The sequence below is a fragment of the Tinamus guttatus genome, unplaced genomic scaffold (assembly GCF_059628265.1).
Source record: "Tinamus guttatus ecotype Peru unplaced genomic scaffold, ASM5962826v1 Tinamus_guttatus_pri_ptg000004l, whole genome shotgun sequence".
Taxonomy (NCBI): Eukaryota; Metazoa; Chordata; class Aves; order Tinamiformes; family Tinamidae; genus Tinamus; species Tinamus guttatus.
Genome location: NW_028288538.1, coordinates 973,750 through 1,043,554, shown reverse-complemented (window position 1 = coordinate 1,043,554; position 69,805 = coordinate 973,750). Strand labels below are relative to the sequence as shown.

The window sequence follows — 69,805 nt, the reverse complement described above, 5'->3', positions numbered from 1 at the left end:
CCTCTTTTTCCGCAAGTAACCAGAAACTAGAAAGCAGCCAAACATGAAGATCACCCGGTTAGTGAATCTTGCACCAGCCCCATGGATCTACCAGGCTGTGGGTTTTGCGAGCAGTAAGTTTGCAATAAACGGGCCCACAAAAATGCCACGTGCACCGAAAAAGTATTTTTGCCCTCTAGGATGTGTTAAAGGAACGTGTGGCTCTTGCAAACTGCCCATTTGGGAAGGACCGTCCCAAACTTCCCGGCTTCCAGCCGGACTCCGGGGCACATTTCTGCCCCCAGCATCCCGTGGGAAGCTGGGAAGCATCTCGGGAGCCCCCCGTTTCCTCCCTGCTGAAGACAGAATCCACCAGAAATTCTGGTCTTGGTATCTCCCAGGCACCGTCTCCTCTGAATGTTACCCATGACGCTAGGAAAGAAGCCAAAACTGCTCGATTTGCATTTGCTCTTTAAACATCTGGAAGAATAGCAAATGCTTATGTATTAACATAAAATGTTTGCTTTGAAAATCCTTATTTTTATTTAAATTTTTAGCAGAGATGCTAGCACAGAGATGGGATGAATCCTTTTATCTCGTCTGTGTGAGCAGCCGTTTGCTGCAGCGCCTATTGCTGAATGTGGTCAGCATAAAGGGTATAATCAGCCCAACTATTGTCAGTGTTTAATTGCATAACTGAATCTTTGCACGTTTGCAGATTTTTTGGGCAATTCTGCTGCCAGTTGCTCATTTAAAAAAAAAAAAGACAACAAAACAAAAATCCTACTTATGCTTGAAGTGCTGCTTTTGTCAATGGCAGATCTATCATGAATAGTAGGAAGTTTTTTCTAAAAGAAATTAATTTGACAATAAAATCACAACAAATATTAAATACATACCAAATGAACCATTGTAAATTTTCAGAAACGCTTTAAAGCGTTTTGCTAATAAATGGCTTTTACAGGGGCTTGATGGGCTCCATCTGTGGAGTGATTTAACGGTCTTATCTTAATAGCTCTTTTGCCGGTGGCGATGTTATATGGTCAAGATTAACGATGAAGTGTGGCATCATTGTCAGTCTCAACGCGTCTTCCCTAATATATTTTTATTAGATTAATGGCCCCGTTGTAGGGTGGGCGTTAAAGCGGCGCCGTGTGCGGATGGGGATGGACGGGCCCCGCTTTGGGGCTGTTCTTGCTCTTTTTGGGACGATCTCATTTCTCGCTTTCCACCCAGCAAATCTGGTCGCTTCTAAAGCAGCATTTTTGGAGGGGTCCCTTCTCCGCAGGGCTTCAAAGGCAACTCCCAGCACTTCTAAACGCTCCTGTTGGGATTTTCCTAACGACAGAGACTTTCATAAAGCAGTCAGAAGTCGATTAACATCCCACTTTATCTTTTTTTTTTTTCTTTAATCCCAATGAAATATCTATTGCTAAATGCTGGGAGATTCACCATGAAGAGCAGATTTCTTTAGGCTTGCTTAATAGAGAAGGCTTTATTTGGATTATATCTAGCCAAAGTAAGTAAGGTCATTTTGTTCTGTTTTTCTTAAGGTATTTTCCTTGTGGGAGAGGTTCTTCCTCCAATGCCACAAAGCACCTAGACCAAAACTAAGTCTAAAGCACTTAGACTTGAGCAGAACGAGTAGCGGAGCAGTTAGAGGAAGCCTCTGCTCTCTGCAATGTCTCCTGAGTGGTGTTTTGGTGTTCTGGATATAACTAATAGTGCTGGTTATTCACCGTGAATCCGCAGGAGTTGACGTAACATGTTACATAAGCAATGAGTGGATTTGAGGCATGCAGGTTTTCTACTGCTACCTTAAAACTACGACCACTTATATATATATTTTATTTATATATATATATATATATATATATATATATTATTTTTTTTTTCCCCTGAAAGCTGCCCATCCAAAGCAGGTATTTATACTACTGTAGCAATCAGTAAAAGCAGGGTGGTCTGTATTTAGGTGAGCACTTTGGGAGTTCCTGCTCAAAATGGGGTCGTTCTTGCTTTGCCAGTGAAAAGTCCTCCAAGAAATCCGACCCAAACCCGTTCGGATCAGAATGGGATAGTTAATGAGTCTCCTCCTCTGCCTCCTCCCTCCAAGAGTTAATGATTTAGCAAAGCATGTGTGGAGGGGAGAGGTGCTTGTTGTTTTTTAAATAAAAGGAAAAAAATAACCCAAAAGGCAATTGTTTGTGTAACCATTTTCTGCATTTTCTCTTCAGTTCAAATACTGCCAGCCTGTGTTTTTGCTATAGAAGCGATTGGCTGGGAGCTGCTGAGAGAACATAAGGAATATTTTCAGAGCGCGTTTTATTATTTTTTCCCAGCGTCTTCGACGTCGTGTTTTGCCGTTGGAAAACCTGTGTGTTTGGAGCAGGGAAGGATCCGTGTCCTCGGAAGCAGCCAGGCTGCTGTCGGCCGCGCTCGGGAGCTCGAGCTGCTCTGGAGTTCAGCATATGCCTGTCCACAGTTAGTCGTATTCAAATGCATTGTGAAAACTTCTTTTTTCCTTGCAAATGGAAGCTTTGCATATGAAGATAGTTTGCAAGATGCCTTTTTCTTTCTTCTTTTCGTTTTTAATGTAGGATTTCTGAGTTAAACTGCTTCCTTAATGAGAAAGCGTTCATTAAAGCTTTTTTACCTTTGCCTTCTCAAACAGCTAACTTGCTCGCATCCTCCTCCCTGGTGCTTTTTCCTTGGAAAGAAGCTTTCCTTGCTCGGAAGCACGTGGGGACAGCGCAGAGACACCGCCTGCCTTTGCGGGGGAGAGGAAGAAAGGGGCTCCTTGATGTTTCACAGCAGTTTAGTTAAAATAGAAACATCAGCTCCAGCTTCTGCAACATAGAGTTTGCCTTGGAAAAAAACAGGTAAACTGCAGAGCGGAATTTCTGTAGCAACAGGAACGAATGCATCAAATGGTAATGACTTAACCTATTTTGGAAAAGAAAAGAATATTTTTCTAGCTGTTCTGAGTCACCCTCCCAATGCTTTATACGTGTTTGATGTATGAATACATATTCATACATAATTTATTGACACAGGAAAGGTTGCTGGTTTACAGTCCATTAGGTTCAATCTCCGTGCCGTGATCAAAGACCACGCATCTATCGCAAATCTGTTTTCCTTTTTACCCAAACTGATGGAGAAAACAGAATTGCATGGCCACTTTTTGCAGGGAAAGAACTGAATATGCAGAATGCTTTTGTTCTGCATGTTTCGTGGTAGCAGTTTTCCATAAATAGTTTTGTATAAAAATGGGAAGTAAATCCCTGAGGATTTACACTGAGTATTTTCCATGAAGGTGTCCCGTCCCCTGAGGCTGTTGGGTGCTTCTCTGGTGGTTTAGTGGCACCTGCTGAGGTTTTTGGTGGGAATCTCGGGTCGGATTTTCCCCTTGCAAGCTGCTCATGCTCTTCCCCACTCCCCCCCTTTCTAAAATAGATGGTATTTTTAAAAACACAGGAGTTTCGAGGCCAGCCCTGCAGTGATCTGATGCCAGGTGCTGCTGCTGCCGGAGCTGCAGCGCTCGCAGAATGTGCCTGGGGTGTGAAATGGCACCTTGGAGCAGAGCCGGATCCTCCTGCAAAAATTCCAGCTGGGAGCAGCACCGGGTTGAACTCAATCCACCCAAATAAGAGTCCGTGGAGGAGGCAGAAACCATCGTGCAACCACGGGCTGAAATCAGCCTCTGCGTGCTAGGACGGAGGTTATTCTGCTGCCGCTTATTTCCCTTGAAATGCATAAAGTATCTGTGGTCCCTGCCATTTGCATGATGATATTTGCAGACGTTACAGCTGTTTTGCACGAGCCCGACAGCAGGCAGGGAAGCAGAGAGGTAACTTTGCCCAGGGCAGCAGCTCGGGGCTGCGGCTCTCCGTGCTCGCGTGTCCGAGGAAGCTGCTGCTCCTGCTAAAGAATCCTCTTGGAACATCCCAATCTGCTGTATTGCACCAGGGAAGAAAAACCTGGCTAAAACCTGGTTGGGTGCTGAATATGTTTAGCAGTTCCCTCCGGATTTAGGTTGACTGCAAATGCCCATGGGAGCAGGGCGCTGCCTCCATGGAATCTCTCCGCTCCGAATGTAAGAAGGAGCAGCCGTCCCCATCCCTAGTTCCCGGGGTGGAAGGGGTGTTGGAAATGCAGCCGTTCCATCAAAAGCTTTTTCTCCCCAGACGGAAATGATGCAATGGCTCTGTTTTGCCTCCAAGAAATCTGGAATGACTTCATCCTTCTCCTTCCCGCCTGGGAGAAGCAATCCGTGCAGCTGCCGTGGCCTCCTGCCCGAGCCCCGGGAGCTCCCTGCGGAGCGCGGATCCCGGCTGGAGCGCTCCGCTTCCCACGGGAAGGAGGCAGCAGTGGGAATGGACCCGGAGAGGCTGCGTGATGCTGGGTGCAGAGTCCTGAGCTGCTCCCGCGAGTGGGAAACGGGAATGGGGCGTCCGTGAATCCGCAGGACGCGGAGGCCTCGCACAGGCGCTGCCAGGTGTGAGCTGCTGGGCACGTTTTCCTCCTAAATGCTCCAAGCTGCTTCCTTGCTTCAAGGAAATCCTTCCTATTCCAGGAGACCCAGACGAGCCAAACTTGTCTTTTCCTGTTTTTTTTTTTTTTTTTCCCCCTTTTTTTTTCCTTTCTTTAATCCCTTATCTCTTTCAGGAGTGAGTTGTTCCATACGGAGGTTGAGCTGGGAGGGAACCTTGCTCCAGAGGAGAAGCGGCTGTGCAAATCAGCTGGATTTAATGTGAACTTGAATTTAATTTTTAATTGGGTTTCAATTTGGATTTGATGTAATGCTTGGCCTGGTTTCCCTCGGGGTTGGGTTGATCCCCACATGCTAACTGGGACCTGCAGCAGGTTAGTGAGGGGTAATGGGGACCATGGGGTGGCTTCTTGTCCCCAAACACCCAGTGCTGGACGCTCTGCAAATGCTGCTCTCTTTCTCCATGCTTTTCCACTGATTTGATGGTTTAAAACAGTTATTCAGGGCTTTGAGGGGGAGGTGGAGGTGCAGGTTAACCTAAATTCTTACATACAAATGGGAAAGGTGTCATCATAAGCAGGTGTGTTTTGCCCCAGTGCAAAAAGCAGCTTTCCAAGAGCTGCTTCACTAACAGCTCCGTGCAGCCCCGTCAATCCGGCCTCCTGTGGCTGCTGCCAAATGTTAAAAAGCCGAGAAATAATATTCTTATTTCAGCACAATTATCGCGCCTTTTCTAATAGTGAGTGCCATGAAAAAGGGGATTCGGGTAAGGGAGGCCGTGCTGCTGCTCCTGGGAATGAGCCACATCCCTGTCCCTGTGCCGGGAAAACCTCGGGTTCCTCTGCGCCGCGTTTCCCGAAGGGAGACTTGGTGCCTCCTCCACATCCTTCCTACCCAGCCCTGCTGCCCCCTCCTGATCTCTGGCGCGCTGAGTACGAGAAGGAGATGGAAACAGAAGGTTTCCAAACACATTTGCCGGGGTTAATGCCAGAGTCTAAACATAAACTCTGCCGGGACAGATTGTTATTGGGAGGATGAAGTGCCAGACAGAGCTTGATTTGAAGGATTGCGGGGGGAAACGCGGTGCCTCTCTGCAGACACGGAGAACTGCCGGCCGGGAGACGCCGCTCCGGAGCGTTCGCCCTTCTGCCTTCCCCGTGCTCCTTATCCAGGGCTTTGGTGCTGCTGAAGGGTATGTACGTGTGTGGATTTGGGTGTTTTTGCACATTTTTCTCATACCAATCCTCAGGAAGTGATACCCCAGCGCAGGGGACACGCACACGCATGTGCTGTTTTATTGCAGGATCATTCCCGTGTTTCTGGGACCAGCCTGAGCTTTCCCATGGATGGGAATTCTAGTGCTCCTTTGGGTGCATGCTGGGGAGCCGGGTGGCTCTCGCTATCCGGGTGGATTTTCCAACCCTTAATATTTGCTGCTCAAAATAGCACAAATGCAAAACTTCACGTTGGCGCTTAGCTCATATTTATCAATACTGAGGTTCAGCCATTGTGAATATTTTACATTATGTGCTATGAGGACAAGCACTTTCTGTTGTTTTATTTTCTAAGCAAGACCTATAAGAGAACAGCAATGGAAGCAACAGTGTTCTTGGAAAACACTTCTTGGAAAAATCACTTTAGCAATGATGATTCTGTGATGCTAAGTAAAGAAAATCGCTGTAAGGTTGCCAGAGATTGCCGCAAAAACACTCATGCTCTGTTGAGGTGGTGTTCGTATTTGAAATTAGCAGGGTTTTTTAGCACAAGTTCTTGAAGGGAACCCGAGAAGGAGCAGATAAAAGCACAAAATGAACTTGGGGCTTGGGGGTGGTAAAAAATGCTTCTTGGTATGCTGCAGTTTGGCAAAAAATTGCCGTGGGGTAAAAGATTTTCTCTCCAAGTAGAAGTCAGACCATATGCTTAGAGCAAAACATGTAAATACTTTTTTTCTTCTTTTTTTTTCCTCCCCAGAATGAAGGAAACTCGTGCGTTTTTGGCTGCTGGACGCCTCCAGCTGTCTCTTCCCAATCCCTTAGGGAAGCAGAGGAGGGGAAGCAGGCGGCAGTGCCCGCACGGGCGGCTTTGCCGTGTTGTTTGGGGAGAAAAGCTGTTTTTCACACAATGTACTCGCTAACGCACCAGTCATGAGATGCTTTTGAAGTGTCCCTGCTAAGTTAGAAAAAGATGTGAAGTGGTAAGGAAAAATATTGGGATATTGGGACTGGAGGGAGACGAAGCATCGTGGTGTTAAAGCCACGGAGCTGAGCAGAGGGCTCATGGTTTGCTGAGAAATGCAACCCACTGTCTTTGCCCTGTGCTCTTGTGGCTTGCACACCCCAAATACCAGTTTTTTTAATGTGCACCCTGAATTTGGTCTAGAATTATATCGGAAAATCCTGTATCTGTGGCTTGAGAAGCATCTGTGGCTTCTTCTCTCATAAAGAGCGTGAATTTAAAATTTATTAGTGGTAAGGATTTTTTTTTTTTGCCTGTTCCTAATGCCCTTGCAGGTGACTTTTCAGAGGTTGACCATACCAGAGTGATCCTTAGTCTTCTAATTCCTGTCCCTTTCCCTTCTCTCCTGACTCTTCTGTAGATGCGGAGGCCTTGGAAAAGCCCCATGGAAAGGGCAGCAGGAGGGGAAAACTCTCCCTTTTCTATTTTTGTCTCCCTATCTTAAATATGTACGTGCATAATGTACGTGAGAAGCTGATTATTCAGGAAAGGGCTTCAAGAATAGAAGTGCTCTGACGTCTCCTGGCTAAACAGACCATGATTTCCGTGGTTTATCCCTTCTCCAGTGAGGTGGTCACAATTTAAAGTGCTGCTGATCCAGATCTGGTTTTGTATTAAAGGACTTTGGCCTTATGCACTCGCTGTTGGGAAATGGGGTTAAAAGATTTTCAGCCTTCAGCGGGAAGCTCGGATCGAAGTAATGAGTTTTCCATCGGGTCGGAGCGTCGTGCAGGGACCCGGGCCGTGTCCATTGCTCATCCATGCGCTCAGTGCAATACGTAGCTGGGCATTTTCCATCTATTACTCAGAAAATGTGCGCTATCCTGTTATTTTTAAGCATTGCCCCTTCCTTTTCTTTGTGGTCTGGTACTCCTTGGCTTCGCTTAATTGTAAATAACCTTCCCTCCCTTAAGATAAGGGATATAATGGTTTAATTGGCAAGCCTCGTGCTTTCCATGAGCAAAGCTGCTGCAAACAGCTCTGCCCAAGGCCTCTTCAGCTCGTGTTTGCCCTCACACTTCCACTTTGCGTAGCAAAGAGCGTGGAGGGGTCGTGGGGACCCGCATTGCAGCTGTGTTTGTGGCTGTTGAGCCCTCTGTGTGACAGTTCCCGTAAGGACTGTGTAAAAAATAATGTTTTTTGTAAAAATCACTAAGGCTGAAGTGCTTTGGTTTTGCTTTGGTCTTTCCTTACGTGCATCCGGGATCTGCTTTGCTGCAGCTCGTTGCTACTTGCTCTTCTGCCTCCAAAAGAGAGTCCATCTCCATATTCTTTATAATCCCCCTTTAAGAGCATGAAGACCCAAGTGAGATTCTCCCTCCACCTTCTCTTCTCCAGGTGATTCATTGGAACATGGATCCTGTAGCTTGTTCTTCCCATCCAGACCAGTGAAACACAGTGGAGCAGATGCTCCACGTAGAGCTGCCAAGCAGCTGCTTCCCTGTCCCATCTTCAGGAGTTTTATGTAGATGCTTTTTTCTGCTTGCTCAGAATGATTCACACCGGCATCCAAGGGAATTTCCCAAAGTTCCCCTCTCACCAAACAGCACTACAAGGAAAAGGTATAAACAAGGTAGCAGAGGTTACAAGATGAAGATGCTTTAGAGCATTTTTCCCTGCAAGGAAAGAACCCAACTCCTGCAGTAGGTGCAAGGCCCCTCCTGTGGGTCTCCTTACACACTTAGTGCCACTGTCTGGAGACTTGTTAGGGTATTTACGGCGTTGGTTGCAAAGCCTAAATATAAGGGAGACTGATGAAACCGCTTCATCTTTCGCTTCGTTAATCTGTGTAGTAACAATATAATACTTGATGGCCGGGGAAGAGGCATTGTATTGCATCCGTAAGCAGCTGCTAGACTTTGGAGTTATTGTTTGTGCCATTAGTGAGGGGTTTAATAGCTTAATCCGTCTGGAAAGCAAGTAGATTTATTAGACTGCACAATGAATGGACTCATAATTACAGCAGCAGCTCCTACTAACTGTTTTTCCTGATATGGCATGAAAGTGTGATATAAAAGTAACTTAATTTTCAAAGTTTGGTAGGAAAATGCTGTGCTACATTTAGTGGAGAGCAAAGCCCTCTCAGTACTGTTGTTTTGGTGACTCAGTACTGTTGTTTTGGTGACTCAGTACTGTTGTTTTGGACCGCCCTGTAGTGTGGGTGCCTGCAAACTGAGTAACTGCAAGGAAACCAGCTCATCGTGTGCAGTGCGAGGCAAGCGAATGTCTTAAAAAAATAATTTCTATCTTGTTTAGATTGCAATAATGCTCCGAGCTGTGCTACCTTTTTTAATTAATACAGCCTGATGAATGCTTATTAAAATTTACGGTGTGTGCAGGAGCTGAAAAAGAAGAGCGGTGCTTGCTTTTGAGGACTGACGTGAAAAAAATCCTGCGTTTTCCATCAAACTCATCAAGTTGTGCGTCTTGCTATAGGCTCACGGAGAAGTCGAGATGGGAAGAGGCTGCTGCAGGTCACTTGCTGTTGAAAGCAGGGCCTTATTTCTTGGCTTGTCCTGGCTCTTTCCAGCCAGGAAGGACCCAGCGCTGCTGTGGGCAACCCCACAGTCTCCAACTTTAATGGTTCTAGTCATGACCTTCCTGCATCCAGGTGCAGCTTCCTCAGAAGCAACGTGTTTGCTGCTCTGCATCCAAAAACGCGATGCTTTGGGGCCTGCTGCATGGACTAGGTAACAGTTTGCTCACACGTGACATATGGGGGGAATTTGAAATAACATTTTTTAATCTGTAAAGCCCTGATGCAAAATCAAAGCTTGAAATGGGGGCAAGGGGGAAAGCCCTTCATTGCACTGCCTGGAGACTTGGTAATTTTAGTTCCTCACACATTCCTGGGTGAGTCAAACGCCCGCATGCCACAAAATCCTGCTCTTATCTGGGGAAATAGCTGCTCTCGCCTGTGTTCCCTGTCCCGTGTGCCCAGGAATGTGGTTTGTGCCCAGGCGGTCCCGCCGCGGGATCCGGATCCAGCACGGCCTGTTTGGAAAAGCTCTGTACCTGTGTGAATGCTTTGCTGAATGTCTGACACCGAAATTGGGTGCAAATCACCATTTCTAATAAGGAATTATTACATAGGTTTCCATAGAAAAGTCTTTTGACTTTTTTGCATCAACTTGTATTGAGACACTATCCTGATGACAGCAGATGTGTTGATGCAAACAAAACTGTCATAGGCTCCGATTGATGTGGAAAAGTGTAGGAAAAACTGCTGGACCCTGTTCCTTCACTTAATATTTTCCTGGTTCCTCAGTATATATTTTAGATCCTTTTTGTCTAAAATGCACGGAGGGAACACAGGGAGCTGCCAGAACTAAATAGCACATTTGCCTTTACCAGTTTCCACCATGGCTCTTTTAATCTGGATTCTGTTATTGCAGATATCGTCATCTCTACTTGTGTGATATTATAATTTCCTAGCACAAAAGGAAAGCTAGTGGCTTTAAAGTGATCTTGACTGTGCCCTATATATCAAAATACCAGCTGAATATAAGCTTGATACAAATTAATTATTAATAAAATACTAGAAATTAGAATTGTCCAGTAAAAGCAGTATTCACGGGTTATAAACTCTGTTTATAACAGGGATATTTTTAGGGTTTTCCTCAGTATGTAACACCCAAGTGTTGTGTCCTACAAAATAACAGTGGCAGTTTGTATGCATCTGGGGGACATAAATGCAGGTGAAACACGTCTGGGAAATGCAGAGCTGTCAGGAAGCTTTAATAACTCATAAATATATCAGGGCATGACTTAGGCATTGGCAGAGCATCAGAATTTCCTATGGCATTCTTTACAATTATCGAAAGAATTTTAATTTTCCATGATATTAAAAAATAATTGTGCCGTTCTTCAGGGTGCATTTCCTATTGCACAACATGAATAACTATGTGAAATGGATAGGAAGTGGGAAACGTTTTCTGCTCGTGTTTTATTGTGTGTGTAACTCGGTGTAGCTTTTTGAACAGGATACAGTTTGAAGTTGTGGTCTTGTTGCTTTATTTTGCCGTTAGATTGCGCAGTGTGTATTTTCCTTCAATACTGAGTGTAACGTAGCTCGGATAGGCAGTCGCTGTTCTATTTTCCCCTCTGTACTAAATAGCTTAGCTTGGCAGAGAAGCTTCAAAGCAAATAGGTGGCTTATCACTATTGAGCAGAAATCCCTGGTCTCCAGTTAAAATAGAGCCCGTCTTCCTGCCGAGCAGACACGGGCTGCAGCCTCGGACTGTTCAAGACCTCCAGCATCTCAGTGGGCGACTTGTTTTGTGACCAAATGCACAGAATTTGAACGTGAATATTTTAACTTATTGCCAATGGATTTGTTCATTGGAAATATATTTTGTGTTTTTTTTTTTTTTTTGTATTTTGGGTTCTCGGGTTTTTTTTTGGTCTATGTGTTGACCCTGCTGTCACTGAAGCACTAGGCACAGATGGGAAACGTCCCCAGAGACCTTTGGGAGTTAGTGAGAAACCGAAAATCCTTTTATTTTATTTAATCTCTACAGTGGGTAAAAAGCATCATCCCTATGCAAAATATTATGGCTGGAGTCCCTGTATGCCAGTCATTGGTCTGAAATAGTCTTCCACTTTTTGCCAGTGACCTAAACTGAGACTTTCATATATATCTACAGCAAAAACAAAAAGTTTAACTAGGTTACACCCAAATCTCAAGAAATCCCAAGCAGGAAATGCTTTCCCACTTCCTCATTCTCTGTTCTACATAACAAAATACCTTTTAGTCTAGTCATTCATGTTATATAATCAAAAAAAATAAGCAAGTTGGTGTTTTTGTCGGAAGGGGCCTCGATAGGGCCTGGGGAGCTGGAGGATGATGCCGGTCGGAGCCTTCAGGACTTACCTCAGGGCTTACCTAGAAATGGAAGGAACGTTCATTTTCCCAGTAAATAAATAAATAAAACCGCAGCTCCTTTGATTCGCCTTTTGGGTTTAATGGAGAATTTCTTATCAGAGCATCCGTCGGAGGCTCTGCAGCCTTGGAGGAGGCGTTGGGCGCTATTACGTGTCCATTAGCAAAACCTCTCTGCTCTCTTCTTCATCTGCCTCTTTGTCATGAATTTTTCAAGTTCAGTAAAGAAAGAAATAGGTTTGTAACCTTGCATCTTTAATGGGAAGCATGCCTGGAAATAGCTTGTACGGGGAAGCTGTCGGAATTATATTAACGCTTCCAACCAGCGAACGCGGGAGCTCGCGGGAGGAACCGGCTCCCAAATTGCCCTTGGTAGCATATATCAAGGCACATTGAATTTATGAGGTAATAACTGGGTTCTGTGTTGAGGGTATGGCAGAAATACAGACTAAGGATTTTGGTCAGCATTTTTCAGGATTTGTGTGTGCTGAATTTACTGGATGCTGGAATTTCTGAAGAGGGATTAAACAAAACGGTCCCGTTTAGTCAAACTGTAGATTCTGCTAAGAATTAAACTGTGCCAGATTTTCTGCCTCTATTTCTAGTTTTTTGCTCTTGGATTTGTTTTTTTCCACCGGCTCCCTAGGGCTATTCAGACTGGTATGAAAAGGGTACCCTGTTGTATTTACAGCTTGGTATTTTATATATAGTGCTATGAAGTCTGAGAAGACACCTTAATTCCTTCGCTTTTTGTGCTATATCCTTAGAATTTGCAGGAGGGAAGAGCCCTGTCGCCGCTTTTGACAGCGAAATGCAGTAGCTGGTACAGCAGCGCTATCAAATATGGCATTTTTAAATAAGGATTAACTTAATGTTGCCAATTTAGAGTTTTTAGAAAATCCTCAGGGAAGGGTAAGCCCATGGTCAGACCGTTCCATGAGAAGCTTTGTGTGGGCGTTTGGGAAGGAAGTTCCGTTTGGCCGGAGCTCCTCGATAGCGGCAGGTATCGCACGTGCATTAACAGCGCCGCGGGCGCCGCGTATCCCAACTCTTCATGGGAGCTTTTCCAGAGGCCGCACGGGCACCCCGTGGAGACGTCCCGGCCAGGAGGATCCCTCCGGCTGGGTCATTCGGCTCCTTTCTCCGTGTGCGACACCGATCGCTCCCGTTCACCGTCGGGGACAGCCCGAGCCCCGCGGTTCTCTCTCATCGCGGCTTTTTTCAGCTGTTTCTTGGGCGTTTAGTCCATTTTTGGCCAACGAGCTGCTTTGGGAAGGGTGATGTGGGAATGGACAGCACGAGGTCTCAGCTCAGGAGGATGATCTGGGCTTCCAAGGCATCTAGATGTGCTCCCAAACAAGCTGCCCTGCTTGGGCTCCTGCTGGCACCCGCTCAGCTCCCCGGCTCCTTGGAGAGGGTCCCAGGAGAGCAGGTAGGTCTGGGACGGCTGCTTGGAGAGGGTTGTTGCTGCAAGCACTAAAACCTTGCAGTAACTCCCATGCTGTTTTTTCAATCTCGAGTACGTGGCAACAGCACTTGGACTTTTCACTTTTAATGTGTCCAATGCATTTTTGCAATTGAAGAAGCCCGTCCATCTTATAAACACCTAAGTCCTTTATTTATTTCTCTTTTAATGAAATAAATATCATAGTTCAGTCTTACTGCAGCGGATCCTGACGTTCTCCGCCATGGCTGAGCCGTCGCTCACGGCATCGCAGGACTTGGCCTGGGTTCCAGCCATAATTAATGCCTGTAGCAGGAGCGAGAATATTTTATCTAACCCGGTTGCTCTTTTTATTAAAACTCGTGTGTTAGAAACTGACGCCTCGCTCGAATTGGCAAAATAAGTTTCTGTAATTGCATCCGTTTTCTGGATGTGTTTCACAGTAGCTGTGTAAGAAACATTATTTTATTGCATTTTAATTAGAATATGATAAAGTGATCTGTAGCGAAACAAGCTTTAACTTATAGATTGTTGCGTGGTCGTTATTCTGCGATAAATTAGAATTGTGACTCTGTACTGTTAAAATAAGATGCTTTGGCATCCTCTTTGTGTCATTGCTACACATTGGGTCCTGCTGGGTCCCCCATCACAACAAGAACGACCTGCGTGTGGGCTCGGTTCCCCTTGGCCACCACATTTATGGTCACAATTTCTAGTTTGGGGACTGCGGAGTTATCAGGTTTAAATAACTTAACAAGTCAGTAAAAGGCCAAGGAATTGGTCACGGGTGCAAACAAAAGCAGGGCATCCGCGATGTTAGTGAGTTCTGTGGTCCCAAATAGTCATTTAACATTGCCAAAAATGCATTTAATTACTGACTTCTGAGAAGTCTTTACACTTTAAAAGCTGTAATTCCGATATTACTTGGGGGATGAGGACTGGCTATTTAGGCGTGAGATCTCTCAGGGCACAGCCTTAGGGAGATTTTTTTATATCTTCCTGCAAAACAAAGGCAAAAACAAACCTGGATATCATGGATCTATTTCTTCACACCTTAAAAATACTTTCTGACGTTGCACTCCTTAAATCTTTTAAGTATTGTATGATGAAATCCTTTTTATAGCAGTAGCAGGGGAATAAACCAATTTAACACAGTCCCTTTACAGGTTTAAATTACCTCTTTCTACTATTGCAATTCTGATTTTTTTTTTCCCTACAGTTGAATAAAACCCATCTATCCGTTTCACATGCGATAAGCCTCTGTTTTTAGATTCTTTCTTCTTTTTGGTGGCTGGAGAGGTTTAATGCAGGGCTGCTTGGAGAACGCGCCGCTTGTCTGCATCCTTTGCATCCTTTCCGCCTTGCGCTGCTCCAGCTTCTCTGCCCTTTCCGACGGTGGAAAATCCAAATAAAATCAAAGCTGGAGCCCCCCGGAGCTTTCCAAGCTGGGCACGATGTGCAGGTCTGTCTGCAGCATCCCCGTGTGCCTCCCCCTTCACTCCCCCATCCCCTGCTCATCCAGATGCTTTAATTAATTTTAAGCGAGTTTTATAGGTAGGGGCGAAGTGTGTCAGAAATGTTATTCTCCATTTAAAAGTGAATTATCCCTTTGTATAAAAAGAGCAGAGCGTATTTGTTGGGGTCATCCCGAAAGCATCATCACTAAAAATTATCTGCTGATGCGGAAAATTGGATTTATTCTTCTGCTAGCATTTCCATAAAAATACAATTATGTATAAATTTATGTTCGCTAAAAGCTTGTAGTAAACTGGGCTTTTAAAAAATAGCACACTTACCTTTTAAAGTCCAGCCCGAAATGACCAGATGGTGCTTACAGTACGGAGCATAAAGCTGGGGAGAGATCATTTGTTTTCCTCGTTTAAAAGAGGGTGGAAAAGGGGAAACTTTAGGCGGAAATGCCTTTAAATGGTGTATGGGGGGGGCTGGCGACGGCGCGCGGTGCAGGTGGGAAGTGCAAAGCGGGGAAATGTTGCACTTGGAGAACACAAAAGGGTAAAATATTTTCTAATTCTTGGCTTTGGTGCCCGCTCGGCCTCCGCGCGGGCTCTTTCCTGTAAAATGGCCATTAATCTGCAAAAAGGGAACGGCCCTTCGGGAGGAGGCCGGGCCCTAGGGATTGTCTGATGTTTTCCCAGTGCTTTTTCCAGGAGGTTTTAAGGAGCCTCGCCTGGCATCCGGCCCCCTGCGAGGCCAGGCTTGCACGGAGCCGCGTTCCTCCGTTGCCACCCGCTCGCTCCTCCTTGGAATTCTGCTTTTCAGGAACGCGATTGAGGTGTCGGAGCATCCCACTCATCCAGGGCCTGGGGTTAATTGCGTATACAAAAAAATTCAGAGCTTGCAATTGCGTGTTAAAATATATCTCTCTGTATATCCTTTTATATAGGAACCTAAATGGTTTTGGCCATGTGAATTATTAATTAAACCTGCGACGTCGCTCCGGGGGCTGCTGGGCATTCCTGGTGTGAGTTTGTTTGTTCTTCCCTGCTGTGGGAGCCCTTTGCAGCTCCTAGGGTTTAATTTGGATGAATGTGGCCCTGCGATTGCTGCAACTTCTCCCCTTTGCATTCGCCGAGCGGGGCTGGTCCCGCTGCTGCGCGTCCGATCCCACCGAGCCGGGGTCGGGAAGGAGAGGGAGGATTGGGAAAAAAAGATGCCTTTTCCTCTCCTAGGTGCCTGCATGGCCCTTTTCCCGCCGCTGGGGTCGGGACGGATCCGAGCGGGACGTTTTTCCGGGCCGCTTCCCGCTCTAACGCTGCGCGCCCTCCGTGTCTTGCAGGTATGGTGTGAATATGCGCTGCCTGGCAGCCCGGGTCAACTACAAGACGCTCATCGTCATCTGCGCCCTCTTCACGCTCGTCACGGTGCTGCTCTGGAACAAATGCTCCACGGAGAGCGCGGCGCCGGCAGCGCGCGCGGCCGACGGCGCCGCCGAGGAGGCTTCGCCCCAGGAGCAGCAGCGGGCGCCGCCGCTCGCCGGGGGCTTCCACAGGCCCCCCGGCCCCAAATACGAGGAGATTGACTGTCTGATCAATGACGAACACACCATTAAAGGGAGGAGGGAAGGCAACGAGATCTTCCTGCCGTTCAGCTGGGTAGAGAAATACTTTGAGGTTTACGGGAGGATTGCGCAGTACGATGGTTATGACAGGTTTGAATTCTCTCATAGCTACTCCAAAGTGTACACACAGAGAGCCCCTTACCACCCGGACGGGGTGTTCATGTCCTTCGAGGGCTACAACGTCGAGGTCCGGGACAGGGTGAAGTGCATCAGCGGTGTCGAAGGTTTGTCCGAAATCTTCCTTTGCGATTGAAATCCCGATCCAGGTCCGCGCTCGTCCATGGAGGCGCCAAGTGGCTTTAATCTGGGCTCTCCCTTGTGCTCGTCCTTGTGCCACCTACAGGGCCCCAAACCCACTGCAGCCCCTTCTCCTCAGCCCCCCATAACGTGTGGTAAGACCCTTCCAATTTGCCCTTGCTAAACGATGCAATCAGCAAATTAGTACATGAGGTCTTTCCACTTAGCAGAGGTTCAATAGCAGAAGATTCTTGTTGGGTTGCGTAATAAAAAATTAATGCCTCTGTAAGACTATTATAGAACGTGACACCGACACTCATAAATTAAAGAGTAACTTTCATTAAATGTATTAAAATACATTAATCTCCGTGCATTGCAGTGATGGGTGATGCTCTGCAGTGTTGATGTGAACTCTTCCCATCACACAGTCTCTCCTCAGAAAGCTGAGGCAATGTGCAATTAGTTTGTCTAAGGATTGACATAAAAAACAAGTGCGTAGGTACCGCAATCCTTTTTATGTGTTTTTGCATTACTCATCACAGGTTTGTTTTTTAACTTGGGTGTCACCCAACGAGTCCCTCTCATTCAGATTCCTCATCTGAATTTCCAGTGCACTTGGAGAAAGGCAGCTGATTGCTCACTAGAAATCCCCATGGATGTGCTGGACCCATGTAATCTCCATGGATGTGCTGGTGGTTAAACTGGGGTGTTAAGGGGCTGAGTCCTGGCCGTGTCTTCAAAAAGCTCCAGCACAGGGTTCCTTTCAGCACCTTTCTTAGTGCTTCAAAATTAGCTGCTTTCTAACGTGTCTGTCATCTCGGTGACAGACGGTTTGTTTTTGTTGCTGGAGCCATTGCTGATCAAATGGGACTTGAAACTACCTAAAATAGTGATCGGTGCCTCTTTGCGGGGAGATTTTATGAGTTTTCTGTGGGATGAGGGGCACTTGGAGCTAGGTCTTGAAGCACAAGCAGTTTTTGTGTTAAATGTTGGAGATATGCGGAGTGTCCCTTGCACTTGGACTCTCTGCAACACTTGTGGCATTCTTGAGCAAAAACCCTGAGTTTGGTGTGAAATAATGCAGAAGCAGAACACGTTCTGCAGTCCCGCTGCTTGCAGAGTGTGCCAGCTGCTGTTGTGTGTGCTGAGTTTATTTGCAGGTACTTAAACCTCGAGAAACAAGCGAGTTGGACACTTGATAACTTCATTGCTTATCTGTAAACCTCTCTTGTTTTCGTTTTTACAGCATGTGATTTAAGAGCTGTCATTTTGAAATGTGATGCCTGAGCTCGGGTGCTATAAAGGCAATGGAATTATTGGCATGTCCTAAACCGGTCTCAGAAGGGAGATAGCTACAGCCCGTGGGAAGGGGTTAATACTAAAATACATTCCCAGAAAGTTTCAGATTCCTGCCTTGCATCCTCCCAGTCCTGGAGGTTCTCCCTTTGTACCGTGATGAAAAACCTCGTGTTGTGTTTTCACCTCTCTTTCTGCAAGGTTAATGTGTCGCGTTATGTCTTATGACCCGGGGACTTTCATCTTGTCATCTCGCATGGGTTTCAAGGGAAGCTCTTAAAGCAGTTGTCATTTCTGCATCTTTCAGCCTCGACGTGCACCCTCTTCACCGAGAATACGTAGCGTTAATGAGAAAACGGCTTCCAGGGTTCACATAACAACACTTCACTCTTTCACAGGATGGTTTTCTCTTCAGAAAACTATCGCATCTCCATCAGGAATATTTATTAGAAACACGAGGCACAGAAATGCCTATGAAAACTTACATTTTCACATTTAGTTGAACCTTCTTGTTACACCGGGTTTCAGGCAGATTTGCTTTCTGAGCTTGACATTGCTAAAGGGGAGAACGGTGCAACTGCCAACTCGTATATTTTCATGTTGATCTTTCGTTATGCAAAGGTTTACAGCACAAAACATCCTTGGTTTCCTGCAAGAGGGTCATGATGATATATTTTCACTTTGGTTTTACACTTAGAGCTCAGCAATTTGTTCCAAATAAAATCTAGGACGTGGAGAGGATTCTATTTTTATCTGTATTCCAAGTATTGCACGTTTGCTCATTTTTGTGTGTGAGGTGTGTATGTAGGAAGGATTCTCTTCCATGGCATTGGAATTCCTTTCACATGCGGCCATTGATGCAATATGCAGCTTGCCAGGTTTTTAACTCCACAACCAAGGTTATACCTGCTGGGACATCTTGAGAGGAGGGCAGGAGAGAGGCTGGGACGTGGGAGATTTTCCCTGGGTCCGTTTTCCTATTTCTGCTCCTGGAAGTTGGAGTTTTATGCCGAGCGTGGCTCTGTGACGTTACCTGAGCTCATGCTACGAGTCCTGCATGTGAAATGCCTCAGGCTCCAGAAAACACCGTGACCTTCCTAGCTTGAATCCAGGGTCAGGATGGGGCTCCGGAGGCTTCTTCTGGTGGATGCAGACTACAGATAACCCCAAAGCCCCAAATAGGAGCAGGAAGATGTGTGTTTCTTGGGGAGCCGCAGCGATCGGAGCAGATTTGTGGGTGCAGGTAGCTCCAGCCAAAATCTAGTAATGGCACGAGCACTTAATTTGCAAAGATTTATGTGGCATTAAGGGGATTGCGTGAGCTCAAACGTCGTCTGGAGATTTAGCGGCCTCCAGGGTAGGGGGAGGCAAATCTATTAAGGCATTTGAGTGTGTTTGAGACGAGGATGATGCTTCAGCAAACGGGCCACAGCACGTGTGGATGGAGGAGCATGGTAAGGGCTCCTCTGCCCTTCACCTCTGCTCACTTTGGGCCCCTCGGAGCTCTTGGAGCAAGTGGGAGCAGTTTGCGCTTTGAGCGGGACGTTCTTGGAGTTTAGCTGATGGTGAAGCCTGCAGAAATGCAGCTAGCCACAAGGTTGGGCTTGGGGAAGGACGAGTGCAGTGCAGCAAGCCCCGTGCTTTGTTTTTCAAGCGTTCTGCTAAAATACTCCTGTTTGGTTTTTATTTCTCCCCGTCTCTTGCAGGTGTTCCGCTATCCACGCAGTGGGGACCTCAAGGCTATTTCTACCCGATCCAGATTGCACAGTATGGGTTAAGTCACTACAGTAAAAACCTGACCGAGAAGCCACCTCACATCGAGGTGTACGAAACTGCCGAGGACAAGGACAAAAGCAGCAGGTCCGTGGACTGGACTGTGCCAAAAGGCTGTTCCCTTGCAACCGTGTATGATAAATCCAAGTTCACTAGTGTTAAACAGTTTGTCGCTCCAGGTGGGTTACTGTAAATACGTAGCTGCTAAACCATTCCTGTTAATTTGTACAGATGGTACCAGGGGAGCTCTGACTTCCTGGGATTAATGTGTGTTTGTTTGTCCCGAGTGACTTCTCATCCTTGAGCATCACCTGAGACCGTCCCCCCTTGCTGCCCTTCCGAAGCTTTCCATTGCTTCTGCTTCCCCTCAATTGCTGTGTATTTAAACCCTTGCCCTTGGGATGGAAAAGGCCGATGCACAGAGACGTGTGGAGGTCGGGGCACTTCAGACAAGTTGCTTTTCCTTAGTAGTGTCTTAGCATCTACCTCACAACAGAGCCCCAGAATTTAACCGGTTCTGTTAACTAATAGTAACAGTTCTGAAGTGTGGGGAGCCCCCGATACGGTGTAAGCCTCTCTGGAAATGCTGTATCAGCTCTGCTTTCAACCTCGAGCACATATATGACTATTAGGTTGGTCTCCCAATCCCTTTTGATTGGGATGAAGTGATTTTTGCAAACCAGATAGATCCGTTTCGGTTACCCCGAGTTGCCTCGGGCAACTTAGAGATGGAGCAAGTGCAAATGCCCTGTGGAAGCCACGGGCTCCCTCTCGCATCCCTTGGCTTGTCGGGGTGTCTCTGAGCTTGCTTGCTGCTGCTAGAATTTACCATATTCTGCTTCATACTTACTAGGGGTTTATTTTGAGAAATCCGTTACTTTATGCAAGAGTTTCCTTTGTGCTAGGACAGGCTCATTAATAAGGACGTGATGTATTTTTCCTCAATCAATACCCATTAGAATTAATGAGTCCATTACTTAAAAAGACAATGAAGTAATTTTCAGTTGGCACCTAAGGCCTGGGTCCCTAGGGAAAGAATTGTGGAACATGCTTGTGTCTTTGCAGTAGCTAAATACAGGGAAAGGAGAGGCTAAAAGATCTCTTATGTATTCTCCCCTCATCCTTTATTGATGGCAGAGTAATCTTCAGAGCTTGAAGGCCACACTTTGCATCCACTCATCTTAGATGGCCCTAAGTAATGGATTTATAGGTGCTTAAGGCAGTGCAAACAACAGGCAGTCTTGAGTTTTCTTCTGGTTCTTCAAGCTTTTTCTCTAATATAATTCAATTGGCTATCATAGGAGCATTTATTTACAAGAAAGAGCAAAACTTATTTGACGGGAATTTTGAGCATGTTATTTTTTTTAATTAGACTTTTTCACAGGCGCAAGCGTTGTGCAGCAAAGGGCTCTGCTGCTTCCCCAAAGCAGATCTCCAAAACTCAAAGGAGTCGAAGCTTTTACCTTCAAAAACGTGACATTTGGTCAAAATAACAGATGCAGTAGAATGCACTTTCACAGTGCAAAATGTGGAAATGCTCTTGATGCAAAATGCCATGGATCAGTTTGGGAGGTGGGGAAAAACCTTGGCTTTGGGGGAAAAGCTGCCCGTGACTCGTTTGTGGCACGTGGAAATATTTATGGGATTTTTCACGCACCGAGAAATAGCAGCAAAGAAACAATTGCCTCACACAGGAGAATTTTATTCTATGAAAAGCTGTTAATTCAAAATGACTATCTTTAAATGTTTATCGTCCCTGTGTGCCTTCAAAGCTACAGGATTTGCACACAGCCTTACAAACTAATTAGCCCTTTGATCTCCCCGTGTAGGCCTTTTGGGGTGGAGTTGCTTTTACATTTTAAAATGTAGCCGGAGAGAGAACATTGGATTTCATTATGTGGTATTGCCTAGGAGCTTTATTTAATTTTTTTTTTAATTAAACAAACTGAGTTTTGCCCATGGAGAGGTTAATAAATACTTCAACATGTTGATCTTTCTGTGTTCTTCCCTCTCCCCATTAAACTAATCAGTGAGCTGTTTTTCTAGAACTGTCAGGCTGGGAAATAAAAAGTAATAGATTTTAGTATTAGTCCCAGTGGTTTTCTAAATAGTTGTTTCTTTGTACTCCCAGCTCTCTTGCTCGAAGCGCTGCTGGATTTAGAAGTGTGACTGCTAAAGTGGCACCGCGTTGGGTTTTTTCTGTCAAGTGAATTTTCAGTTTTCTGTTTTGAGGTGCAGGAACCAGCATCGTACCAGGAGCAGCCAACGTGCCCAGGGAAACACCAGCTCCAGGGGCTGCTGCTTCGGTCAAAGGGCTCAATCCCTTCTCTGCGCCCACTTGTCTTCCTTTGGAAGCCCAAGTGACGTTTAAGATGTTAAATGATGTTAAGGTGTTTCTCTGACCGTGTTTCTGAAGATCATAATCTGCTCAGTTGAGCCATATTTATCCCCACAAATGATGGTTGATATTTTTATCTGATAGTTTTACTGCTAAAAAGCTGCTGTGCAGTTATCTGGTGTTGGGCTGCAGAGCCCTTAGGCCGGAGGGGACCTTGGAGGGTGACGGCCACCTCCATCAGGGCAGGCCCATCCTCGGCACCTTGCTCTGCTGGACTTTGAGCATCTCCAAGGCTGGAGATGCCACCGTGTTTGGCAGCCCTTACGGTGGATTCCACCCCTGGTAGTGTTGGAGTCTTTAATTCTTGCAGCCGATGAGCTGTGCCCCATCCCATCCTTATGCACCAGCAGCAGGATCCCCGTTACTCTTCTCCAGGCTGGATGCAACCGGCTCTTAGCGCTTCCAAAGACATCCAGGGCTCCCGGTGATCAGCCATTTGCACCAGGAATCTTGGTGCCCCAAGAGTTGGCCTTGACTCCCCAAATGGATCTTATGGTATCCTTACCTAAAAAAGGAGTGAAAAAGAAGAGAGAACGGTTGAATTCTTGACTCGCTAGCCTCGAAGTATTTGCATTTTGTCTGCTGACCTGGTTACTACAGGAGTTGCACTCTGTATCTTTAATTTTAAAATAATAATAGATCGTTTTGTCACTTAACAAGGTGGTTTTGTTTCTTCTACAGAAAATACCGATGGGGTATCTCTGCAGCTTGGCAACACTAGAGATTTTATTATTTCTTTCGATCTCAAATTCATCACCAATGGGAGCGTTTCCGTGGTCCTGGAGACGACCGAGAAGAACCAGCTCTTCACCGTGCACTACGTCTCCAACACGCAGCTCATCGCCTTCAAGGACCGGGACGTCTACTACGGCATCGGGCCCCGGACCTCCTGGAGCACGGTCACGCGGGACCTGGTGACCGACCTGCGCAAAGGCGTGGGCCTCTCCAACACGAAGGCCGTCAAGCAGACGAAGATCATGCCCAAGAGGGTGGTCCGCCTCGTGGCCAAGGGGAAGGGCCTCCTGGACAACGTCACCATCTCAGCCACCGCGCACATGGCGGCCTTCTTCGCCGCCAGCCGCTGGCTGGTGAGGAACCAGGACGAGAAGGGCGGCTGGCCCATCATGGTGACGCGCAAGCTGGGGGAAGGCTTCAAGGCGCTCGAGCCCGGCTGGTACTCGGCCATGGCGCAGGGCCAGGCCATCTCCACGCTGGTGCGGGCCTACCTGCTCACCAAGGAGCAGGCGTTCCTCGGCGCGGCGCTGCGCGCCACGGCGCCCTACAAGCTGCCCGCGGAGCAGCGCGGCGTCAAGGCCGTCTTCATGGGCCGCCACGACTGGTACGAGGAGTACCCCACGGCGCCCAGCTCCTTCGTCCTCAACGGCTTCATGTACTCCCTCATCGGCCTCTACGACCTCAAGGAGACGGCGGGCGAGAAGCTGGGCAAGGAGGCCAGGCTGCTGTACGAGCGGGGCATGGAGTCGCTGAAGGCCATGCTGCCCCTCTACGACACCGGCTCGGGGACCATCTACGACCTGCGGCACTTCATGCTGGGCACGGCGCCCAACCTGGCGCGCTGGGACTACCACACGACCCACATCAACCAGCTGCAGCTGCTCAGCACCATCGACGACGCGCCCGTGTTCAAGGAGTTCGTCAAGAGGTGGAAGAGCTACCTGCGCGGCGGCCGGGCCAAGCACAACTAGCGCCCGCGCGAGGTACATTGGAAAAGGCTGCGTACTCAATTTGTACGGACTGTTGCGATGAAGTGGTCCTTAAAAACTTCTCTCCCCCCTAAATAATTGCATTCCAGAGCGGGAATATTCGGGTCTCCCAGGTGGGATTGGGAGCAGGGTCCGTCCCAGCGCCGCGCGCAAGGCAGCGTCTTCCCCTTGTCCCGCCGCAAAATTAGCCACAAAAAGCAGCATCCGTTTGCGCCCCCGAGTCCGGGGATGTTTTTATTTTTCCTTTTTGTGGGAAAACACTTGCAGAAGCCATACCGGTCGTTATTGCCCAGCACTTGCCTGAAAAGTTGGTATGTGGCCTCTTTTAAAATGGAGTTTCCCGTGTGTGTGGGGAGCAGCGTCCCAGATCCTGTGGTGTGATGCGGTCGGTGTGTGTGTACTCGTAGCCTGGGGAGGGGACGGGGTATCTTTTTAAAGGCGGTTCTTTTTATAGGGATTCTTTTCTTGAGGTGGAAGAAACAAAAAGGAAAACACACGATTTTTTTAGTCCTATATCTTGAGATACTGAAACTCGACGTTTCCTTGGAAGCTGCGGGACGGGGAGGCCCGCGCGGAGGCGTCGCGCTCCCGCTAGGAAAGCACAACGCCGCACAAAGCCCGAATCCTGCCGCTCCCAAAGCCGAATCCCGGGCGCGATGGGGGTCCCGAGCGTGGCCGTCCCCGGGGCCGCAGCCTCCGGGCGCGTTTTCCACGCGAGCGTTTTCCACGCGAGTGTTTTCCACGCGAGCGGCGGCAGCGCTGCTCCCGGGGCTCGCGTTCGGTGCCGCGCGTGGCAGATGCCCTCGGAATTCCTCAACGCTTCCCTACAGCGGATTTCGCTAGGAGCATCCAGTGTTTTGCAGCTGGAATCCGCCCCGGAGGGCTCCGTGCGCCGCTCACGCCGCGGTGGTGATGCCCGTCCCGGCCCCCTTTGCTCCGGGGTATCCGGGCGCTCGCGCGTGCGGAGGAGCCCGCGGGTTCCTTCCTTCCCCCCCAGGTTCCTTCCTCGCTCCCAGGTTCCTTCCTCGCTCCCAGCTCTTCACCCCGAGCATCTCTCGGCCTTTCCAACGTGTCGATTCCTGGGTAACCCCCCCAAAATACAGCCCTGGTGTCTCCAGGCCGTATCGGGTACCCTGGGAGCGCCGGGGCTGCCCGCTCGGTTATCGCCCTCTGAGGTTGATCCCAAACGCTCCCAAGGGCCGGGGACAGGTTTTCGCTTTGGCCTTTCCTTTGTTCCTTCTCTTTTCCCCACCAATCCTACCCCATGTTTCTCGGTGTGGCTTAAGTTTAAGGTGTTTCTACCGAGCTCAAGGTCCATTTAAGCCACAAATACACTGGGCACATGGACAATGTACATCTTTGATTATTATTTTTTTCTTTTAGATGCATTTCTTTATTTCTTGCAGATATATGCGACGGCTTTGTAATTACTTGATCTTTGCAAACACATGATATGATTGTACCAATTCATGTGAGAAGTGAATGCCACAGGAGGAATCTCAATACCAAAGTTAGCTTAAAACACCTCGTTTTGGCACGCGCACACGGCCGTCCTTCACTGAGCACCGGTCCTTACTGCAAACACAGGCATCGCCCTCCTGCATCTTTCCTCCGTCTTTTGCCCATTTTTAATCCCATGAATATTTGGGTATTGCCCAAGCGACAGTACCAGTGCCTTAACGAGGCCACGATTTCCTCTTATTAAGGACAGCCTAAAAGCGCTGCTGGTTTTGGAGCGTTTTGGAGCGTTTTGCTAGAACCAGCCCAAGAGCTGGGGGTAACTCGGCTCGACGCATCCTCTCCTTCCATCCCGGTTGCATTCCAGGTTCCTGGTTGCATTCCAGGTTCCTGGTTGCATTCCTGCTGTCCTTTGCACAAGCGGCAATCAAAGCATCCTGCCACCAGGGCTCGTGGGGATGAACAGAATTAGCGGGTGGATTTTCTCCTGTTGTTTTTTGTCTTTTTAATAGAATTGGGTGGCGGAAGTGGATTTTTGGACATTGCTGCCCGTAACCTCCTTGGATTCGCTCATCTTTTGCCCCTTCACTTCTCCAAGGCCTCCAAGGTAACAGAGATGTTAGTGCCCAAACCCGCGTGTGTTTTGCCGTAGGGGCCGGACCCGCCATGCGCGGGTGACACCGGTGACACAAGCACAACTGTAAAAACGTGGCCGTGCGCCTGTCCTTGGCCATTGTGCAAGACATTCACTGAAAGCTGCTATTTTCATTCACCGTGTAATTGTACTTTATTTTTTCTACGTTTTTTTTCTTTTTTTACATGTGGGGTATACACCATGTGTTGAATATGCAATAAATTGTTTACCGGATGCCCTTGTGAAGGGTAGTCCTTTGTAAAGCTGTACAGACTTTGCAGTTTAAGCACAATGTGCACGTTAGTTTTATATACAGCGAGACATGACTTTTTGCAGAGGGAAAGGTTCTACTATGTTTATACACAAAGTAAATGGATCAACATTTGTGCTTCATGTAAAGCTGCTTTATAAAATTGTAAAATAAATCTTTTTTTTTATCTTAAGAGCAGCGTGGGGTGTTTTCTGTGTCGGTTGGTGCCTGAGAGCTCTGCAGGCCTTGCAGGTGCCTCCTATTGGAGAACTCAAGGACTGTTGCTTCAAAATAAGGTGAAAAAGTGGCATTTCTTTAACATGGTTAAAGATTTGGGGGCGCATGGATGCGCTGCCTTCCCATGTGCAGCGCCGCAGTGTTTCCCACAGGAGTTATTCCTGGGAAATCTGTCCGCTTCGGAGCCTCTGCAGGTTTCGTGGCATGATGATCTCCCCTAGTTCCTGTAAAAATTCCCTATCCAGGAGGATGAGAGTTCAGGGAACTCCCGTTTTCACCTTAAAACATGCTGCTCTTGTCCTGCATGCAGCCCCGGCAGGGCTGGGATGGCCCTTCCCGCATGGAGCTGGGAATGCCGATGTTTTCCCCCCTCAGCGGTTTGTTAAACTTGGACGCGGTGGAAAGGGAAGCGGATCCAGCCCCGTTGTGGCCGGGATGAGCCTGCCCGGGTGCTGCTCCGGCTGTGGCGCACGGAGGTGCCTTTGCCATCCGCCCGGAGCGCCGCTCCCGGGATTTGTAACCTCCGGCCGGGAGCGGAGGGAGCCGATCCCATCGGAGCGCTCCATGTCGCCGCCTACCCCGAAGGTTGGATTCTGCTCCGGAGCAGCGCGAGGAGCAGCCCGGCCCTGCCCGTCTGGAGTCCTCAGGATCCTAGATGCTTCCCCAGGTAGGGAAAGGGTCGCGTCCTGGTGCCGGGATGCAGCTTTGGGAGCGCTGGAGCCGGCCGGGATGGAAGTGCCGCAAACCTGGGGCTGGCGCTGCTGCTCCGAGGTCGCTGCCCCCTTGGTTTGCTCCTAAAGAGGCTTTCTGGTCAAAATCCCCACGTTATCCCACTGGGCTGGACTTTCCATGCATTCCCCTGCACAGATCCCGTGCATTCCTGCCCTCCCTACAGTAATATCCATGCATTCCCCTGCACAGATCCCGTGCATTCCTGCCCTCCCTGCAGTAATATCCATGCGTTCCCCTGCACAGATGCCCGTGCATTGCTGCATCCCCTGCAGTAACACCCGTGCATTCCCGTGCAGTGATTTCCATGCATTCCTGCCCCCCCTGCAGCACTGCCATGCATCACCCCGCAGCGATGCATCCCTGCGCCGCCGTCGCCACGTTTTCCCAGGAACCTTGAATTTGATCCTCCTCTTCCCGCCTTTCCCAGTGCCAGGAGGCCCGGGAAGGCAGCGGAGCCGCTCGCTGGGACCCGTTTGCTGCAGGGTCCTTAAATCCCGCGCGTGGCCCAAGGCAGCGGCCGGACGGGAGCCGCTCCGCAGTGACCGGCACCGGCTCCTCGGGATACCCGGGAATGCCGGAGGAGCAGCTCGGTGCTGCCTGGCGGTGCGTGGTGTTTCGTGGTTGGTGGCCATGCACATCTGGGGGGTGTTTATGTGCACATCTGGGGGGTGTTTACGTGCACATCTGGGGAGTGTTTACGTGCACATCTGGGGAGTGTTTACGTGCACATCTGGGGGTGGACGTGCACATCTGGGGGCAGCGGCTCTCGAGAGGAGGGTGAATGAATCCGTACAGGGACACAACTGCCCTTTACGGATGCCGTAGGGTGATCCCTGGAGTCTGCACCCCCAGGGATGGGATCCACGGGATCTGCACGCCGGGACCGGGTTTGGTGGGATTGGCAGGATCTGCATCCCAGGGATGGGGTCTGTGGGAATTGCACCCGGGGCCGGGATCTGCAGGGTCGGTGCCCGGAGGAGCCTGGATCTGCGCCCGGGCAGATTCCCACGGCGGGAGGTCGGTGTCCGTCCCCCGGCGCCGCAGCCGGGCCCGGATCGCGGCCCGGCCGGCACCCGCGCGTCCCGGGATCGGGGGGAGCCGCAGCGGGAGCCGGGACCTGCTCCGGGATGGCTCCGCTCCGCTCATCCGCACGGAGCGGCGCGGACGAGCCCGTTGGGCAGCGTGAGACCGGCACCGGATCCGCGTTGCGGGGCCTCCCGCTGGGATGTTTTCCGTGGTAGCTGGGGTCTGCGAGAGCAGCGGGTCCGTGTGTGTCCCGGTGCAGACGACCGGTACTCCTTCCCATTGCCGGGATTCGGGAGCGCCGCGGGAGCCAGGAGCTCCTCACCATCTCCAGGGACTCCAGGGCCCTGCTCAGAGGGACGCAAGGATGAAGGGACACAGGGAAGCAGGGACACAAGGACACAGGGAAGCAGGGACATAGGAATGCAGGGAAGCAGGGACACAGGGCCCTCAGCGCGCTGCCTACGTGCCACTGCATCCCCCGGAGACCCCGGGGGCCGACACGCGGACATCCCACATCCAACATCCCTAATATCTTTTCCTGCTTCCTCCCGGCCCCTGCGGCCGCTGCGCGGGAGCCGCAGGGCTTTGGCCGCGGTTGTTTCCCCTCTTGTTTTCTCTGCTCCTTCCTGCCCGCGGCTCCGTCCCCGTCCCCGCGCGGGCCCCACGTGCCGCCCGTCCGCACGGAGCCGCGGGGGCCGTCGCGCCGGGACGGGACACGGAGCCGGGACGGGACACGGCGCCGCGGGGAGTCCCCGCGGCCGCTCCGTCCTCGCCTCCCCGCGCCGCCGCTTTTGCAATATCCCGCGCGGGGAGTTTTGCAAGCGGAGAGCGGCTGGGCCGGCTCCGCTCCCCCGGGATGCTCCGGGCTCGGGAACGCGCGGGGCCCTCCGCGGCATTCCCAGGGAGGCCGGCGCGGGGCCGGCGCCGGGTGCGGGTCCAACCGGTCTCTCCGGTGGGGCCGTAAAGGCTGATCATTAACCGCGCCGGATCGCTCCGGCGGGCGGGAAGGTCGCGGCACCGCGGCGGCTGCTTCCCCACAGCCCAGATTATTTTTGTTCCGACCCGTCATCGCGGCTGCCGCCCCGTCCCGCTGAGAGGGACCGGCCGGAGCCTCCTTTTCCGCGGAGCAGCCCGGGAGCGAGCGGGGAGCGCGGCCGGACGGGAGCAGGACGGAGCGCCGGGCGCTGCTGCAGGTCGAATCGTTAACCCGCGGCTCCGGCTCGCGGCTCTGCCGGGGGCTTTGGGGCCTCGGGAATTTTCTCCTCCTGGTTAACAGTCGCTCGGCCGCTTCCTTCCCGCCCGGAGCGCGCGGAGCCGAACGGAGCCGCAAGGTGGGACGGGGGGACGGCGGCGAGGGGGAGCTGGGGACACTGCAGCAGCGCTCCCAATCCCAATCCCAATCCCGTTGGAGCCGGCAGGGGGGTTGCGGGGAGGGAAGCGGCTCCCGCATGGATCAAGGGCAGCGCAGGAGGCTCTCGAGGCCGCCGCTCGCAGCAGGACCCCCGCGGTGACTTGGAGAAGGGAACAAAAGAGCGAGCCGGGAGCTTCCCCCTCTGGCGCCCTTGAGTTTATTTCCATAAGGAATAACCGCACGGATCGTCGGCTTGCAGGGAAGCAGCTCCCCGGGTGCCATGTGAGCCCCCACGATGCCGATTCCGCAGCCGCCACGGCTGCTCCGCAGCACCCAAGTGCCCCCGGTGAGTCCGGAGCGCCCCATTTCCCAAAGCCATCCCGGAATGTCCCCCGTGTCCCCCGGCACCTTTGGCAACCGCGTTTCCCGTATCCCGCAGGGCTACCGGGAGCCGGGCATCCTCTCCGGGTACCGCGCGCCGCGCAGCTCCGCCGCCGCCTGCTTGCGCAGCGCCTTCCAGATGAACAACGAGACCCTCAACATCTGGACCCACTTCGTGCCCGCCTGGTACCAAATCCATGGATTTGCTTGGCAAGCATTCCATGCTGCAGCATTCCATGCTGGCCGAGGCCGAGGGGCGCGAGCAAAGACACGCGAGCTCCGCTCGCGTGTCTTTGCTCGCGCCCCCCGGCCTCGGCCCCGCTCATCCGTCCCGGAGCCAAATCCATCCCCGCTTCCCAGGTATTTCCTTTGGAAACTGGTGTCCGGGCCGCACGCGTGGCCCTTCGTCACCTACTTGGTCTCCTGCTGCCTGTATCCGTTGGCATCCAGCTGTGCCCACATGTTCAGCACCATGTCGGGCCGGACTCGGCACCTCTGCTATTTCTTGGACTACGCCGCGCTCGGCACCTACAGCCTCGGTGAGGGCAGCGCCAGGGTGCCCGGGTTGGCTCGCTTGATATGGATTTGCTATAAGATATTGCTATAAGATAGATGTTGCTATAAGACAGAATATCGCTACAAGATAGATATTGCTTTAAAATAGATATTGCTATAAGATTTTGCTATAAGATACATGCTGCTATAAGATACATACTGCTATAAGATACATGCTGCTATAAGATACATACTGCTATAAGATATCGCTATAAGATAGATATCGCTATAAGATTGCTATAAGATATTGCTATAAGATAGATTTTGCTATAAGATATTGCTTTAAGATAGGTATCGCTTTAAGATAGGTATCGCTATAAGGTAGGTATCGCTATAAGGTAGGTATCGCTATAAGGTAGATATCGCTATAAGATTTTGCTATAAGATAGATATCGCTATAAGGTAGATATCGCTATAAGATAGATATCGCTATAAGATAGATATCGCTATAAGATATTGCTATAAGATAGATATTGCTTTAAGATAGATATTGCTATAAGGTATCGCTATGAGATAGGTATCGCTATAAGATATCGCTATAAGATAGATTTTGCTATAAGATAGATATTGCTATAAGATATTGCTTTAAGATAGATATTGCTATAAGGTATCGCTATAAGGTATTGCTATAAGGTATCGCTATAAGATAGATATCACTGTAAGATAGATATCGCTATAAGATATCGCTATAAGATAGATATCGCTATAAGATATCGCTATAAGATATTGCCACGCTCCGATGGGGTGCTGGGGTCCTGCGCCCTCCGTGCTGCTCCCGCGCGTAGCTGGATGCGACGGAAACAGCCGGAGCTGGGAATACGCGGCGCTCCGGGGCGCAGCGCGCGGACGCGCCCCGGTTTTATGGGCATAGCAGCTTGGGGCTGGGTCCCGCGGTTATAAAACAACACCCTAAAGAAACACAAGCGGCGCCCGGATCCGCCGGCAACAACCGGCCCCGGCCGGCGGCCGCGGAGGCTGCGGGGCCGCGACGGGCGCTGCCGCCCCCAGGCTCGGCGCTGGCGTACTCGGCATTCGCGTTCCCGCCGGAATGGCTCGGCGGCCCCTTCCACCGCTGCTACGTGCCCGCCGCGGTGCTCAACGCGGCGCTCGGCACCGGCCTCGCCTGCTACTCCAGGTACGCTGGGAATCCGGGGAATCGGGAGGAAGAGGAGGATTCGGCGCGGGAAGCGCGCGGGCCGGCACGCGGGGCTGCCAGCGCTCGGGGAGCTCCTGGTTTGGGGAATCCAAGAGGGGGTTTTATATGGACGGGCACCTGGAACGCCGGCTCTGGCTCCGGTGCTCCTCCGGCCGGGAAGCTCTGCCGGCGCCTCGGCACGTGCTGGGATTCGGGCCCTCCCGCCGGGCTCCGCGCTCCGGATTTGCGGAGGAGGAGCCCTCATTCCCGCAGGCGCCAGCGTTATTTTCCAAGCACAACTGGCATTATGTCTGCAGCGCTGCGTTCCCAAATGGAATTAGGTGATTTGTTCCCAATGACTCTCTTGCAAATGTCTCAAGCCCTTAGCTGATTTCTAGCTGCATCCTCTCCCAGGACCCCAGCAGGATTCTCCTTTATTATCCCACTTTATTCACGGCAGATCCTTCCTTCGAGGCTGTATTTGTAGCTGCCATCGCAATCCTGCGCCGTTTGCTTTGCAAAAAAACCAGAAAATCCCTTGCAGTTTTCGAAGACCGGTGACACTTCCCTGTTATTCATTCCTCTCGTTTGCGGCGTTTGCCTGAGGCTGAAAATCTGCTGGAAACGAAGGGATTTTCTTGTGTTTTGGACTGAGGATCCCTCGCTGCAGTAGAGTTTCTGGGGTAGAAGGTTTGAGCCCGTTTTTGTGTTGTCATACAGTGTTGTGGAATCAAGAATGGCCTTTGGATGATGCCGGGAAGGATCTGGCGTCTTTTCCTTATGCTCCTCGCTTCTCTTTCCTGCTTCCTGTCTGTTTTTCCCTCCCGTTTTCGTGTCCTGCGCTCTGGTTTGGGCGCGCTGCCCTTCCCGCTGGGACGCAACACCGGGATGCTGCAGCAGCTGGCGATCGGCCTTCCGCTAATTGGGAATTTTCCAAGTTTTCTCGACCCGCAAATTTAAATGTCAGCGTCTCGGCTACAAAACTGCACATGCAGCTGTGAAAAACATGGAATCACGGCTGCCGTCATCCCGGGAATGCTCCTGGTGACGGAATGTCACCGTGGAGGAGCCAGCGCAGGTCCCCGGCGGTACCTGCTGCAGGATTCCATGTTCCCCGGGGCTGCAGCGGGAACAACAATCCCAGGATCCCCACGCGAGGCCGGATGCTCCATCCGGGCTCATCCCGAGCTCGGCCACGTCGCCTCTCCGGAACGGGCCGAGCGGGGCGGGAAGGAGCGGAGGCTCCTTGTGCCAGGGCAGCTCCTGCTTTCCTGGGTTTTCGGCGCATTTTGGGATTATCCCATGAACGGAGCCCCTTGGTGCTGCAGGCAGATGGATCTGCCGTGTTCCTGGGGTGGCACGAGCAGCCGGGTGTCCGTGCTCAGCTCCACGTCTCCTATTCCACGTTCTGGGCATCCAAGAGTTCGGTTATTTTGTGCTCTGAGCCATGGACTATTCCCCACGGTGCGGGGGGAAATTACACTCAAAAGTGTAATTTCCCAGGCAGGGAAAAATGCCGAATATTATTCCCTGTCCTCCCCTCCGCTTCCCTCCTCCCGGGCGGTACCAGCACAACCCACAGGCTGTTGTTGTTGTTGTGACGGTGTCACAGGACGGTGACTCGTTGATTTACGCTCAATTCTGCTGTAATCCCCGTGCATTCTCTGCAATGACAACTGCACGGGGTGCGAGGAAGGCGCGTGCGGAGACATTTCGTGCATTTTGGGCACAAGCTGCAATCAGCTTAATTAACAAACCTTGGCATTGCAGCCTTCCGAGCGATCGCAGGTGCCTTCTCCGGGGCTCGCTGCGCTCGGGAAGCTCCGATTCGGAGCGATGGGAGGGAAAATTCCCTTAAAAACAACCGCGGGGGCAGCGGCTGCTGCAGGCCGAGCTCTGCCCACGTGTGGTTGTTAATGGGCAGCAGCAGCCGAACGCGCCGTGCCAAGGGAAAGCTCCGCGTTCCCGAGGCTGCTCCCGGTGCCTGGCACGTGCCGAGCCGCGTCTCGGATTGTACCTGTCGGAGACGGGGCCAGGCTGGATTCCTTCGGTGGGAGGTTTTTATCCCAAGGGCATCGGGAACGGAGCGGAGGCGCCGCGGGACCGGCAGCAGCAGAGGGGGGAATGGAGGGAGATTGGATTAAAAAGCAGTCGGCAACGGGAAAAGGGAATGGGAGAAGGATGTGGGGTGAGGAGATGGGAGAAGGGCTAAGGAGAGAGCAAGGAGCAGCCTGTGGATGGTTAAATTGGGGCGTTTTTGGCACAATTTGCGGCCCCGTCGGCTCTGGCCGAGCCCTGGTGCCTCCTCGTGCAGCTCCGTCCCCAATCCCACCCGGCTGCTGGAAAGGAGCCTTCATCCACACGCAGGGGAGGCTCCTGTGCATTTAATGTGGGAATACCCAGCAGGAAGGCACCTGGATAGACCAAAAACCCCGTGCGGTCCAGGCGGAACTTCACGGATCTCTACAGGGAACGACGTGCCTGCTCTATACATTCCCAAGCGCCGTGCCAGGGAATGAAGGGAAAGCGGGAAGGTAACGGGCCCTGTGCGTCCCGCGCAGGTTCCTGGAGCCGGCGCGGCCGCGGCTGAGCAAGGCGGCGCGCACGCTGGCCTTCGCCTACCCCTACGTGTTCGACAGCATCCCGCTCTTCTACCGGGTACGCTCCCGCCGCGGCGCCGGGAAAACGCTTGGGAAAACACATCCGCATGGGGGGGTTTAAATACAAAATTCCGGCAGGAAGAGATTTGGGGATCTTTTCCTGTGCCTATTCATGCACGGGCTGCGCTCACTTCAAAGCAGGGAGTCCAGCCCGGCGCATGCGGGAATTCCGCCATGTTTGGGAGCTGGGCTGAGATCCCAAGTGGGAATTTCCCTGCGGCGGGAGCCGGGCCCTGCTCCCACATCCCGTGTCCCGCGCGGAGCGGGTCCGGGTGCCGCAGGGGCTCTCCTCGCTCCGCAGCTCCACGCGTGCGCGGCGCAGGGCTGCGCGGAGCCGGCGCTGGCCCTGCACGTTCGGCACACGGCGCTCGCCGTCCTCACCGGCCTGGTCTTCGCCAGCCACCTGCCCGAGCGGCTGCTGCCCGGGCGCTTCGACTACCTCGGTGAGCGGCGGCGCCCGGGACGGGGCCCGTCGGCCTAGGCCGAGCGGGAGCCCCTCTCGGCCCCGCGGAGAGGATGGGACCATCGAACGTCTCGTGTTGTCCCCTTGTCACAGGGCACAGCCACCAGCTTTTCCACGTGTGTGGCGTCCTGGGCACGCACTTCCAGATGGAGGCCATCCGCATGGACATGGCCCAGCGGCACGGCGGGATCCCGGCCCACTCGGCGCTCCAGAGCCTGGTTCCGATGGGCATCGGCGCGGCCGCGGCCCTGGGCATCGTCGCGCTCTGCTCGGCCTCCCTCGGCCCCGAGCCCAGGGAAAAGCCGCACTAGGGCCCCGGCTCCGCCTCGGGATCCTCCTCATTTCTCCCTGTTTTTTTTTTTCCTGGGGGAGAAGCCCAGGGAAGAGAATCCCCGTGCACGTGGTGGGGATGAGGATGGATTTACTCGCACACGCTCTTTGAGAAAACGCATATTTGGAAATTCTCAAGACATTCTATATTGCACTGCTCTTTGTATCGCTTTGAAGATGGAACCAGGTTACGAAATGCTTTTAATCAAGCTGATCGCTCACAACAGCAACAAAATGCTTGTAATAATCTTGTTTTTATTCTGCTACTGGTTTCCAAAGCAATAGGCATTCACCGGTTCTGCCTTATGGAGGAGCGGGGAGATAGGTGAAATGTTGGACCCCTGGTGACATGAATGTCCTTGGGACCGATGTAAACTGGAAGCAGAACCTCGGGATCGATTTAAACTGGAAGCAGAACCTCGGCCGTGTGGAAATCAATGCACCCGTGTTGGTGGGCGCCGTGCCGACGGGCTGCTCCGCACCCAGCTCCCCTGGGGCTTTTCCAGGTTTTCTCCGGCAGATTCTGCATTCCATGGGGGTGAGATCCCACACTGTGGAGGTGTGCAGCAAGCTCCCACCCATTCCCTGCATCGCCGGACACGGCCGAGCGGGATCACTAGGACAGGTCGGCGATCCGACTCCTCCGCTCCCGAGCTGGTGCTTTACCTCCAAGAGGAATATCCCTTAAGGGAGGCTAAAACCCACGTATCCGTCACCCGCTGCCTTGTGTTGAACTGAAGTGCCTAACAGATACATTAGCGCGACCAGAGCCATCAAATTCCTCGGAATTTTTGGGATAGCCTCTGCCGTGAGGATGCCTGTGACAAGCGGTCACATTGGACCGATCTAGTAAAGCGTAGCAGGTCCATGAACGTTTTGTAACACAAAAATCACTGCCTTGGAATGCTCTCGAGCTTCCTGATAATCATACGGGTGGATAATTTGTTTTCTGTATAATTACTTCTCTTAAGGTATAATAGATGTGCTTCTGAGTGATAATACAGCAGCCCTTTAAATACATTGTGGGACAAGCAAGTCTTTTGAAAAGAAGCTTTCTTTTGAAAGCTGACCAAGGTTTATATTAATATTTATAAGCGCTGGAACATAATTGTTTATTCAACAGTTTTATTTCATTAAAAGGGAAAACTAATATAATTATGGCACTGATACATGCTAACCTGATTTGGGTGATTCATAAAAACAGTGTCTGTGAAAACAACCACTTCAAGGATAATTGCTAGTAATTGCAAATTATTTACCTTGTATACACGTGTAACTGGAAAGGAATCTGGCTTTGTATGCAACAAGTGATTTAAGAGTCTCTAAAATTTACATTAATTTATTATATTTTTTCTTGGTAGTTTTAACTTTCGAATATGGGAAGTCTTCTTGTCTTCTTCATATGCAACATCTATTAAATATATCAGGAAACTACACTAAAAATATAGCACTATTTTATGCACTGTCCTAGTCCTTGCAGAGCCTGCAGCACTATGCAAGCCTAATAGCTACTTTGCACACTAAAGGAGTGAATGTTGTTTGATCTTGAGCTTAGCAGTGTAGCTAAGCCAGGTTTCTCCCTCAGTTGGAGCTATGCCTTCCAAAAACTGTTTTATGTACTAAGCTTTATGCACTTAAAAAGAAATAAAATCCGTGTGCCAAATTGTTACATGTAAATAATACAAGATATTTATTTGTTTGAGCATGTTGTTGCGTTGTGTCTGTGCCCTTTCCTCTGTAACACTGCACGGGCTCCTGAATTCAGCATTAGTTTATCCTGAACTCCAGTTTTCAATGTCCAACCGCTATAATTCCCTACTAAAATCAACGGGCTGCGTCTTACTCATAGGCCACGGATTTAACTCTTGCATCTTATGAAAAAGTTACTGGAAAGTGAGACTTTCCTATTTGGTCCTTTTCCACTTCGCATTGACTGAATCCTAGGTCTTATCACGACACAAAGTTCCTTTGGATGAAGGTAAGTCGCAAATATGAATATTTTGGATGCATGTCTTTCTCCAAAGCTGCGTAATGTAGAAAACAGATTAGAATAATTTGAGTTAGGGTATGAGTTAGTCCGCAGGGGGACAGGGAGCATCTTCTGGAATTCCTCACGCGTGGTGACGCCGCAGTGTCCCCAAGGCCACCACACGTGCCCGGGGCCATTTCTTGCCCCCCGTCCAGGTTGTCCTGCTCCCTTTGCTCGTGGGGGTTTCCAATCAGGCTCCTGGCTCCTGCCCTTAGGCCGGGTAACTGGCACGGAGCTTTTCTGGCCTCTTTTTTTCACCTACAGAGAGACAGGAGCCCGTGGCCAACTCGGAACAAACCCGTCCTGGGTGTTTGTCGTTGCCTGTCTGCGTCACCTTGGCGTTTCACGTTGTAGTGCGGCTGTATCTTCAGTTTGCTGGAATCGGCAGGTCCTTTTTTAAGCAACCTTTCTCTCTGTGATGGCGTTAAGTCGTGCTCTCACCCACACGGCACGTATCGTTCCCCAGGCACGTGTAAATACGCCGGTTTTACCTTCCAAAGCCCTAAGCAGTTTGGGATCTCCAAGAAATAGCACCGTGGGACACTGCAGCAGCAGGAGTTTTTGCTTTGAGGCGGCAGAGCAGCCTCAGGTGATTTATTTATTTATCTACTTATTTATGTATTTGTTGGGTAGTTCCCCGGGTTTTTGCAATTTTGTTTGTTTTTGAGGGTGACAACCCCATGGCGCCTGCGCTTAGGGCACCGTGTGGGACCCATGTCAGCTTGCGCGGTGCGGTGTGATGGTAGGAACACACACAGGGCACCACGTGCAGGTTTGATTTCCCTTGTGCCGTTCACGGGTGTTACAAGCATGTGTCTGCTTCCATGTATTTTAAAACGCTCTTGTGGAGGAATTGTTTGAAAGCAGGAACTGAGAGGAAAACGAGGGCCTAACAGAAGTTTGGGCATTCCAGAAGCTCGCTTGGGATGATAATGCAGTTGCCACTTCCAGGATGGTTGGTACGTATGGATTCTGCTCCTCCACGGTTCCTTAGACAACACAACCTCCCTCCTCGCAGCTGCAAAGGGGAGTAATGGAGGATGGAGCGGAGTGAAGACACCGCGGCCAAATTCTGTTGCATTCCCTGTGCTGGGCCGCTGAGGAGCCCCGTGTAGCTGTCTAATGGGAGACATCTGATAAAATGCCCAGTGCTGAGCCAGCAAAGGTGGCAATTCACTCCTTTGGGATGAACTTTGCTTGAACTTTGCTCGTTATAATGTCAAAACACACCTCTAGCCCCAAAGTTACCCGCCTCCGAGGTACGACCGCTCCTCATCGAGCGTGTGCTCTAGATTTGTGATTGACTGGACCTACATGAAAGCGAGACACTTTTTTACCAATCAATAACAATATTAAGTATGACTCTAGGCACTCAAGCTCCACCTGAATGTAAAGAAAAGGATAAAAGGTGAACTAAGGATGAAAAGGAGGAGGGAAGAATCCATCTTAACTCCTGGGTCAGTTGATGTGTTGAGCCCCATTCCCTCCCCTCGGACTGGAACGCCGCCTGAGGAGACTTAAGGAGTAAGAGGGAAGATTCCATGGTAAATTCTGGATCGGTCGATGCGCTGATCCCCCTTTCCTCCCCTTGGGTTGGGATGCCGCCTGAGGAGACTCGAGACCGAGAGCCCCCTCCCATCTTCTGGGGTGAGTGATGACTGCACATTTGTACATCAGAGCTAGCTAAAAGCCCCACGCTGTAGTAGAGAATTTCCTGTACTGACACCCGAAACCTGCTTTGTAAATGTTGCATTGGAATAAATCCCGCTGTTCGTGAACTCGACTGCTTTTTTGGGGGAGGCGATCAGACCTGCGATCCACAGACTGTTCGTGAATCCGATACTGCCAGAGTCGAGCTTATAGGTGATCACACTATTTGGGAACTCGATTCGCTCCTAGGAAGGCGATCAGACCTACGGTCCATGGACTGTTTGTGAATCCGATACCGATTTGATATCTCCATCCACCACTACCACTACGGCTTTCAAACTGCAACATTTCACAGCTCTTTAAGAACAGACGGCTGCCCGGAGCACTGAGAAGGCGGCTGCGGAACCGGAAGGGCTCGGTGCTGGCTCTACGTTCCCCCCTTTGCGGTGTTTCGCGGCGGGGGCCGCTCCGAGCCCGCCGCTCGAGGCCGGGCCTAGCCCGCGCCCCGCCGCCATCCCGCCGGGCGTCACCATGGCAACGCGCCCGGGGCGTCGCCATGGCGACACGTGCCCCCCCGCCCCACCAACACTGCGTCACAACGCGCGGGCGCGGTGACGTTTGCGCCAGCGTGCGCGCTGATTGGCCGCATTTGAATCGCAACCGGCGCGCGAGGAGCGCGGAGCGCGGGAGCGGCGGCGCCCACCCCGCACGGGACCCTCCGCGCGCGCGGCCCTGCCCGGCCACCGTCCGCGCCATGAAGGCGGTGTAAGTGGCACCCGGGGGTCCGGGTCCGGTCCGGCTCGGCTCGGCTCGGCTCGGCTCGGTTCGGTTCCGCCGCGTCGCCCCCACTCTGACGGCTCCCCCTTTCTCCCAGTAGGGCCAAGACGCCGCGGCGCCCGGCGGCCAAGAAGCCGTCCAACACCAGCCTCAAGGACCCCGTGGGGGTGAGTGCTATGGCGCGGGGGGAACCGGGCCGAAGCGGGCCGGGCCCGTCCGCCCTAACGGCGCTTTTCCGCAGGTGTACTGCCGGCTGCGGCCGCTGAGCTGCCCCGACCAGGAGTGCTGCATCGAGGTGATCAACGAGAGCACCGTGCAGATCCACCCGCCCGACGGCTACCGCGTCTTCCGCAACGGCGAGTACCGGGAGGTAACGGCTGCGCCCGGCCCGGCTCCCTGGCCGCGGCTTGGGGTTTTCCTCCTTAATGGTCCCTCTGTGCCCCAAGCCGGCCTTGCCCGCGCGCATGCTGCTCCTGGAAAAGTGGGTTTTCAGGAAACTTTCTAGAGCAAAAATGCTGGATTTGCTTGGCCGCCGGGTGTAGCCTCTGTGTGGTAAGAGATTATTTTGTGAGGGGCCAGGAAACGGGTAAAACTTTAAGAATAAAAAAACACCCCTAAGGAAGCTAAAAACAAAGAATAGACCCCGAGTTGACTCTTATTTAAACTTAAGGATATTGCTATGTAGGACTGACTATAACAAACAAACAAACCCCAGCAACTCTAAGCAAAATCAATTTGAAACTAATTGTTTTCCCTTTTCTCAGACTTTGTGCTGGGCAAAATGTAAAGTTCTCTTAGTTAGTTAATCCTGGGGAGAAAACCCTATTGTTCATGTACTGTAAGTGGGGAAATGCCCTGAAACGAGGAGGAGGAGGTAAAGATCACTCACAGCAGCAGCTCCTCTCGGTTCCTGGGCAGTTGGGTGTCTAGTCCAGCTGGTGCCTTGCCGAAACGGGAGGATTTGGGTCAAGTTTGCAGAGGAAGGAGCTGCAGGACTGTGGCACTGAGTGTCTTTGGGTAATAAAACAAGTTTCCTGCAAGTTCCCAACACAGCAGTGCAGCTCGAAGGAAGATGCGTTTTTTTAGAGTTTCCAGGAAGAAAAATGGTGAACTCAAGGGGAAGTCTGAAGCAAATGTTATAAGCAATTCTTAAGAGAAGTACATAAAGGAGCCTTTCCAGGCCCAAATAACGGAGCCAAAGGTTAATTGAAAGATCAGTAACCAGATTTTTGTTGGAAGACTTAGTGCAAATATTTACATAATGCTCTTAATGAAGAGTGACCAGATTCCTCAGAGAAATAGTATATTGAAATTCTAGGACTGGAAACTCCGGTTAGTTTAGAAAAAGACACAAATAAAATGGGTCAAATACTGGAACAACTTGATTTGGCCATTGTGAGTCTTTTATTGCTGAGTGTTGGAATGGAGAGCTGGGCTGGAGCCGAAGTTTTGGGCTTTGAAGATGAAAATGGTGAGATTCTCTGCTAGCCAGGAGGCCAGACTTTGTCATCGTTCTTGTTATTCACAGACTTGAGTTCTATGAAAATGGGAAAATTGCTGTTCTTCCTTATGCAGCTCTGAGCTCAGTCTCTGTACAGGTGTATGGAAGCACCTGTACATTTTCCAACACTGGTGTAATCTTAAGGTAGAATCCTTACCTTCCTGGTAAGCTTGTGGAAGAGCTGTTCTAAGATGTGAAGCATTTTGAAGCAACAAACTTGTGGAAAACTAGTGTTTAAGGCAGTACGTTTTCTTCAGACGCAGTATTCGTTTAAAGAAGTATTTGGCACCCTGGTTGCTCAGAAGGAGCTTTTTGATGTGGTGGCTAAACCTCTCGTGGAAGATCTCGTCCATGGGAAAAACGGTAAGCAAGGTCATGCTTTATATGTCTCTCTTGCCAACTTTTTTACTGGTATGACTTCTCTTGTGTCAAGACATTTTTGCTTGTCCAAGAAAAAAATCATAAGTGTATATATATATTTCCTTCAGTGGAAAAAATGCGTGCCTCGGCAGCATTATTGGAAGTTCTTTCTGCTTTTCCTCATTTCTGACCCTACTCACCTGTGTTGAGGCATTCATGATACTTGTGTCAAGGTCTATTTTGTTTTTTCTTTTTTTTGTATTTATTTTCTTGTGTATTTTGTATATTATTAACTGGAGAAGACAAAAAGCACCCTTTCACCACCTTTCTGTCTCTCCCAGGCCTGCTTTTTACATATGGTGTAACGGGCAGCGGAAAGACCCACACCATGACGGGATCTCCGGGGGACGGAGGGCTTCTTCCTCGGTGCTTGGATATGATCTTCAACAGCATAGGACCGTTCCAGGCCAAACGATTTGTGTGTATTTTGCACTGAATTCTTTGCACTGTTGTCTACAGGAGCATAAATCGCTAGGATAATGGATAGTATGTTTAATTTGTGTCTGCTTGTGTGAATTAAGCACAGGGGAAAAACAACAGCAACAAAAATGTAGGATTGGAAGTGTGGGCTGGGAAGGACAATTTCATAAAAATAAGCAGTCTGTTCTAGCTGTCTTTGCAACTGTTTTTCATTCTTTAGCTATCTTTTAAAAACAATGTTAAAAAAAAAAAAAAGAGCTTTCTGAGCATTGGCTTCCTGTCACTTGATCTCATTCCATATCTGTGGACATAGGAGATGATTTGAAGTTTTTCTTGTTATCACACACCTATGAATTTTCTGGTGCCTAAGAATATTGGAAATAATACTGAAAGCCTTTTCCTTAATAGGATGTTAGATGGTAACTTTATGTGAAACATTTATCTTGGAAAAGTCTGTCCTCTGTTGAATCTACTTGGAATTAGCCAGCAGATTGAATGGCAGTGATAGGCACAGTATTCACTTGCTGCCAGACAACCTGATCATATAATTTGTGTTTTGCTGGCCAGTCCCTTATGTTCTCTAGTGTTTATATTGTCTGCATGTACGTTCCCTGCTCAGGTTTTTAAGCTGGATGAGAAGAATGGTGTGGATGTTCAGTGTGAAGTGGATGCTCTGTTAGAGCGACAGAAAAGAGATGCCCTGCCTGTTCCAAAAACTCCAGCTGGCAAGTAAGTAACTATTGTAACACGCAGAAAGAATGAATTAATGTGCATACTCTGACATTCTGGTCTAAATGTAGTCTTTTAACTCTTCCCTTGGCAAAAGGAAGAAAGAAATATGAATGAAAATAACATATATAAGCTTTCCTGTTGCTTAAGGAATTATGCAGTTAAGTATTTAGAACTGGACAACTTAATTCTGTGTCTGTCCACTGTGCCTTCCCTTGAGTAAAATGCAGTGATTTCACTTAGTGATACTGTGAGGTTAAATATGAGCATGTTCTTCCAAATAAGTGAGGCTGATCACTGAAAGATGACAGAAATGCCAACTAGCCAGGAACTCTGCAATGTATATCTTACAGCAGCTGAGTACATCAGTGACAGCTGAAAGTTTATATTTTTAAGCTTTTTCAGAGTGTTCTTTTTGATTTGTTTTGGTTGAAAACTGGGTATTTTGTCTGCACTTTCCAGTGTGGGAATCACCTGTCAATAGACTCTCTCATTCTGTAGTCACTGTCTATAAGCTGTTCGCTCACCATGGATGCTCCTTTACATCTGCTTGCTCTGTGTGTTTGGCAGGCGCCAAATAGATCCCGAATTTGCCAATATGATCAACGTGCAAGATCACTGCAAAGTGGAAGAAGTTGATGAAGAAAACGTTTACAGTGTCTTTGTCTCCTATATCGAGATCTACAATAACTACATATATGACCTCTTGGAGGAATCTCCCTTTGATACCATAAAACCAAAGTAAGTTCACCGAGTGCTCTTGCTGCTCATCTCAGTTATGCTTTTATGGGAACTGGAATATGTCTTTGACTGTGGTCCAGGCAAGTCTGGCTTAACTGTGACATGAGAAAGGTGGTGGTCAAGGAGTGCAGACAATAGCATTTAGGTGGGCCAAGCTCTGGTGGTCTCCTTGTTGCTGCTAAGACTTGATGCTTTCTTAGTCTCTTGATGCTGACCATTTATGAGAAACAAAGCTGCCTAGTGGCTTGAGTGAAATTTTCGCTATTGTGGAACGACAATGTCTAAAACTGGTGAATACTGGGACCTTTGGAAAAACTTTGAACATATCTGTTTTAATTCTAAACCTATTAAAATACCTATATGTACCTATTGGCATATATGGAAGTTAGCCAAGCTGTAAAGGTTGACTAGAACAAAACAAGCCATTGCCCTGAAACACCAAGAGCTGGCTCTAGGGTACTGCTTTGAAATGAGTTGGGATATCTACGTGCTTTTTGAGGAATGGTTAGAGTATTTGGTTTAGTATCTTATCACATCACATCCTAGGAAGGATCTTAATGTTTCCTCTATGGAAACTGCAGTATGTTAAAGCTGAATAACTTAATATTTTTTTAACCCTGTTTTTTTGCTAGGTGGAACAATTGCAACACTCCTGTGCGAAATGGTGACTTTATGTATGTGCATAAGCTTATTATTCACGATACCAAAAAATAAATTTTCCTCGTAGTAGAAGCAGAAAATGAGCTCGGGCTGACTCTGTTCCTTTGCTGGCTTTACTAGCGAATACCGAACGCTTTTGAAGCCCTCTTGCTTCCCCAGGAGCATATGCATGTAGAAAAAACAATAGCTGCCATCCAACCCGGTGATTTTTAGTGAGAATTGCAACTAAACGTAGCTTCTAAATTAAAGCAGTAGCTGAAGTGTAACTAATCCTGGCTGAGTGGGTGTCCGTGTGTTTGTACTTCCTCTTCCAACTGCTGTGTGGATAATTGACACGTTCAGTCTGAATTTTGTGTTTAAACAAATGAAAATTTGCACGCCACGGAGTGTGCGGTTGTAGAGAACTCCCTTCAGCTTTAGGTTTCTTGTTTTTTCTCTCCCCTCTTAAGACCTCCACAATCCAGAATACTGCGTGAGGGCCAGAATCACAAAATGTACGTGGCAGGGTGCACCGAGGTAGAGGTGAAATCCACAGAAGAAGCTTTTGAAGTGTTTTGGAGAGGTAAATAATCCTAAAATGTACACATCTCTGTGGAATTTAAGAAGTTAATTTCTCTTGCTCTCAGGGTTGAAAACAACTCACTTTGCTAAGTGGCAAGTTCTAAATAGAATTCATCTTCTCTTTTCTTTTTATTTTATAACAGGTCAGAAAAAAAGGCGTATTGCAAATACTCAGCTGAACAGAGAATCCAGTCGCTCTCACAGTGTTTTTATAATAAAGTTGGCTCAGGCACCCCTGGATGCTGATGGAGATAACGTGCTACAGGTGAATTAATGAGCAGACTATTAAAGAACTGTGTGTGTGTACATGTAAGGTTAGAAAAAGCAGCGAACTTTGCAGCAGGGCCTGCCTAAACAGTGATCTCTGAAGCAAATGAATCTCTTCCCATTTCAGATTGATGATAGAAATTTCTCTCATCTCCATAATAAAAGTAGAGTGTTACAATGGGGAGTAAAACTACCTGTTCCTTTTTCCTCTGTTTCTCTTCAATACCAGTAACAGTTTTGGCCTAATACAAAATTGCGAATGCACGTGTTACATCTTGTCTTGTGGCTCAAAACAGAAAGGATTTGAAATTTTTTTGTATGAAAAAGCTAATGGTGGAATTCTTATAATCCCTAGTGCAAGAAAATGCCCGTCAGACTTTGTCTGAAGTTGTATCACGGGGTGTTTAAGTTTGCTTGTTGGTGGTGGAGCGTGAGGGCTCTCCCCTTTACCCTCACACCTAGAAGGTAAGGAACACGGTGCTGATCATTGGCCTGATGTAACTTCCTTCCTTGTAATAGGAGAAAGAACATATCACTTTAAGCCAGCTGTCCTTGGTTGATCTAGCTGGGAGTGAGAGGACTTACAGAACAAAAGCTGAAGGGAACAGGTTGCGAGAGGCAGGTATGTACCACGTTTGGACCGCCCATTAATTGCATACACTAATATATATGCTAGTATTCAAGTATGAGTCTGCCTCTTGGGAGGAGGAAAAGCATGGGGGGATTGATCTGTTTTAATTTTCAATTATCTGGTCTGATGTTCTAAATCCCCCAAGTTTGGGAATTTCTTTAAGTTTGGAAACTTTCTTTATAGTACTACAATTCACGGCTAGTACTTCAGACTAATTGCAGCAATTACCTGTAACAAATCTTACTTAACAAATATTACTTAAGAGTCCAAGCAGTTTATTTTTAAGCAAGCCACTACATAATTTGGGAACATGATGCAAATGGCTGCTTAAGGAGCTCTTTTTTATTTTTAGGTAATATTAATCAGTCACTGATGACATTAAGAACGTGTATTGAAGTTCTACGGGAAAACCAGCTGTATGGAACAAATAAGGTATGCAACAGATCATCGGATTGTCTGTCCCTTGGCTAAGAGCTGGTTAAGGAAAGCTTACGAGATATTTGTTTGTTCCAAGATGATTCCGTACAGAGATTCCAAGCTGACTCATCTCTTCAAGAACTATTTTGATGGCGAAGGAAAAGTGCGTATGATTGTGTGTGTTAATCCCAAAGCTGAGGACTACGAGGAAAGCTTGGTAACTTCCTGTACATCTTCTTTCTCTTCTACTCTTTGCCCCTTTTGTGCTGATCATCAAATTACTGCACTTGTTTAGCAGGATATAGGAATGGTAATCTGCTGACTGCTCATGTAATCAAATGTGCTGTCATTGGGTAGATGTGCCCACTAAGTCCCGCTTTTCCTCCTAAATTGCAACACTACTTGCACATAAAGTAGGAAAGATCATCTTATTTGCTAAAGTCCAAGCCCACGGCCCTGTTTGAGTACCCACAAGAACTGTTTCCACCATCGTTTTTGTGGCCCCTTGGTGGGGAGGTCAAGGGATATTGCTGGGAAGGTTTTTTGGATGCTCCACTTCATTGAGCTCTAATACTAAGTAGCTCCCAGCTACGCAGCTTGCAACTTTAACGTCTCCTCTAATGCTTTATTGATCCAAAATACTGCTTTTGAACTCGCCTTCGGCTCGTTCTGTTTGACTTCATTGTTGAGCCTGGTTTTGTTCCCTCGTAGCAAGTGATGCGGTTTGCAGAGATGACGCAGGAAGTGGAAGTTGCCAGACCTGTTGACAAACCTCTTTGTGGCCTGACCCCGGGGCAGCGCTTCAGGAACCAGGCGTTCCGAGAGGAGCTCTCCCGGAAGCTGGAGATGAGGGGGGGCCCCCTAAACCGAGGTAAATACCCCAGCACAGCACCCGCTTTTCTCCTTTGGGGTGAATGCTTGGAGAAAAGAAGTTATCCCTGTCTTAAAAGAGCAAAAGAACCTTTTCACCATTTAGTTCTGCAGTATGTACTTACCCTTGTTCTGCATGATGTATATTTGTGTAGCTCCTTTTTATACTGCTGCACTACTTCTACAGTAACTGAGCTTATACTACAAACGCTGCAGTGATTCTTTGTAATTGGTGATGAGTTGCCTTCCTGGTCTCATTCCTGCAGTTCCTGAAAGGAAATTGTTGTACTGAAAATGATACTTTGATGTTTTTTGTATGCTCAAGGCCTACTGTAGAAAGCAGGAGTTGCCTGGAGGTATTCTAATGTAATGAATCAAGAATATCACGTCTCATCTTTCTTCAGTACTGTCATCTCTTCGGAAAACTTCTAGTTCTCAGCAGTTATTCTGTCTATTTCATAATATTACGGAATGGATGATCTGTGGCTATGCATTGTTAAATGGAATTTTTCCATTCTGTAGCTTGTTGACAGACTTGGCTTTAAATCTTGCAGAAACAGAAGAGCAATCTGTTTCAGAAACGCTTTTGAAGAGCTTTCCTCCGTTGCCTTCGTGTGAACTTTTGGATATTAATGATGATCAAACACTTCCAAAGCTTATTGAAGCCCTGGAAAAACGCCAAATACTAAAACAAATGTTGTCAGAGAAATTTGCCAAAAACGGTAAGAATGTGAACATCAGTGTTGAACTAGACTTCTGTCACACTTAATGCTCTTCAGGGTGTCTTCTGCAGCAACACAAAGTAAATACCTTGTCTCAGGTGGTGGTTTAGAAAGCCTTTGTTTGGGGTAGCTGGTGGGAGTGGAAGAACTGTTTTTGGTATTAGTGTGAGAAGATAAAACACTGTTTCTCTTGCAGTGCTTTCATGTAAAACTCTGCTGCAAGACTTAGAGTCCAGCATCGTATCCAAGGAGAACTATATTCAAGGAAAATTGTCTGATAAAGAGAAAATAATAGCAGGACAGAAAATGGAGCTAGAACGCCTGGAGAAGAAAAATAAAACTCTGGAATACAAGGTTGGGTGTCTCTAAGTTGTCTAAATCTACAAAAGGAATTTTCCAGCTACCATTTGACAAAGTTCTTGACTCAGAAGATGCCTAAAAAGGATATTAGAAATGAGATTAAAAGTATGTTTTGGGGGACTTTAACTGATTTTTTTTTTTTTTTTTTTAGCTTTTTAACTTTCCTGTTAGGTGAGGCTTTTCTCAATATACTGAGATGTGCAACTCACTAGTGAGTCGTGAAATGTCCAAAACTTTTTGGAATTTAGTATTTTTCTGGATATACTTATGCATACAACAACTACCAAATTAAATTAGTGAAATATGATTCACAGGCTTAGATGGGCTGTGCTTCTTACAATCAAATCCAAGTCCTTCCTCTTTTCCTCCAGATTGAGATTTTGGAGAAAACTGCCACGATTTACGAAGAAGACAAACGTAATCTCCAGCAAGAGCTAGAAAGCAAGAGCCAGAAACTGCAGCGTGAGGCGTCCGACAAGCGGCGGCTGGAGGCACGACTGCAGGGCATGGTGGTGGAAACCAGCATGAAGTGGGAGAAGGAGTGTGTAAGTGCCCTGCTGTGCCTGGGAGCACCTTAGCTTTGCTCCCTTATGCATTTGGAAGTGGGCTGGGGTGTTTGTTCTTTTTTTTCCCCATTTATTAAGTAGGATTAAGACTGAAGGTGCTTGGCTTTAAATATGGACTTAAACATTTTCAATTTAAATATTTTATAAATACAGTATGTTTGGGGATATTTCTCAAGGACTTTTGGTGCATCTAGAAAAAGTTCAAGCAATTCCTCACTTCATTCTGATATCCAATATTTGTTTCGTGGGTTTTTGGGGCTCTAACTTCAGTAGTGATTCTTGCGTTTTGTCCGTTGTCATCAGGAGCCTGCTCTGACTTTCTCCTTTCTCATTATTGCATGCACTCTTGCCCGGGGATGTGCTTGACATGCCATAAGGAAAGGAAACCTCAGGAATTAATCCTGCAAGCTCATACTTCAGGACCATTGATAAAACTATAGTTAGACACACTCCCATTTATCTTAATTCAAAAGGCAAATTGTTTGTGACATTGAATATAGTATTGCTCTGGAATTTGGCAAGTCCATTTGTTTTACTTGACTTGCCACTTTCCAACTGGAAAAAGATGTAGGTCCATCTGGAATATATAATATAATTCCATCTGGAAATAATGTAAGCACTTGGCTTTCCAGGAACGGCGCGTAGCAGCAAAGCAGCTGGAAATGCAGAACAAACTTTGGGTCAAAGATGAAAAACTGAAGCAACTGAAGGCCATAGTTACTGAACCAAAGACTGAAAAACCCGAGAGACCGTCGCGGGAGAGAGACAGAGAGAAGCCTGCTCAGAGATCAGTGTCTCCTTCGCCAGTGTCTGTAAGTTGTCTATGAAACACTTGGAATGGGGACAAGCATCTTTATGAGAACGAACTGAAATGCAGGCCACCTTCCTTAGTGGTTACAGGAGATCCTTGAGCACAGAATTTGAGCGGCTAATCTCGGAGTTCTTCTCTTTCAGTTGTATTTGTCAATGTTCTTTGTGCTGCTGTCCTCTGGCGTTCCCAGTGTTGGAAGAATAACTAAACCTTAGTGCTGTTGCTGAAACACGCTAACTGTCTGAAACCACAGGCTGCACTGGACACAATGTGCAGCATGATACTGTTTTACTGGCTGAATTTGACAGTTCTGTATGTTCACTAACTTCTTTCCTGTTCTCTCCAGCCTTCTGGTAATGGCATGACTCAGGTCCCTAACAGCCAGCGGCTGCTGAGCAACCCCCAGGTGCACAGACGTTCTAACTCTTGTAGCAGCATTTCTGTGGCATCCTGCATTACGGAGTGGGAGCAGAAAATCCCTTCGCACAAGCATGCCAGTGGCCCTCCTAATGCAAGGAGTAGACAACAAGAACCAGAGCAAAATAGGAACTGTAACGCTTCAGACAGAAGGCGAGGGATGTACTGCACTGGAGTCGTTGAGGTTCGCAGACATAGGAATGAGCTAGAGATAGAAGAGGACCAATGCTGCAGGGTTAGTGCTCTCCACGTGGAATGTAGTGCTGTGTAGTCTGACTTGGAAGCTCCTCTTAACTGCTTTTGGGTGTCGAACACACCTAAAAGAGATTGGAAGTTGCTTCATAATGCAGTTCTCAGGACAGTGCTATTTCCAAGCAGAATGAATAATGAGACTCAGCCTGACTACTGAATTTCACAATCGAGAACTCCTTGAAAGCAATTGCCTGTCTCTTGCTAGCACGTAGTTAGCTCTTGTAAGGAATTCTAAACTAGCTAGACCTCATTTCTGGCTATGAATGTCCTTGTTTTTCAATTTGTCTGTCTCCTCAGATCTGTCTCACAGTCTGCAATTTGCCATAGTCTGTTTGGGCAGCTTAAAAGGTAGTCCTATGAGCCACTTGTGCAAATATCTACTGGAAATAGTGCTTGGACAAGCATCTCACTTGTCTCAATATTAAGTTTGCTCTTGGAATGATCTTCCCAAATTCTCGTGTGTGTTAAAGCAGGGGGGCTTTGTCTACCCTTGGGACACTTTTCCTCCCCTCTTTCTTCTTAAATTGATGCATGCCAATGTTTGGATCTGTGATGCTTGTCTGTGTCGCATTATAGCCCTGTCGTAGGGGTTCAGGAAAATCTCAGATAATTATATAAAAGAAACAAAATCAGCCTCCTTGAGAGCTTCTCAAGGGGAGGAAAGTTTCTCATGGTATGATTCATTTTCAATAATGTTTCCAAAATTCCTGTTACTTGCTAGCCCTTTGAAGTGAGGGATGTGCTTTTAAGCTAATGCTATTCTAATTAACTAACATATGAACCACTCTTAGCAGAGTAAAGGGATGTGGTCTCTTTCCCAGTAAAATGTACCCAGTAGTAGCATGCCCTTAGGGCATCACTTCTAAAGCAGCTTGGCAAAACTGTTGTCAAAAAAAAATCAACAGAAAGCCTCTCTTGCTCACTAAAAGGCAAAAAAAAAAAATCTTAAGGAATTCTGTAAAAGATACTTGCTGCTCTTGGGGAGAGTGTTTCATTTATTGTTTTAAGAGCTGCTTCAGATTTGTGGGAGATGTCTATTGCTAAAAATCATAACCGATGCTCGTCACCTAAGGGTACAGCAGATGGGATTAGGACCTTCAGATTTGGGTGATGTAAATTCACTATGATTCAGGGAGATCTGTAAAATTAGTCTGCAAATGGAATGGGGAGATAGGAGCAAAAAGGGAACAACTCCCAAAGAAGGGAGTAGAGCTGATCCTTGGCAGAGAAGTGTCTTGATAACTTTCAAAGACCTTGAAGAGTCCAAATTTTTTTTTTAAAGCAAATTATGGTGGTGATCTGAGTCTTCTGTTTTTCATAAGCATCTGACAGTAATGTTTATGAAGACACTAAAAATACTGGGCTTCAGTCACCCCTGTGGATTTTCCACAGCTGAATTCAGAAGCAGCAGTGCCAGCATGGGAGGTATTTCTTCTAGCTCTGCTCTATTTAATGAAAAGTGCTATGAAGCCTTGCATCCTTCAGAGATATTAGGAATATCTCTCAAGTATATCCATACTTGGTCTGCTTCCCTTGCTAGCACAAAAACTGCTTATTTGATCCAGGAATGCACCAATGGAAACAAATCTAAAAATTTTCTCTTTTCAGGTGGGTTAATATGACTACAGCATATAGTTTTGATTTGGAAACTTGGAGCGCTCCAAAAGATGTTCTTGAGAACTTAACTTTGTATGGAATGCAGCTAATTTGGTAGCAGTTAACTAAAACTGACAAACAATAGAAATTGGCTTGGGGAAAAAAAAATTAAGATTATGTAAGATTAAGTGAAGTTGATGGGTTCTGGCGATGGATTCAAGGTGACGGATTCTGAAAGTACCTTAGGAATAAGGCTCTAATTTTCAAACCAACACATTTTAACCAGACCTGAAAAGATCTCTGCTAATGATATCCTTGGGGAAACGTCCTGTGATTTGACCCGCTTCTCTTCTGCTCCGCTCAGAACGCGCCTCCAGTTCGTCTCCGGCACCGACGGTCGCGCTCGGCCGGGGAGAGATGGGTGGATCATAAACCACCTTCTAACCTGCCCACCGAGACGGTCATGCAGCCCCAGGTCCCTCACGCCATCACGGTAGCGGCTGCGAGCGAAAAAGCCCTAGCTAAGTGTGACAAGTACATGCTGACACACCAGGAGCTGGCCTCCGATGGGGAGATTGAGACAAAGCTGATTAAGGTAAAGAAAAACGACCCTCGTGGTCGGGGGGTGCTAACGGCCGCAGCTCCTCTTCTTCACCGTGCTGCGGGCTGAGCAGCTGGCAGGAAGGTGCCCCTGCCTCGTGGTGCCAAAGTCAGGTTTGAAAGCTTGGTGACGCTGCGCTCCAGGGAGCTTTGGAGCCTCAGAATGCTTTTCTTGAGCAGTGTCGTTGCTATATTAAAAACTACTGCAGGCTCGTTGTGCTTGAAAGCAATTAAATGCTTCCCCCTACCTGGTGAAACACAATAACCTGTTTGCAGGGGAAGTGTCTTAGGTTTGTGATTGCAGCTGGTTTTATGGAGTTGGTCCTATTGGAGTGATGTTATTTGCTTTCCACGGGCAGCGTGGGTAGGCTTGCTGCAGTGGTGGCTGTGCAGAATGCTCCACAACACTATTTCCAGCATTAAATTGACAGGGTAATTGTGGCAATAGCCTGGGCTTTGAAGACTCAAAATATTGTGTACAATTACGTAAGGCAAACTGGGAGCCCTTTGTAGCTCTCAGTAAGGAACTCTTGGTTCTGGAACCCGAGTTCACTTTTCCTGCCACTATGGGCCTTCTGCTATTTTATTTTAACTTTGAAAAAGCAAATAACCCTCGCTCAAAGCTAAGTTTGGAAGTCTCAGCTGTTTTTCCCAAAGTGAAGCCTTCGAACGATGCCAGCATACCTGTTCGTGCTGTGGGATGGAGGCCTGACTGAGATGATGTTTGTGTCTTTAATATACTTAGTCATTGCTGCTGTTCAGGAATTTTTGCCAAGGAAGTCGCTGCTCTCCGCGTATCCTCCGTGCTCCTCGGCGGAGCTGATGATCCTTCTTTATTTCCCTGGCCCTGCCTGAGCAGGCTGGGATCAATGAAGCCACGTGTGTATATTTGCTGGCCACCAGACTGTAAGGAAGTAACAGCTGAAAGCGCCGAAGCTTTCGTGTGAGAACTTGCACCATCGTGCTGACTTAATGAACGTAACCTGCTAATTGATTTTGGCTTCCAGGGCGATGTTTTCAAAACCCGGGGTGGTGGCCAGGCTGTCCAGTTCACCGAGATAGAGACTCTAAAGCAAGAATCCCCAACTGGGTGAGTTGTGTTCCTAATTTTGGGTCCTGACACCGGCTCCTGCCTTTCCAGTAGTGCGTGCGTGACTTATTTTTGTCCAGATGGTTGAACACACAGTTTTTGCACCTGAATTGAAATTGTTTAGGAGTAACTTGGGGATAACTTCATACAGCTACCGTAGCTGTTGGTGAGGCTACTCTGCTACTAGGCACAAAGCTCTCTCAAGTATTTCTTTAGACAACATAAAATGTATTTGGCTGTATTAGAATCTGCCAAAGTACACGATATTCCCATAACATTCTTCTCCCTCCTCCTCTTTCAGTCGGAAGCGACGATCGTCGCCTTCCGATCCCAGCCCGCCGGACGATGCTGGAGACTCTGAATGGACCGATGTGGAAACCAGAGTAAGCTCCAAAGGAGGGAGGGGGGCACCCCACGCGTGTGGAAGCTTCAGCCATCAGCACAGCCCTGGGCTTTGGGGTGATGGAGGCTGACTTTGTTTTCCCAGTGTTCTGTGGCAGTGGAGATGAGGGCAGGATCTACCCTTGGACCTGGATATCAGCATCACGCTCAGCCCAAGTAAGTGCCTCCCTCATCTGCAGCTGGGTTGTTCCTTATTGCTGTCATTACTGGGGTGGCAACGGTGGATAATGGCTGGTGGTAAACTGGAATTTCCTCATGTTCCAGCTGATACCATCTGTGTGATTGCCAAAGGCCTCTGTTAAGCAGACAGTGGGGCTCTGGTTGTGTCTGGAGGAAATCTTCCTTGTGTTCAAATGTGTGGGCTGACAACCTGACCTCTCAGGTCTGTCTTGTCAGTCCTATCTCCATGGAATGAGTGTTGGTCACACCCATAAATTGAAGCCTGAAATCAGTCCCTGTTCCCTGGAGGAAATCCGAATGACCCTGCACCAGGAAAGCTGGTGCCTGGTGTTTGAACCCCGTATCTGACAAAGCTTTTCTGACAAAATTGCTTCAGATAAAGATAGCTTTGCTAATGTAAGTGTTGGAGAACAGAATTCAATATCCAGATTTGGCTTCTTGCAGATAGGTGCTGGCAGTGCTCTGGAAGTGCCCTACTCAGCTCAGGGAAGAAAACTTGCAATTTTACAAGCCGTGTTTTACAGGCAGGAGAGTGGGCTGGAGAGGTAAAGAGATTTCTATGAAGCCAAAATCATCCAGATGGATTTCATTTATAATTGAAATAGCGAAGCCATTAGTTTCTATTATACTTTTGTACCACACCTGTAGTAGTTAACGTGTGTAGTATGTATCTTTACTGCATAAATATGGAGCTTTAGTGGAAAGGTATTTCAGGGAGTGCCTGAAACAGGTAATCCCTGTTTCACCCCTGGTCACAAGCACGTGCTTGTCCTCAGCTCAGCAAACGCTGCCTTACATCTCACCAGGACCTGGGAGCTGCTCGTGGCTGCTTGCAGCACTGCTGCAGCCCAGCAATGTGGTGCTTCCTCCTCCACTTTGTGGAGTGAAGCTTGTATTTTCCTATGCTTATTAAAAATAATTTTATTTCACAACTGCTCAGAAAAAATCCAACTGTTTTTGTTAATGAATAACCACTAGCTTGGTCATGTTAATTGTAGCCTTTTTTTAGGAAATATGTGAAACTTTCCATATATGGAATAGATAAAAAAGGCTGTTGGCTGGTGTGGACAACTGCTGCTGTCTAACAACTAAAAGCTGTTTGTGTCTTTTCTTTTAGGCGAAGAAAACCATGAGCTTAATGTGCTACTGCATTGGAACCCTGATTTTGTCAAAGGATGCAACGTGCTGCCAGTAATAACGTGATAAACTGCTTTGTTATTACTACCTGCTTGTATTTTTATAATGACCTCTACTAGGCAATGGTTAAAGGGGAGATGCTTCCCAAAGCCAAGGAAGGATGTGTGTGTGTGTAGCTTCGATAATCTGGGCAGCTCCTGCCACTGTGTGCTTTGGACTTTGGAAGATCTTCTTTTAAGTATGAACTCCTGTTATTAAGCTATATCTTTATAAACTGATCACACGAGGCCTCTGCCTTGCTCTTGGTTTTTTTAAGGTGCAAAATATTCCGGGTCACAATTCCTTCCTTTTCAGGTTCCCTGTTTTGAAGAAACATAAATGCTGCTATTTATTTAGTTGCAGTAATGCACTTTAGGAACATTTTAATGCCATTTCAAATTTGTAATAGCTAGCAGCCGCTCGGTGATATGAATTACTCCTTGGAAGAATTACCTAGTCCTGACCCTTGGACTGAGAATGTTATTTAACACGCAAATCAATTTGTGAAAACAACTTTCATATATTCATAGTGACAAAGCAAGCATACAAAGATAAGTAATGGTGACTTGACACTCTACCTACTTCATTACGTAGGGCAAGCACATGTTATAAACATTTTAAACCTATAGATAAGGGGTAAGAGGGTAACGTGCTCACAAATGTGGTGAGAATTTATATATAAATGGCTCTGCAAACTTGTTTAAATAAATACTTTAATTCAATGTCTCTCGTCAAGTATGTACTTGGGAGTTTCTACAGCTTAGCCTGCCCTTTAGCACCTCAGCATCTTGCACCATATAGCAGAGCTCTGAGCAGATCTGGGGCTTTGAAATGCAGCCTTTGGGACACTTTGGAAATTTCAGCGAAGGAACCTGCTTGTGTTCCCAGATACTAAGTGTTTTGGCAAGCTTATCTTCAAGGCTGCAAATTGCTTTGGGGAGCAGTCGGCTCCGTTTTGAGTGATTGTCTGCCTCATTAAAAGATACGAAGCACTGAGCTTTTCCAGCCTAAGAAAAACAGCTTTTGTTATTGTAAGTAGTTCAAAAAGCATTTTTTTAAGCCAGGGTTTTTTAAGGAAAAAGTGACCAAATCTGAGTACCTGTTTGTAGTTGGTATAAGCTCATTTCTCTCCAAGGGGGCCATGAAAAGGCTTGTATCCTAAAGGAATAATCTCCTCTGTGAGCCTCAGATTCCTGGGTGGAAGAGCTGCCTCGGCAGTAGCGGCTGGAGCTGGGGCTGCTCCTGGTGACAGGAGCAGCAGGGACTGAGGCTGGGCACCGGGACCACCTCTGGGGGAGCCCCTGGCCCAGGTTGGTCCCACTAGCCCGTGCCCGGAGCAGGCGGGAAGGCTTCGGGCTTTGCTCTCGGGAAGGAAACCTGCCCGTCTTCTAGATCTGCTGCTGCTTTCTCCTCTAATCCTGTCCCCAGTCCTTGGAGAGCAAAGTCCTGGAGAACATGGGAGCCCAAGCTGCGGAACCGGGGGTGAAGAGCAGACTGTGGTCTCTGCCCTGGCCTCTTGCAAGTGCCGGAGCTGGACGGCAGCTTCCCGAGGCCCGAAACACCTTCCAGAGGTTCCTGACTGTCCTTCCTGTGCGGTACGTACCTGTTTCAGGGGCTTTGTGTTAATTTTAAAGCAGTGCCTTTAAACTTGATGACTGCAGGAAGGAAAAGGCGCGATGCTGTGACTGCTGCCACGAGTTTCCCAGGTCCGGAGCGGTGCAGTCCGGCCCTGTCTCCTGCAGGAAGGTAAATGCTGCAGCCAGCACAGTGCTCCTGAAATCACTTGTTGGGTTGCTGCTTTCCTGCTCGTCTTATCACCTTCCCTGTGAGCTGCTAGGACTGTTATGGGTAAAAGGGGTAGCTCCTGCAGGTAAAACTGAAAAGGAAGGTTAAAAAAATATTTGTGTAAATGACACTTCTGTAAGCATGAGCTGAAGAGCAAAGGTGTTTTAGCAGCAGCGGGCAGTGCTGTGAGTGTACGTTAAGCTAATGCCACTAGGTGGTGGGAAATAGCAGCAGAGCGCGGTGCTGCTCCGCTTCCCGGGAAGGAGCCTTTCCCATTCCCTCCTTTCCGCACCGCGGAGCTCCAGGATCGGGCTGGCCTGTGCACTGCCCTCCTGCAGGGCTCGCTGCTGCTCTGGGGGAGAGGTGGCCATGCAAGGAAGGTGAACAGGGCCCTGCTCGAGAGCTTTGCATGCGCTAAAATAATAAAAATCTGCTATTAATGATGAGCAAGCTGTCAAAGGCATTGCTTGCTTAATTGGGATTTGGTCATCACATCATCAGCATAAGGCAGAATGGAAGTATTACAGGAGAAAGCTGAAAGGGCGATATCAGAAACTGATATTCAAGCTCCTTAAAGAAAAGGAAAATACTTAAATGTAGAATGCAGCTTTAGTGGGGTTGCTTAAAAGTGATGTGCATGAGACTCTGAATTCAGAGCTCTCACTGCTGGGTTTATATTACTTTTGTGAAGGATGAGTGGCCAAAGTGTTTAGAGGGCAAATTCAGTACTTCACGAGGCCTAAGAATAGTATTTTTGCAGTAGCTTTGCTCGCTAAGAGGCTTGTTGTTTGGAATGAGAATCCCCCTAGCACAAAGAGACCATCTGCTGCAGCTACCCTGTGTCCATGTAAAGGAGAATCCAGACAGATAAAGTCCTGGCTGAGGAGGAGACCGCGGCCGCAGCGCTGTGAGCGGGTAACAAGCACCAAAGCTGCATTTTGGAGGGCTGCTGGTTTTCAGGGAGGGAGAAGATGCTCTGGGAATAGCACTCAAGCTTCCGTGGCTGTTCCAAAGAGTTTTCCTGGCCCGATTCTAACAATACTTCACCCGTGGCGCTGCATCGAGCGCCGCTCAATTGCATTCCAGCGCGGGCAGTCATGTCTTAGCATCTTCTTCACATATTTACTCTTGCACGCAGTCCTGGCAGTGTTTACTCTGCAAAGATTCCTCTAAGACGCTGCTAAGCACACAATTTACTCAGCTAACAAGGGCTGGCATTTATTGTGGGGATCTTTGTGTGCTTGTCATTCTCTGCTCCCCATTGACATTCAGTGGGAAGCACTAAAGCAAACAGCAGCGCCGGGGAGGAGCTGCCTGCTCCGCTGCTCCCTTGGGAAAAGGGCTCCCTGCTCCGCGTGGGCCGGAGCGGCTTCTCCCAGGCTGCTGGGAAGGAGGCTGGAAAAGTCCCTTTGTTCAGGGGGTCGCCTGTTTGGAAGAAATCTGCTCTTTGGAAGTTCGGGGGGTTGTTTTCCTTCTCTGGGCACATATGCCTGCCTTTGTTTCCCTTGAGTTACACACTCGTTGCAGTTAACCTATTTCCAAAAAAATACTCCCTGTTCCTGGAAGCCAAGTCACCCAACACAGTGCAAATATATGATAATTTGTCTGACTAGATTTTTGAATTTAAACAGGAAAACCTGCACTGAGCTCCTTCATCCCTGCCAATCCTCAGAGCAGCAGGATGAAGCCGTATTCCGATGAGACGCTCCGCTCTGTTTTGCAAAACCTCGTAGCCTCCTGCTGAAAGATCGTCGCCGCTTTTGTTCCAAGCCTCCTAGCTGTGATTTCTGGCTCGTACAGCTAGAAGCCAGCAGGAAATTTCAGCACTTCAAGCCTGCTTCGTCTCTGCAGCACCAGAGCAGACCTGGCGTGCAAAGGATGCTCCAAGGCGAGCAGCAGGAGACAAATCCCAGCCCGTTTGCTCCTTCTTTAGCATTACTGACAACGACCCAGCAACTTCAGCACCCGTGCCACCTTCTTCAGCTCTCACAGGGTAATTATTCCCCTTCAGGCTACAGTTCTGCTGCCCTTCCTTCCCCCAGGATCTAGCGCTTTCCCGTCAGTGGGAGGTGAGAGCTCTGGCCTCTGTCCCTTGCATTTCTTGGGGTTTTTTGGCGCTGGTTTTTGATGCTTTGAAAAGAAAGGTAGGAAACAACCTGCAGCCTGAACACAGAGTTGTGCAGGGCTCTGCTGGGCCTGCGCTGGGTGCAGGAATCCGGCTCTCATCCCAGTCTCCATCAGCTCCCATCGGTTTCCAGCCCTTCCCGTGCTTGGTGGGAGCCGTTTGCAGGAGTGGGATCAAAGACAGGGCCAATAGCGGGAGCTAGCACAGGTTCTTGGAGTCTCCTTTGCTCAGGCATCCTTGGAAAACGTTGATGTTTGGCACCTACCCCGCTTCCGAATGGCAACGTGGACGTTGTGGAGAGCGGCAGGGATTTATCCCAGCTCGCTTGGCAAACGCTTGGTGCTTGCAGCAACACCCCTGGCCCAAGGACGGGCCTTTATCCCTGCCTAGGAGAGGGCAAAGGTTTGTTTTTTAAAAAAAAAAAAGGTGTTCTTGGAATCTTTTTATTATTATTATTATTTCTGAAATTGTTTAGTCTGCACCTGGCCTTAAAACTCTCTAATTTCTGGACAAGATGCCACATTTCAGGCGGCTCTGAAGAAGCCCCTTCTCCCTGCTCCAACAGTCTGATTATTCTGGAGCTTTGGGCTCTTGGGTTTATTTCTGAAATACCACAAGCTGCTTTTGTTTTATTAGGGGAAAAACCTAGAGTCCATCAAATACAATTCTCTCGGCGAGAAGCCTAATCCTCTTATTTCTACACACTTCTGCATGATTAAATGGCTGGATTATTTAAGCAGCCGTTTGTTACTCAATGGCACCATCAAGGAGAGCCGAGGCATAAATATTAGTGCGGGGCTCTGCAATGCCCAAGTGTCCCAGATTTGGGACTTGCATTGGATGCTCCCTGCTCCCAGGGGATAAAAATGAGGGCAGGAAGGGGGTTCGGATGTGAAATGACTGGGAAAACTGTAAATCCTGAGTCGTTTGGAGAAAAGCAGCTGGAACAGAGAGCAAATGTTTGTCCAAGCTTGGCTGGGGGGCTGTGCTGTTTCAACCCCCTGCTCGGCCTCCCGTCCTGCTTCCCATGGATCCAACCTGCAACACAGACGTGGTGCCAAATAATTAGTAATTAAGTTTATCAAATCGACTGCCGTTTATACCAAAATGTCACCGTTGCCTTTATAAACAAGGGGGAGTCGCTATTTGCAGAGTGGGCGCTGAGACCAAAGCGGTGGGAGCTCTGGCCACGTTGGCATCAACGAGGAGAGGAAAACCCAGGGGTGAAACCGGCCCCAAACGGGGCTAAACGGTGGCGATTAGAAAAACCTCCTTCTTTGCAGACAAAGCTTAGGGATAATCTCATTTTTTAAATGGTGCTTAAGTGTAAAGGCAGGTTTTAGCTGGTGCTTTTGCAGGAGCAGCAAAAGGCACGAGGAGAGGTCGGGCTGCAGCGCTGGGAGCCCGGCCTGGATTTCCACCCTGCTCTGGAGGTCTGAGCCTGTCACCTCGGGTTTTATAATGACAGAAAGTAAATTATAAATGGGAAAATGTGGCTCTGGGTCTGGAGAGGGTGCCAAGCTCCTGATGGATTTACATGCGTATTTAATAATAAAAAAAAAAAAAAAAAGTGAGAATTTGCCAACGGGGAGGCTCCTTAGGAAAATTTCCAGTGTAAAAGGAGTCTGTGTTTGCTCTCGTGCATGGGAACAGAGCGCCCGGCGCTGGCGGCAAGGCCGGGGCTCCGGCTCCGAGACAGGAGACAAAGTTCCTCATTTAGGGCCCGCGTCCTGGCGCGGGGGTGAACGCGGCCGTGGGGACGGAGCCGCAATCAGGAGGATAAATCCCTGCTTACACCATAAATCCTTGGGGATCGGGGAGGAGGAAGAGGAGGAGGGCAGCTCCGTGCACCGAGGCCGCTGCTTGGGCTTCGCTTTTGGTGTCGGCCCCGTCCTGGGTGAGACCAAGGCAAAACACGACCCACCTCCCGTGGGGCAATAGCGACATGGGTGCTGCGCCCTTCATCTTGCAGGGCATGGATGAGCAATCCAGGGGGAATAACATAAACCCGGGCTAATCCGTCCAAACCGAGGCAGGAAAGCGGCTCCGGCCCCGCGGCCTTTCCGGCGGCTCCGCTTTGTTGTCGCCGGCGCTGCTAGAGCAAACACCGCGCGGCCCCGCTCCGCAGAGCTCGTCCTTGCTGTTTGCTCTAGGACACGGTGTTTTTCCCTCCCCGCCGTGTTTATCCTGCGATAGCGGGAGCGCGCACGGAGTAAACGCCGCTTCCCTTTGCTTTTTTTCCTTCTTTTTCCCCCACAGGTTGACTCTCATCGCAACGTTTGCAGCTTGGCCGCTTCCCATCCCCTTTTGGCACCTTTTTGCACCCAAAACGACCCAAGGTGACGAGACGTAAGCGCTGCCAATGGAAGCAGTGCTCCGAGCTATCCCCCATGGCTGCGGAGCTCAAGCTGCTGTCGATATTTCTGCATAAATAATACAAAGCATTAAAAGAGGGAGCTGGGGCTGAAGGTGCCCAGGGAAACCCGGGGCCGCTCTTGGAGCGGGAGCAACAGAGCAAATGGTGCCCCCAAATCCTCAGGCCTTGGGGAAGCTGAGCTATTATTAAATTTAAGCATTTTCCCGCTTCCCACGGGATGATGTCCCGGCCTCCGGAGCGATAAGGGGCGGCCTTGGGCTCCGCAATCAGCGGCCGTTTATAGCAAATGTGTTTGCTCTGTGCTGAATTACCGCCCCGCTGCCAAGCGCAGCCGCACCAGCTGCTCGTTAAGAGTTCAGCCTTTATGACCGAAAACTCTGCTCCGTTGATACGGAAAATGGGAGCAAAGAGAGGTTTAACCTATTGTGATGCGAGAACAAGCGGCGACTCGTTGGTTTAATTAAATAATCTCTTCATCTGGGGAGCCCGAGGGCACGGGGCTGCGAGCGGCGTCGCTCGCGGGGCGCTTTGCCCCCCGAACCCCCAGTTCCAGGGCCGTTTTTGGGGCTGTTTCTCGCTGCCCTTGCAGACCCTTGAGCAAACCCAGTTGCAGTGTGTTGTGTTTCGATGTGGACCTGGCGCTGCTGCTTTAAACACGGCGGCTGCGTGCCCAGCGCCGGCTCCAAGAGCGCCGCGCTTGTCACGGCTGTTTACTTACGCTCCCGCACTGTTTGTGCAGGCAGAAGTCTCCATCTCGTATTTATCTCCTCTTAAAACAGCCACAGTTTATAGTTCAAACACATTAATCATTCCCAAGCCTTTAAAGGGCTTTTAAGTGGAGACACTGGTTTTGTTTGCCTTTTAATTTTTATTTCAAGTCTCCCTTCCGAAGCAGGAGGCAAGTGCTTTAAAGGACACGCAAGGAGGCTGCACTGGGCACAAGGAGAGGAGCCCGGGGCTTGGTGCTTGACTTGGCCAAGTCACTTGGGTCTTTCTTGGGCACGGGCTGGTGGCCTTGGGTCATTGATGAGCTGCTGAATTGCATGGGATAGCCCTGGATCTTGCACCCAAGAGATGCAAGTTATTTGCACCCAAAAAAGCAAAGTCCCCAAAGCCGGAGCGCATCCTGGTAGCACCTACCCTTGGGTTCCAGGTGAGCAAGACATGCCCAAGTGGAGGTGCATTTTGCAGGAATCCAGTGTCGAGGAGGTGCGAGATGCTGCTCTGCAGAGCGCCTTGGCCTTGGAGCGTTCCCGGCTGCTCCCGTCCTTGGAGCCCTGTGGGATCCTGCGGACAGGCCTGGCTGTGCAGGCAGATCCCACCTGCATCCGCGCATGGCCCTGCGGAGCCGGAGGAGGATTCCTGCCTGGGAGACGGGGCCGCTTGCCAGGTGAGCCCCATGGAGGGGGGTTTGCACCACTTGTTGGTGTGAAATAAGAATCCGTCGTGTGGGGAGAGCTCCGACCTCCTCCCCGCAGCCCAGCGAGGAATTCCCGACACGGATTTGTTCCCAGTGCTGCGCTCGCCCCTGCCCGAGGGACCCTGCTCTGACACGTCCTGTTTTGTGGGAGCTAAATCAGACCTGCTGGCTCTGAAGTTTTCCAAGGACATCCTCGGGATGCGCTGCTTGCCCGTGCAGGGGCTGGAATTGGCTCTGCAGGCTGCAGTGCTCCGTGCGCTGCAAAACAGCCCCGGAGCGTCGCGCCGACTTGGCTGGCGGGAGCTCCACGACCCGCAGCCCCACGGAGGGACTTTGGCCTCCGCTTCCCGGTGCTCTCCCTGCCCTTTCCGTAATGCTCCAAGTGCCTTTAGGAAGCGCCTTCCCACAAGCAGCTTTTCCTCCCCAGTGTTTGCAGCCCCCCAAAGTTTTGCCCTGCAGGGTTATCAAGGCAACGGTGCAATAGAAAGGCCAGGAAGGAGTGAGGATACATGAAGGCTGGATATGCTGGAAGCATCCCAGAACGGGGCTTTGATGGGAATGAGCACCCAGGCCCTCCTTAAGCAAGAGGAGCAGCTTTGCTTTCCATCCCAGGGCGATTTTCCTTCCTTTTTCTTTCCCAACACCTTATCCCCTGCTAAATGGAGCCGGTTTCCCCAGGGGAGGGAGCAGAGCTCCCTTGCACCCTTCTTTAGGGAATTCCTTGAGGGAATCTGCCCTTTGCCCTTCCCGCCGGCGCCTGCTGCCCGCGCGGCTCCGCGCCTGTAACAAATCCCTTTTCCATAAGATGTCAGTGTGGCCCCGGCTTTAAACACCCGCTCGCTCGTCGGAGCGATCCGCTTCCCGGGAAGCCGTGGGTAGCTCCTTGCGGGGCTGTCGGCGTTCCCGGCTTGTTTACAGCTCGCGGGGCGGATTCCTTCCCTTTGGAGAGGTGGCTATTTTGGCAGCATCCTGGCTGATCTGCCTCATGGGATATAACAAAATGGAGCGGATAAAACGCAACGATGCCGCTTTGGACGACCGGTGGCATTCCCGAGGCATGGACACAGGTAGGAAAAACTTCCAGGGGACTTGGGTGATGCTTCCCAATGCCAAAGGCAGGGCAAGGCTCTGCCAAGGGCTCCAGGGCCGGGCACATCCCTCCTTCCCATGCAACCGGCTTGCTTGGAGAGCCCCCCTCCTGCATGATCCTTTTCCCTCTCTGTTTTCAATTCGATATTTAAGTCCAGTAATGTGCGCAATAAGCTGCATGTCTGGGATTAATATAATATTAGACGTTTCTTGAAAGCCTCTCGGATCCCTTGGTTAATTTAATCTTTTATTAACGTTAACCAGCTCGAGTGGCGTCCAGCGAGCCTGAGCGTTCCAACACCAGCAGATGCCGGAGAGATGGAAACGCAGGAGCAGGCGGATTCCAGCCCCGAGCGACGAATTCCTGAGGCGCCGCGGGAGCAACGCCTGTGAAATGCCATAAAACGGGAGCGATGGTGTTCTGGAGCAGGGCTGTTCTGCCCGGAATCCTGTTTATTCCACAGGTATTCCCGGGAATTTCCTTCTCCGTCGCCTTCCCCAGGTAGCGCTTCCCGTGAGCGTGAGCCTGGCCCTGGGCTCGCTCCGACTTCTCTCTGCTAAAGCCTCCGGAACCCGCGCGTTTTCTGCTCGCTTCCCCCTCTCTGGGAACGGTGTTTGGAGCCTGCGGATGAGTTCCATGGGGTCGGGGGTTTGCCCTGTGGGATCCTTAATGCAAAATCCTGCAAAAACATGGGCTGGCGGGCAGGAAACCTGGAGCTGGGGGCTGTGACGTGCTGCAAGCGCATGCAGCGCCCGCGCTGCTCCTGTCCCCGAGGCGGGACACGGCGCGGGTGCCTGCACATCTGGCCCCAAATCTGCAGCAACGGGGTTTTTTGGCCCAAACACCCCAAAACGAGCAGCGTAAGCGATGCACGGAGGCACGCGGGTTGTGACTGTCCTGGGAAAGGAGCGATCGGCTCCGTGGGCCGCTTCTCCAAGCCGCGCTTGGAAGCGAGCTCCAGGGAATTGCGGTCTCCTCGCCGAGATCCGTGCCGCAGCGAGCGCTGGTGTTTTCCAAACCTCAGATGTTTATGCTGGGCTAATAAAAGTTACAAGAAGAGCAGGAGAAAGATGTAATGAGATCAGGCCGCGCGAAAGCCAAAAACCTGAGTAGAAACATCAGATCTGGAGCCGCGTCAGCTCCGACGGAGCCAGGCCGGAACGTGGAGCTCCATCCGGAGGCGGCAGCGGGGCCGGAGCCCGCAGCGCTCGGTCCCCTCCGCCCGCCTTCCGGGAGACGCTGCCCCTTTCCCGTGGGAATTGGGGCTTTTCGGGTATGGGCGGAAAAAAATGCAGCTTGGGGAATACTAAAATGGTTTTTGTACGTTGTGGGGCACGTTGCTCATTGGTGCAGGGAGCCTCCGCGTGAGGCAAAGCTCAGCGGTGCCCACGTTGGGATGCGGGGGGAATATTAGGGAGATCTGCCAAAGTTTGGGCAAATCCGTGCAGATATTCAGGATTTAGTGCTTAGGACAGTCCTGCAGACGTTGTCCTGGTGTTTTCCATGCCAGGCTGCTCCCAAGCTGCTCTCATTCCCGCATTTCTTGCTCAGTGCTCGCATGAGCTCCCGATGCGCTTGGTGCCTCCCAGTGTATTCAGGCCCCCAAATTTCTGGGGTTTTGGGGCAAACTCTTGTGTTTCTGGGGGCAATACCACCCTCTCCCTGCCCCATCCACCCTCAAAACCAAAACCTTGGAGAAGGAGGAATTGCTCGGAGGCCCCGGACAGGCGGTGCGGGACACAGGGCCATGGATGCAGAGGTTGAATCTCACCCTCCTCCCTGGAGCAGAATCCTCCTAGGATCCTTCCTCGGAAAACCCAACATTCAGCTGCCACCTTGGCACATCCGGGAAGGGCAAATCCACCTCCTTGGCAGATCATAATGATACACATTAGCCACCCAATTTAGTGAAAAATATTGTTTTCTCCTAATTAAGCAAATTGTTGCGAGTGAGGTCGCTGGCTCCCGGGAAGTTGCAGTTTCTGCCTTCCAGGCTTGCTGACAAGAGCGCGGATTTATCTCCCGTTCAGATCACTGGAGACGGAGCTCGGGGTTTTATTACCACATGCAACTTTCTGGATGCCACTAAGAGATTAATGAGGAATCGAGGGCGGGGGTGCGAGGAGTTCAGCAGCGGCCTGTGCATGCCAAGTATTAATTATATTTCATTTCATATGCAGATGATGCAATCAGCTGCGCAGCGCCGCAGATAACGCTTCTGTCTGGGGTTGTTTTTTAACCTTGGGAGGCCGCGTTTTTCCCCTTCCTCCTCCCACGGACCAGGATTTGCAGCTGGATTGCGCTCCGTGCCGGCGGTCGGCAGCGATTCCTGCTGCTCCTCGGAGCGCATCGGTCCCACTTTTATTTGGCAGCGCCGGGAAGGAGGTATCCATAGGGACTGACTGGGAGAGCGGCTGCTGCCTGGTGCCGGCCTCGCTTCCCATGGCTGGATGTGGAGGAAAACTCTTTCCCATCACGTGCGTGTGGTGTATGTGTGTGCTTATATAAATATATGCATAAAAATATAAATATATTTAGAATATAAATAGAATATATGTGTGTATGTATGTAAAACATATATAGATGTGCATACCTGTGCAATAAGAGGTGTCCGAAATGGAGGTGGTAAGGAGTGGGAATTTTCTTAATATTCCACCTGTGCAACCCCGGGCTGGAATTCCAGCTTTTTATTGGAATGTGACTCAGAGCCCTCATCCCTGGTGCTGTATTTTTCTTTCTTTAAGCTCTCGGTGCTCACGAGCGTCTTCCCCGCGGCCGGCCCGGGAGCTCTCCCAGGTTATGGGAAGCGGCTGCAAGTCACAAGGAGCAGCGGTGGAATCGCACCGGGGCTGAGTTTCCATGGAAAAAAATAAGGTTTCTTGCTTAAAAAAAAAAAAAAAAAAAAAAAAAAAAAAAAAACTTCATTTTTCCTTATTTTTTTTTTCTCTGGGTCTTTTGCACCCTCCGTTTCTAATTTTTCTTACGGTTTTCAGGTTAGAGTCCCAGGGAGCAGCTTGGTGATAGGAGCCGTTTTCCTTAGAGCAAGTGGTAAGAATGACAACAACCCTTGCCCTTTGGTCCGGTTGTCCATGAATTCTTCCCAGAGGAGCCATCCCAGTGGGGAATGCTCCCATCCCCATGGATTGAGCCCCAAATATGTGATTCCCTTCCCGGCCGTGCTGCCCCCAGCGGATGCTTTTCAGCCGCTTTCCACGGAGCGCCTGCACCGGCTCCACAAGAACCTCTTTAGCACATAATGGATTCAGCGTGTCCCGCATTCCCGGCGGAGGTGCGGGATTTTCCCAACCCTCCTGACTCACACAGCCTTGTTTTTCCCATGCACGACTTTATTTCCCCCCTCCTGTGCTCACAAACAGACAAGATAGCTTAAGAGCTCTTATCTGCAAAGGGAAAAAAAAATAGTCTTAATCCCCCTTTAATAACATAATATCAGCAGGTAACATGTTCAATATGGCCAAGGAGCTTCAGCACCAGGTCAATAGGGTAGCTATAACTTTTAGCAATAAACAAAGCCTGCTTTTAATTACTTCTGTGAAATTGCTTCATCCATCCATGATTAAATATTCATTCTGTGTAACTAGACAGTTTCTTTGTATATGGATCCATATTAAATTTAGCTGGCATCCTGCCCGCACAACACATCTAATAAATTCCTTTTAATGTGCTGCAGCTTTGAAGATGGTTTTTCCCTCCCCTCTTCCCCCTCTCTAATTTGTATAAATAGTGGAGCCTCCGCCTTACCTGGGCCACGGAGCATTTGGGATGCACATGGAAGCCCCCAGAAAGGGAAAGGCTGGAATCTGGGGGAGACAGGGGAGAAATAAACCCTCTGATCACACGGTGATGGATCTGCTAGGGGAAAAAGTGACTCTCAGGCCTTGTTTTTTCACGGGCCTGCCAGCTAACTACTTTGGCAGCGTGTGCAAGAGGAAAAAAAATCCCTCCTTTTAAAGTAAAGCCAGGGCTGATGTAAATATTTATATAATATTTTATTACAATCTGAATTTACTCCTTGATTGAAAACATTTCCTAGAAACCTTCTGGAAAATCAAATTAATATGTAATTTAAGTGCCTTGGTTTCTTCTCGCAGCGGTGTCCCCGGGACGGCCCGTGTCCATAGCGGGGCTCTGGGTTCGCTCTCAGGGCACTCCGTGATGCCGAGTTTGGATTGTAACTGCATGGAAAACAGCAGCACGGATGCAGGAGAGGGAGGGTGTGCATGCATGTGCATGTGTGTGCTTGCATGTGCATGCATGTGCAAGCGTGTACAGGACATGCATGTGTGTGTGCACGGGCTGCAAGTGCAGGAGAACCGCGGGGAGCTGCTCAGCATCTGTTAACGCTAAAGACTCCCCAGGGTGAATCCAATATTCCCAGCAGTGAGTGTTTCCCATGTGCTAAATCAGAGCTGGCCTTCCCTGAACCCGGCAGCTTCTCCTATGGAGCACTGTAAAACGAATCCACGGGCGTTCGAGCGAGCCGAGCTGCCCTGCGTCCCCTGCGACGGCGGCCACCTCCATCCGTGAGCTTCCCGCACGGGAAAATCCTTCCAAAGCAAATAGTAGCATTGACTCGTGCTGCTCTTAATGCCGGGAATGGGAACAGCGGCTGTGTGCCACTCCATGTGCACTCTTCTTGGAAAACCGAAAGAAGTGGAGTCAAAAAGCAGCCGGGGCGCTTCTCCAGTGCTGAAAGCAGCTGCACAGAGAGTGTTTTATTGCAGAGGAGTTAGTCTGAAATAGCTCCCTCTGCTCTTTATTTATTTATTTGTTTTTTCCTTGACGTTCTAGCAGCTTTTGAAGTTGTGGGGTTTTACAGCGAGGCTGCATTGACTCATAGCAATGCAGGGATGGGACGGATGAGCTGGAGGATCCAGCTCCTAGACCAGCGCTGCCGTGACCTCTGCCTGCACAGGCTCCCGCATCCCGCTGCTGCATCCCAGGGTTGCATCCCGCTCATGCATCCCAGCAGTCCCGCTCCCGGCACAGCCCATCCCTGCGTGCCCACATTTGCATTTCTGCTGCAAAACCTCTTTATTGATCCTGCAAATTGAATGAAATAGCTGCCGGATTATAAAATTAATAATGTATTTGTTTCTGCCATCAGGATGGCATTGTTTAATGAAATCTAATTCGGCAGAACATAATTACTCCATTAAAAAAAGAAAAAAATCTCTTAAATAATCAAATCTGCACTGATAAAGCTAAAGCCAATTACGCTTCCCAACGCATCAGCCAAAACACCGATTTGGTTTGTACTTTTAGAGCCCTCCTTAGGATTTTTTCCTTGTCGGTGCTGGGGAGCCATGGACCGGATCGGGAGTTGAAGGCAGGATCCTGTGGCTGTTGCCTGGCCCCTCACTTTTTCCTGGGAATCGTCCCATTTCTGGCTGAATTCACAGTATTAATGAGCAATCCCGCGCCTCGCGCTGCGCCCTGCTCGGGTGGCAGCGGGTGCTCGTCTCGTGCTCAGGGTTTTCTAATCAAAGCAAATGAGTATTTGTGCTTGCAAAGAACTGGCGCCACTCGTGCTTATGAGACATTACTTGTCACTGCACGGTACAAGAAACTGCGAATTCCTTAGGGGCTGAATCCTTAAATCCTGGTGCTAAATTTGCTTACAAGGAACCAGAGGATTTGCAACGGGGCCCCAAGACTGGCATGCCACTTAGCTCACCTTAAAACACCGCATCCATTAGCAGGAAAATAATGCTAACATTTGCAAAGATAATTTCATCTTTTTAATATCTCTGGAAAGTTTGGGGACATTCTCTAATTTTGCAGTCGTGCCAGGTTTGCCAGGGCTGCAAAATTAGAGGGACTGCTTTTGCACCAAAGCAGTTTTAAGGAGGGATTTCATGTCCCCTTGCAGCTGCAGGGCCCAATGCTGCCTCAGTCAGCAGAGCTAAAAATGAGAAAGTTTGAAAGTAAATTAAGAGCAGAAAGGCAAATTGGGCTGCTTTTGCATCCCGGAATCAGGAAAGGGCAGCAGCGGGTGCAGCCTCGCGGTTACTGTTGCTTTGTTGGACTGGATGGTGGTAGGGGCGAAAACACAGAAATAAGCTCTATTTTAACTGGATTGTTGCATTTTGTGTTTGTTTGCTTGTTTCTGCATTGACCCGTTCTATTATCTGGGGATCTGCACAGAGGAGATGGTGCAAGAGGAGCCAGCCCATTCACCCCTACAATAAGCGACCGTATCCAGGCCGGGAGATTGGCTTCACGTTCTGCCGCAGCCTTTTTTTAATAATGTATTTTAATGTATTTTTTTATTAAAACCACATTTCTGGGCAGAAACGGGCAAGTTTGGAGAACTCGGGGGCTGGTTCGAGAGCCCTAGAGCTCTCCGTACCCCCCGGCACAGGTCCATAGGAGCCCCCCCCGGCTCCAATTT

General features: G+C 49.3%; 2 protein-coding genes across 3 annotated transcripts; both read left to right on the top strand.

Annotated features, from left to right (window-relative positions):
* Positions 1-15,830: 15,830 nt before the first annotated feature.
* GLCE (glucuronic acid epimerase) lies at positions 15,831-23,518 on the top strand. Of its 2 annotated transcripts, XM_088533017.1 has the most exons (4): positions 15,986-16,142; positions 16,217-16,332; positions 19,348-19,593; positions 22,494-23,518. In XM_088533017.1, exons 1-4 carry the CDS (start codon positions 16,081-16,083, stop codon positions 23,516-23,518), a joined length of 1,449 nt encoding a protein of 482 aa, XP_088389143.1. In that variant the 5' UTR covers positions 15,986-16,080. The 2 variants fall into 2 exon arrangements, with proteins under 2 accessions (XP_088389102.1, XP_088389143.1); XM_088532976.1 differs by having other exon boundaries at positions 15,831-16,332.
* A 15,648-nt stretch (positions 23,519-39,166) lies between these two features.
* On the top strand, positions 39,167-55,315 carry KIF23 (kinesin family member 23). The gene is made up of 22 exons (XM_088532607.1): positions 39,167-39,192; positions 39,305-39,371; positions 39,446-39,574; positions 40,963-41,068; positions 41,407-41,543; positions 42,165-42,274; positions 42,845-43,015; positions 44,125-44,237; positions 44,380-44,501; positions 45,023-45,125; positions 45,487-45,566; positions 45,649-45,768; positions 46,263-46,422; positions 46,976-47,143; positions 47,340-47,497; positions 47,875-48,048; positions 48,702-48,881; positions 51,510-51,740; positions 52,753-52,835; positions 53,137-53,218; positions 53,323-53,393; positions 54,535-55,315. The coding sequence occupies exons 1-22, from the start codon at positions 39,182-39,184 to the stop codon at positions 54,548-54,550; spliced, it is 2,592 nt and encodes an 863-aa protein (XP_088388733.1). The 5' UTR covers positions 39,167-39,181; the 3' UTR covers positions 54,551-55,315.
* Positions 55,316-69,805: the final 14,490 nt, after the last annotated feature.

What these genes read in the sequence shown, in the direction of transcription:
- GLCE (XM_088532976.1), top strand. Translation starts at nt 15,840, where the DNA reads ATGCGCTGCCTGGCAGCCCGGGTCAACTACAAGACGCTCATCGTCATC. An exon ending in GTGCATCAGCGGTGTCGAAG is followed by an intron (nt 16,333 to 19,347) that starts GTTTGTCCGAAA and finishes CGTCTCTTGCAG; the next exon opens with GTGTTCCGCTATCCACGCAG. An exon ending in TAAACAGTTTGTCGCTCCAG is followed by an intron (nt 19,594 to 22,493) that starts GTGGGTTACTGT and finishes TTTCTTCTACAG; the next exon opens with AAAATACCGATGGGGTATCT.
- KIF23 (XM_088532607.1), top strand. An exon ending in TTTGATACCATAAAACCAAA is followed by an intron (nt 43,016 to 44,124) that starts GTAAGTTCACCG and finishes TCCCCTCTTAAG; the next exon opens with ACCTCCACAATCCAGAATAC. An exon ending in GGACCGATGTGGAAACCAGA is followed by an intron (nt 53,219 to 53,322) that starts GTAAGCTCCAAA and finishes TTGTTTTCCCAG; the next exon opens with TGTTCTGTGGCAGTGGAGAT.